Here is a 72,089-nt window from a genome sequence, read left to right as displayed (position 1 = left end):
TTCTGGAATCGCCTTCCTCCAAATGGTTTGTTACATAAATGATAGATGTCCTTAGGTTTATGGAGCTACTCAACAACTTTCCTGTGACTTTTAGTTGAAACACCCTAATACTAATTTTCTTTTGTTCTTAATTGTAACTACTACTCTCTAGTTCATTTCTTAAATTTATGCTCCTTAGGTTGAAAGTGTTTCAAAGAAGCAAAGATCTTTCTTTGAAATGTTTTTTATAAGTGCCTGAGTTTGGTTTGTTTTCCTTTTCTGTTTTCAGTTCAAACTGAAGTGTTTTAAGAGTACTCCCCTCCCACCCTATATTCCCTAAGATTTTTCAGGTTGGTCTTTGTCCCATTCCCTCTCAAGAAACAGGCAAAAGAAAAAAATATGATGGCATACACTATACAGGTCTAGCTAATTAACCAGAGCCAATATTCACTTTATAATATTATAATAGTACAGTAATTACTGCTACATTAAGTTGTAAGCATCTTCCTGTTCTTCACATAGAATTTGAGTGGCAAAGACTAAGCGTGCATGGAACCTTTGAGGAACACATCCACTGAACTGGTTGAGTTTTGCCCTTTATTCTCTGTGCTGTCGCTGTCTTTCCTAATAGCTGGGCAGCCTGTTTGCAAGAGGCTTGTCAGGACCTGGGTTGTACTTTCCCCGGGTCTTGAGGGACTCACTACATAATGATGTATAATTTAGGATTCAGGGAATGAAAACAGAGATAAGCTAAAAAGCAATTGTAGGCTACTTAGGATCTCTTAATTTATGGCCATTTTGTGCATAGCGGATAATGCATCCCTTGTCACCTCCTACTAAAATTAAGTAACATTCATATTCCCAACACTCAACTTGGCACAAGATTGTCTTATCCTAATTAGTACACCTTGAAAGAACTTGGAGTGACCGCATCTGCTTTATAAGAATTTGAAAAGCTAGGAAAATAGAAGCAGAAACATGGGTAAATTTTTTCTACCCATCTATCTGCTATGCAGTGGTACATCTAGTGTTTTTGACATCAGAATGCATTATTTTTGGTAGGCCCTTCATCTATGTAACAAAATAATTTTATTAATAATTGTATAAAATGAGCAATAAAAATAGTGACCCAAATACAGAGTGAATTTATTCATTTATCAAGTTTTATATGTATAATCATAATAGTAAAAAAAAAAAAAAATTATAGTACAGAAAGTAAGGATCTTCCCTGTAGCTCAGACAGTAAAGAATCTGCCTGCAATGCAGGAGACCGGGTTCAATCCCTGGGTCTGGTAGATCCCCTGGAGAAGGGAATGGCAGTCCTCTTCAGTATTCTTGCCTGGAGAATCCCATGGACAGGGGAGCCTGGCGGGCCACAGTCCATGGGGTCACAAAGAGTTGGACATGACTGAGTGACTAACACTAACACTACTACTACAGAAAATAAAAAGAAATTAATACTTTGCAGTGACATTAATGTATTTTTTAAAAAAGCTTTCATCTATGTGTAAATGTGTGATAGCACTGAATAAAAACATTGCAGTTTATTTTTCAAGATTTGACTTCTGCGGATTTGTTAATGACTGTATAAAGTTATTTTTCCTTTGTATATCCTTGTTCAATAGTTTATAATTCCATTTGGTACTTGGCTTTGCTGTGCGTGCATGCTCAGTCATGTCCAACTCTTTGTGACTCCATGGACTATAGCCCACCAGGCTCTTCTGTCCATGGGGATTTTTTTGGGCAAGAATACTGTAGTGGGTTGCCATTTCCTTCTCCAGGGGATCTTTCCCATTCCAGGATCCAACCTGCATTTCTGGAGTCTCCTCTGTTGGTAGGTGGATTCTTTACCACTCAGCCACCTTGGAATCACCTTTACTCAACTTTAATATGATAAACTTCTTTATTTTAGTTTCAAAATGTTCCTTCTCCATGAAGCAACATATATATAATCTGATAAATATAATTATCCTTAGGTAAAATTTTAAATCAAACATAGTTTGCCATAGATTATTAAAAATCCCAAATTACAAACAAATCAAGAAATTTCATGTCTTTGGTTCTTTTGAGATTTATTTCTAGTGGCTTTCAAAGGTCTGCAGTTTAAAAAGAAACCTCTACTAAAATATCCATACCAGAGAATTCATAAGTTTATTTTTTTAGAGCTTATGATTTTTTTTCTTTTTGCAAATATTCATAGAAAGAGCCTAAGTCGTAGCAAGCATTGAAATTTTATTCATTTATTTAGAATATCCAGTTCTGGGAGTAAGTACTTAAAGCATATAGATATTGTCTATTTGAATTTTTCTGCCATTGTTAGTGGTTACTTTCTTATTAAAAGTTTTTAAATCATGCCAAGGTATTGTTTTGCAAACCCTGGAGTCTCCCACATGAAATTTGAAACTGACCTTCTTACATAATGGACAATGAGAGACCAAAGAAAGAGACCACTCCAGATTAGTAGGTGGTAAATCTTATAAGGAAGAAAACTTACATATGAGGGTTGTCCTGGGGGGCCACAAGACTAAGATCTCTGTTCCTACCTTCCAGAATCTTCATATAGAGGTGTTAACTGGGTTCAGTCAAACATATCATCCAGATAATTTTAATAACACATTGCTCTTTCAAGAATGTATTCTGGAAAAGGGCTCCCTCTGTGGGAACAACGGGCAGAATGTATATTCCAAGGACAGAGGAGGGTGTGAAGAGCCTCTAATTGCCCAGGTCTAGCCCCTTGGTCAACCAGAGATCACATCCTCTTGATCATTGTTCAGTCATGTCCAACTCTTTGCGAACCCATTGATAACCTCCTTCAAAACTTGGCGTTTGCTTTCCTTCATCTCTGCAAATCCTACACTGTTGCTTCTCAAAGCTAATTTTCCAATACTAAGTCATAGGTTCTTTCTTATTGCCAATAGCCACATGTGGAAATACATGTGGTGGTAGTGGTGAATGTGAAGAGTACAAGAAATAAACAAGACCATTGGTCAGATAAAAAGCTGTTGAATACACGTGCTAGCAGAATTACTTTAGCAGTTTATGATGCTAACTTTTAGTGATGACATTTTTAAGTAATCCAATATTGTTCGAACTTCTAAAACTTTGAATTGTTTTTTGAGAAGCTTATTTTTGGCTTGTTTCATTTTCTTCCTAATTCTTAGCAGAGATTTGACTTCACCGTAAGATAAGGGCCTCTGCCATTTATTAGCCCCTCCACCACATAAACCCATCACTAATTGAAAGTCAAAGCAGTGCTGTAGGCTAGAACACAATTTCTTTTTAGTGACTTGATTTGCATAATAATATCAATAAACATTTGCAGGTTATAAATTATGAAGTGAGAGAAAAAGGGAAGAGGAGTCCTTTTTTTTATTTCCCAAGGGAGAAGAAAATTATTTTGATCCTTTTATTGATAAGTCTATTGTAGATCTAGAAGCAGAGTTTATTCAGCAAAAGGTACACAAGGACAAGAAGTCTCTTTTTTTATGTTGCCAAATAGGCTTTGTCAAGACATTTTAGAAAATGAAAGCAGCATGCTATACTAAAAAGAATAACAGATAAGGGAATTATTCCTGAGCACTTGTTCTGGCTCCATCATTGATGAGCTTTGTGACCAAATCACCTTCTATCACTGAAAACTAGTTTCTCAGGATTATATGAGAGATCTGGACTGGAAAGTTTTCAGTCTTTTCCAGATCAACATTCTATGACATGTCTGTCTGTCTTGTCTTAAAAATTCCCAAACAAGGCAATTTCATACCTTCTTCATTAAGGCATACTTCAATTTTTGTAGTTTGTGAGCAGCTTGTGTATTCCTAAGTAGGTTAGGATATGAGATAAAAGGGAGATGCAAGATAAGGGAGAATTTCAAGTAACCCCGCTCTGTACTACTTACTCAGTTGCTCTATCATCTTGTCCTTGGTGTATGGAGAATGGGTGGTATATTGGTTAAGCACACGGGTGCTGGAATCCTACCATCTAAGCTGGAATTCAGGTTTTTCATTTACATATCATCTGACCTTGGATGTGTTATTTGACCTCTTGGGCTTAGGTTTTCTCAGTGAAATTGGGATGACTAATATACCTGTCTCATGTGGTAGTTGATATAAATGGAGAGAATCCATAGAAATAGCATCTTTCTCATGCTTTTTCATGAATATGTTGTTTTCAAAACATCTTCTTGTGGTGCTAACTGTGCTTATGCCACAGAGCTTCCCTTTGATTCTTTGTGTTGACTTCAGTCAAGAGAGCTCTATGAGTTACTCTTTCAGTTTGACAAGTTGTTAAACAATAATATAATACTTTATGGTACAAATACTTATTCAGCATTTACTGTGATCCTCACAGCTTAATGCAATAGTGAAACTGAGGAATGTTTATAAATCCAGTTTCCTTTTGCCTAATTAAAGCAAATCTGTGTGATTTCATATTTATGGGTGACAGAAATCAAATGTCTAGTACCATGTGAGAATTGGAGATGGGAGAAGGGATATGTGGACGTGTGGGCACTAGACAAGTCTGTCCCTCTTACAGGGATTCTGTGATGTTCACTTAAAAAAAAAAAAAAAAAAGGATATAACCCGAAAATGTAAACAGGGCTGAATCCTAGAAGAAGGCAGATTTTGATTTTGCAAAAGTATTTTTTAGGGTGAAACGGTCCCTGCCTCCTAGGGTTAAATATCCACTGGGCTTTCCCCCCCATTTTAAAATCCCATTTTAAATCTCTATCCCCCCCCCCCCGATTTTTTAATCTTCTCTCTCTCCTATCCTTAAATCCCCATTCTTAAGGCTATCAATTCTGTTCCTTTTACCACCCTTCCTCTTTTCATTATTATGTAAAGAATGCTACAAAACATGCATTTAAATTTTTATGTACTACTTGTTTTATTATACTCATAAATTCTCTTTTTGTTTGCCAATGGCCTGTAGTGGATATGAAGAGTTTATATGTAAATTAAGAAAACACTTTTCATTTTCATGATACAGAGCTATATATATAAGAGCTAACAAGTGCTGGTTGAAAGAGAAGGTGAGCTGGGAAGTAAGTTTCTCTTCAGATATTTTTGTAGGTCAGTCCTGCAGGGTTGTTGTCTCCTAGGCTCCAGTGTGAGGGAGTACCTCCCCGCTCCAACAGAAAGGGGGACATTTCTTCCTTTCTACACAGTTACTCTTTCCTACCCAACCATGATACAGATAAAGACTCATATAGTTGACACAACTCAGGTTCCATGAAGAAATTCAGCATTTTCACAGGTAGGGTGGTTTGAAACCTGGCTTGAAACCTATTGATTTTAATAAGGGCAGGTTAAAAATGATTGTCTGGGCCTCATACAAGAAAAGAATGATTAATTTAAAAAATGATAGAAATAGGGTTTTATCATCAGAATGGTTTTAAAAGTATACAGGTTATCTGCTTTGCAATCAAGTCCTAAGAAACTTGCTTTCCTAAGGATTTGTTTGATAGCAACACAGTAATTTAGGAGCACTGCTGGACTGAGCAGAAATTTCTCAATCCTTTCCTTTGTTAAACACACAAAAAAATCAGGCATGTGCATAGAGTTCAAAGATAGTTTCACTGACAGACAGACTTACTTGGAGACATGCATGTGTAGCCCCAGAAATACCGTGAGATACTTAGTCATATTCCAGGATGCCCACAGGCACAGGGAATAAACATACATATTCACAACACAGGTGGACCGATACACGTACACACTCACAATATAGGTGCACACACACATGCATAAAAGTATACACAGATAGATATAGGAATGCAGATATATACAACACAAAGACAAACATGCAAGCATAGATACACATATGAAGACTTGTGTAGACACAGCTGTAAACACATAAACTTGCCCATAATAAAAATATGCAAGGGTTCACACATAGAATCATCTGTGTAGAGATACAGAGAGACCAGACAGGAGGCCACAAGCTCACATAAATAGAGAGATGCATTCCAGCTGACCTTGGAAGATTTTTCCTGTTGACTCTGAACAGGGTCATGGAATACCTCTAGGGATCATCTGCTGCCTCTCTCTGGATTTGATCTGGCCCAACTCAGTGCAAGCTCATGGATCCCTCACTGAGATGGGTGTCATAGAAACTAGGGCGGCGGCTGTAGCATCAAAGGAGGAAAATACTCAACGTATCAATGAGAAAGGAAATTGTATTAAATTGTCCCACACAGTATTGAGTGCTAAGGGACATATGAATAGCAGACTAAGAAACCCCCAAAATGATAATTAACAATATCTTTGAGTGGCATCATACATTACCCAATTGCTTTCATTCCTTCAAGCTCATTTTATTGTACCTATATTTATAGGTAGCTTTATAGGTTTGATTTTTAATCTTACCTAATCTTCTGAGCAACTCAATTAGATGGGTAGATTTATTATCTTCATATTATAGTTTGAGATTGAAACTAACATTATGATTATTCTTAACTTACAGATAAAAAAAAAATCATTCAGAGAGATGAAGTACCCTATTCAAGGATATCCCAGGAAAAACCCAATTCCTAGTTCAGAGTCTGTTTCACCATTACAGTGAGCTGTATAGAACTTGATAAGGTTTAATAGGAGAGAGATAACTTAGATACTAAACCTAGCTCTAGAAATAAAATATCAGTATGCATGCTTCAGCGGCTTAAAATCAAGTTTTCAACCCCTAGAAGATAATAGCGTGTTTAGTCACTCAGTCATGTCCAAACTCTTTGAGACCTCAAAGACAGTAGCCCACCAGGTTCCTCTATTCATGGAATTCTCCAGGCAAGAATACTGGAGTGGGTAGCCATTCTCTTCTCCAGAGGATCTTCCCAACCCAGGGATCAAACCCGGGTCTCCTGCATTGTAGGCAGATTCTTTACTGTCTGAACCACCAGAGAAGCCCAAGAAAATAATAGGTGGGTGCATACCAAAATATGTGCAACTACATTTGGTCACATGGAGATTTGGAATTGTCTTTTAAATCTCTCCTTTGTGTTGGACTCTAGGGGATAGCTATGTGCTCAAAGGCTTGGTTATAAGAACGTCTGCCAACCAGCCTGCAAGTGTGGATTTATTGAGCCATTATCGTGTGCTTTTCTCTGAGACTGGATCTGTGGTAGATACAAATGAGAATCTCTCTACTCGAATAGCTTCAGTTTTTATTTAAGAGACAAGTAGTGATTAGAAATTATAGAATGATTAGACAAAGATAAATCAAAGATGACAGGTTGAGGCTAAAGAGATTAATTCAGAATGTAGATAAATTTTATTGATTTTACTTTAAGTGAACTGCCTTAAATTAAATGGAATCACTTTACAACATATAAAAATAAAGATTTTTAGAATAGAAATACAGATTCCTAATGATATTTTTATTTATGTACTTTCAAATGATTAGCACCTCTGGGTTTATGTTCCCATGTGGCTAAGACTGTTAGGAACTGCACTGGTCTCCATACTTCCTATTGACTTAATTTGGTTTCACTTCACCCATTTGGGTTACCTTCCTGGCACTACTGGCCTATGGGTTTACAATCTCTAATTAAGAAATAAAGAAGTCCAGACCCAGTGACTGATGTCTTGGGAGGTGAGGGAACAGAAGGTCAGTGAGGGCTGGAACAGTCAAGGGAGGTCTCACAAGGAAGTGGGAACTAAGTCCTCTTGTAGAAGATTGAGGACTTAGACAAGAGAAGGGATATATGTAGGGTTCTTGAGAGCAGAGTTCCTGAGAACATGCAGAAAAAACTGAAAGAAATTTAAGTTACAGATGGATTAAAGTTTTCCATTGGAAATCAACGTTTAAAACTTTAAGGGGATGATATCAGAATTTGGAAAGATGTTTTTCCTCCACTCAGAAAAGTCACAAATAAAAAATTATGTTTGATGTTTTCTAAAAGTAAAAAAAAAATTTTTTGATCCAGTGTATTATGTGTATTTTTATGTGTTGGATATGAATTTATATAATAGACCTAAATTATATTTTCACATAATATTTGATATTAAATATCATATACACATCATATGGCCCTTAAAAAAACTATAAGGGGCACAATATTAAAATGTCTTTCAGTACAGCTGATTCTGTGAGGGGCAAAGCTAATGTAATTCAAATACATATCCTTATGTAGTAGCTGATTTTGATCTAGAATGAAATGTAAGTGCTGAGGAAAAAAATATTTTGATCCAAAAATAAATCACAGGTTTAGAATACAGTGGATTTCTTTTGTTGAATGAAATTGGCAAATAATTATATAATGTACAGAGAATTCCTACAAATCAATATGAAAAAGGCAAGTTAATGAAGAGGCACAAAGAAATGAAAATACCATTCAAGGAAAAGGAAACAACTAGTGGAGTCATTAAAGCATACTCATCTCTAATGTTGCTGTTGTTCAGTCACTAAATTGTGTCCAATTCTTTGTGACTCCATGAACTGCAGCACACCAGGCTTCCCTGTCCTTCACTATCTCCAGGAGTTTGCTCAAACTCATGTACGTTGAGTCAGTGATGCCATTCAGCCATCTCAGAATTTGCCTGCAATGCAGGAGCTCTGGGTTAGATCCCTGGGTTGGGAAGATCTCCTGGAGAAGGGAATGGCTACCCATTCCAGTATTCTTGCTGGAAAATTCCATGGACAAAGGAGCCTGGCAGGCTATAGTCCATGGGCTGCAAAGAGTCAGAGATGACTGAGTGACTAACTTAAACTAATAGGATTATGCAAATTGAAACACCAGTGATATGTCATTCTGTAATAATTGTAGTTTTAAAATTCCAGACTGTTAGCAAGGATAGAATGTGGAAAGATGTAACTCTTAAAGGCTGTGGGTAGGAATGTAAATTGATAAAATTCTTTTGTACTTTTGCATGTTTTGTAAAGTTAGACATTCATTATAAACATTTGCACAAGGAATTGCATATGTGTGTGTATACACAAATCTAGAGAAATTATTTCATATTTGCACAAGGAATCATTTAGATTCAATGTAGCACTGCATGTAAAACCCAAAATAGTTAGAATTTAATGTTTCTCAGCAAGACAATAGCTAAATAATTGGTGGCAGACACACTCAAGGGGGGTGGGGAAAATCAACCTATACCATAGTGAAAATGAATGGGCTAGTACTACATAGTTTAACTTACCAAATGAAAATCAAGGTTAGGCGAAAAAAATCAGTTCCAAACAATATATATCGTGTGTACTATTTATGCCAAATATTAAAACATGCAATACACAGCAAACCATCCTATAAAAGACTGAATAAATGTAGCCTGTTAGGGAGGAGATATTTTAGCCTAGAAATATTTTTTTGTTACGTAAGATAAGACTGACCTGATCTGGTTCAGAGACTCAGGGAGTCCTGGAATGGGGCAGCCTGTGAAATACAGGCACGTTCTCTCTCTCTCTCTATATATATATATATTTTTTTGATTGGAGGTATAGTTGCATTATGATGTTGTGTTAGTTTCTGCTCTACAACAAGTGAATATGCGTTATGTACACATATATCCCCTCCCTCTTGGACCTCCCTTCTTTCCCTACTCACCCGTCTAGATCATCACAGAGCAGTGAGCTAAGCTCCCTCTGTTACACAGCAGGTTCCCACTAGCTCTCTATTTCACACATAGTAGTATATATATGGGCTTCCCTTGAGGCTCAGCTGGTAAAGAATCTGCCTGCAATGCAGGAGACCTGGGTTCCATTCCTGGGTTGGGAAGAGCCCCTGGAGAAGGGAAAGGCTACCCACTCCAGTATTCTGGCCTGGAGAATGCCATGGACTGTATAGTCCGTGGGGTGGCAAAGAGTCAGACGTGACTGAGCGACTTCCACCCACTCAGCGTATGTATGTCAGTCTTTCAGTTCATCCCCTCCCATCCCCACCACCCCACGTTTGAAAGGCAGGACCAGAGACAGAGACAGAAATACAGGCTCTTTTGTGGAATCTTGAGAACCGCTCTGCTTTCATTTTCTGCTCAAGCAGCCATTGCCACTGTCTTCTCTTCAAAGCTGTTACCTGAGGGGAAATAGCTGTTACAGATTCATGTGTAAGGCACCATTCATGTATGGTTACAAAACATTATCTGAGGAAAGATGAAAGTCTTTGTAGAGCAGCCAGCTCTGAGGGGTAAAGGAGGAGTAACGAGCCACTTTTCATTCTTCTCTCACCTGGGGGAAGGTTCAAAAACTCACTCTAGATCATTCACTCAATCAGATAAACACTCCCTATCGCTTGGATGTTTTCAGCGGCTCTTCCTGCCTTTGTGGCTGACCCCCGGTCTGCTGCCCTCATAGCAGATGAGTGTCTTAACAGCACAGCTCTCGGTTTATGCCCAGATTCTGCCCTCTCCCATGTCTGGCTTCACAGTCTCTTGCTGATCTTACTACCTGCTCGCCCCACAGGTGTGTGCTCAGAGCCAGCGTTGCGCCAGCTTCTTTGTGCACACTGGGGACTTGAGACAAAAGTGGGCAAGGATGCTTTCCTCAGGGCACTTTCCTTCCAGATGGGCTACTGACAACAAACAATGAAACCACAAGTGGGTGACCACATATGACACAAAAGCTAGGCGTTTAGTAAAGTAAGTGTGACAGTGAGTGATGGGGGACATGAGTATGTGTGGTCAGGGAGGACTTTTTGAGAGGATGACATCTGAGCTGAACTCACAGAGGAAGCAGGAGCCATGCAGACATCGGTGGGATTGATGTCTCAATTTTCTTTCTTTCACTCTGACCTAACTGGCCACTGTATCCTAAGTGTGTTCTATTCTTCCTGACAGCTATTCTTTGGCCCATGCTGTTTCCTCTTTCTAGAATAGTTCCTCCAATCTTTGCCTGTGGTCGCTCTACAGCCCACTTCTGAGATGCCACTTCCTCCATGAAGAGGAAGAAAAAGAAGGAAGATTCTTACTGATCCCCTGCACCAAGCCAAGTGCCATCTGTCTTACCCCTCAGACTTCAACATTAATGGTGGTATCTTCTCTCTTTCAATTAGGATTACATGTAATAGAAGCTCAGCTGATATAAGGATAAGCATGTAATGGCAAAATGTATTGACTGTAGGATGAACAGTGGTAGAGCCAGTTCCAGAAATACCTGTTTCCATCTTTAAAAACAAAAGTGATTCTGTAAGTTGCCCTTTGCCTGCTGTAATTCTTAAAGCATCACCCCAAAAAGTGCTTCTTTGCCCCAGTAGCAGCAATTTCTTGCCATTTTGACAGCAGCTGAATCCTGTCAGCAAGTTTCTCAACACTTAAAGAATCCACTTCTTGGTTCTTGCCTTACTCACTTTGACCCCCGTGGCCCTGCTGTACACCAGTACCAGCTGCCTGGAACTTATCTTAGGTCTGGGTCCCAGGCCCATGTGATCAGTCTTCCAGGTTCTAAGATCCTTTATCAGGTGGCAAGCAGCCTCTCCTCAGATGTCTGGGTCTTGTCCCACGATGTGCCTCTGGACTGAGTTTCAGCTCTCTTCTTTATTTCTAAATTGTAGTAATTCCAATTTCCACTCCTTGCTCCCTCATCCCTAAGGGTGGAAGTGCTTCCCCATTTGCTATCTCATTAAAACTGAATGTCTTTTTTAACACTGTGAGTTACCTAGTTAAAACCCTATACTTGGGCTTCCCCGCTGGCTCAACGGTAAAGAATCTGCCTGTAAGGCAGGAGCTGCAGGAGACATGAGTTCAATCCCTGAGTCAGGAAGGTTCCCTGGAGGAGGGCATGGAAGCCCACTCCAGCATTCTTGCCTGGAGAATCCCAGGAAAAGAGGAGCCTGGTGGGATACAGTCCATAGTTTCGCAAAGAGTTGGACATGACTGAAGTGACTAAGCACACACACACAACACTATACTTAGTTAATAAGACCGTATACCAAACTGTCTCTGTTGAAATAACAAATGTGGTAATTTCTGCCTCCTGACAGGTCCTCACAAATCTTAAGGAGCAGATCCAAAAGTTCTCAGAGCTAGACAGTATCATGCAAAAAACACAACACTGAGTCTTCTAAATTTCTAATAAAGCCTTAATGCCATCTGTGTTACTTTGCCAAAAAAGGTCCATCTAGTCAAGGCTATGGTTTTTCTAGTGGTCATGTATGGATGTGAGAGTTGAACTGTGAAGAAAGCTGAGCACCAAAGAATTGATGCTTTTGAACTGTGGTGTTGGAGAAGACTCTTGAGAGTCCCTTGGACTGCAAGGAGATCCAACCAGTCCATCCTAAAGGAGATCAGTCCTGGGTATTCATTGCAAGGACTGATGTTGAAGCTGAAACTCCAATACTTTGGCCACCTGATGCAAAGAGTTGACTCATTTGAAAAGACCCTGATGCTGGGGAAGATTGAGGGCAGGAGGAGAAGGGGATGACAGAGGATGAGATGGTTGGATGGCATCACCGGCTCAATGGACATGGGTTTGGGTGGACTCTGGGAGTTGGTGATGGACAGGGAGGCCTGGCGTGCTGTGGTTCATGGGGTCACAAAGAGTCGGACACGACTGAGCGACTGAACTGAACTGAATTGAATCACCTATGTTACATATATAATACATAAAAATAAAATAATAATTAGTTAAACTCATTTATTCTCATGACCTGTCAGGTGTCTAGGGTGTGGTGGTCCATAAAATTACCTGGAAAATTGAATTAAAAACACCCTTGAGATCCTTTGGCATTTCTGTGCCTACCATTATGAGTTTTGCCATCAATTAAATGGGCAGTGTGCATCCTTGTCTTCAGCCTCTTTCTTAGGCTCTTTTGATCCATTCAAATGTATTCTGTTTTGAAATTCAAAAGCCTTGCCTTTCTTGAGGGGGAGTGCCCTTCATCCTTTTTTTTTTTTTTTTTTTTTTAATAATCAATGAATACAGTAATGTTGCAAGATACAAAATTAACACACAGAAATCCCTTGCATTCCTATATACTAACAATAAACTGACACAAAATTTAACCTTACACCTTTTATCCCATCCCCAAACCAAACCAATACAGTTGCCCTAACACTGCCTCAGCACACAGTATTTTGTTTGTACCTTTAAGGCATTTATTATATCTAGCACTTCTCTGTATCTAGGAGAGGGATAAAGAAAATGATATTAATTCCTAAGTGTTTGCAATTGTCCTCCCTCCCTGCTGATTTTATGGAGGAGTAACTGTTGGTTTCTATATCAGTTCCTAGGTCTTTCTTTATGGTGTAGAATCCAAGTAAAGAGGATTAGAAATTTTGAAAAGGGCCATAGGCTTAAGTTGATATAAATGACAAATAACTAAGTCAGAGAAGGCAGAGGTGGGAGGATAACATAACAGCCTGTTGAGGCTCATGGCTGATTTAGAAAAAGATGTTTTTTATTTGTATTTTTAAGGTGATCTTGGGATGGAGGAGTAGAGAGATGAATTTTGAAGTCCTGCAGCCATGCATGAGTGAGGGAGGCTGAGGGTGAGAGAATTTAAGGAGGTTTGCTGAGAGTTGCGTATGGGATGCTCATGTGGCATACACAACTAGGCTTCAAGAAAAATAAATAGTAAATTTCAATGATTAACAGTTGTTACACTGAAGTTTCTTAAAATATGACTCTGTGGTAGGATTGAACCAAAAGTTGTTTGATTTGCTATGTTTCATATTGTTTTTTGGTATTTTCCTAGCTCAGCTCCCCACCCCCCACCCCCAATACAGAAGATACTTTCTGAAAGGCAGAGGCTTGATCTCTCTCCCGGTGTCTACATCCATGCATTGAACATACTGCTCATTTCATGATTACTGAAAAGTGATTTTATCCTCCTCCTCATCATCTACTAGTATATATGTGGGCCACCTCTTGTCTATCAATAGGTGATCCACATATATACTAAATGTGTTGAGATTTAATTTCAAAGCCACAATGCATGGGCATGATTACCATTTCAACTTTTCAATAGAAAACAAAGGATTCTAGTTGTAAATTAACTGGCCCCAAGTCATGCATTTAAAAAAATATTTTGTTAGCAAAAATAATCAGCCAAGAAGCCTGTAGTACTCTGACCATTTTGTTCATCAGAACATTATTACAAAGTGTAGCTCGCTGAAAGTCACTGTGCTTGTCTGCTATTTACTATTTTCTACCAGTTGAATAGGCGACATCAGAGGCTGCCTAGATGGCCTTGTTAGTTTTCAATAGGTGAGCCTGTGGTCATTCCCCAGGATATTTCAGACTGGAGGTTGGAGATATTAGAGCCCCTTCCATTTTATTTATTGGCAAGTCCTTCATCCAACTGTCCCTCTCTCTGTGATCCCCAAACTGCTAGAAGATGGCCCAGAGGAAATGGGCCCATCTTACTCTTTTTGTGGAAGAATTTTTTTTCCTGTCTTTGGCTGTTTTTCTTTCCTAGTGATCAGGAAATTTACTTTTGTGAAGAACTGGAAAAAGGACTTTGGAACTTGTGTGGAGAAGCTGTTCATGGTAAGGGATGTAACATTTTGCTGAATAAGTGGCTGAAAAAAAAGTGAGGGAAAAATAAGATATAAGAGTCAGCCTCTCTCCTGGATATAACGGTGTAACTTGGTGGAGGGAGATCACGGGAGCAAAGTTTCTCAGTGAGTTGTAAGCAGTGATTATCCAAGAGCACCTGCTCTGTTCTTTAGCACCCCTGCTTCCAGCTCAGAGATTCAGCTTCACATTCCTTTGGCAAAGGGAAAGGCACTGCAAGCTATTTGGTTCTCAATATCTGGAAGAGAACAAACTCTTAATATGTGGTGATTCAAAGAAGAAAAGAATCTAGTAATTAATTCATGGAGAAATGGTTAGTCCAAAAGGAGTATTACCAGAAATAACAGTCACATTGCTACCACCACTGTAACTTACGGAAATATACTATGTGCCAGAGCCTGTGCAACGTATGAAGGTATACTACATGCCAGAGCCTGTGCTAGGAGGCTATCTATTTCCTCATTCATGTATTACAGTAACCACAAAGGTAAATAATACTGCCATATTTGTATCACTGATGAAGCTATGGAGGTTCAAGAGGGTCAAGTTTGATAGGGTGGTAAGTAGGAGGTCTGAGATTTGAACTCAGGTCTGTCTGCTTACAATAAAATGTCAGACTCTGGAGAAATCTAGTGAAGGCCTTGTTATACAGATAAGCAAACTGAGCTTCAAGGAGATTGACTATCTTTCCAATCAGGGATGTACGTTGTTGAAGTCAAGTTACTTGGACTCAGATTTGACTCCCAAATTTGCCTTTTAAAAGATGCATAATCTTGGACTTTTCTTTAATGTCCCAAAGTAATCCCTTGAAGCCTATCTGCTGTGCTTGGTCACTCAGTCGTGGCTGACTGTGACCTCATGGACTGTAGCCCGTCAGATTCCTCTGTCCATGGGGATTCTCCAGGCATGAATACTGAAGTGGGCTGCCATGCCTAACTTATAATTTCTAGAAAATGAGGTAGAAATAATACCTAATTTATGGGGTCATTGACATCATTTGAATGACATAATTATGCAAACTCCTTAAGAGAGGCTCCACTTGGCTCCTTCTTAGAAAGCTCAATATATTTTTCACTTTCTGTTTCTCAGTGTATTCACACATCCAAACACATGCAGCGAAAAAGGGTTTGTCAGTGGCTGTATAAAGTAGGCTAATTACTCAGAGAGGGTGCTGTCAGGGTGGCAGTATAATTCCCAGATTCCCCGAGAATTGACACTGTGTATTGATATTTATCTCATCGTCCATCCAGCGTGGTCCTGGGTAGCAGCAGGCGCTAAATAAATCCATGGTAAATGGAGTAGGGGCTTCCCTATCGGCTCTGTGGTAGACTTCATCTGCCAATACAGGGGACATGGATTTGATCCCTGGGTTGGGAAGATCCCCTGGAGAAGGGAATAGCAACCCACTCCAGTATTCTTGCCTGAGAAATCCCAAGGACAGAGGAGCCTGATGGACTACAGTCCATGGAGCTGAAAAAGAGTGGGACACGATTTAGCAACTAAATAAAAACCACAAAAGGAGTAGGGTTCAGATCAAAACCAAAGTTGAATTTAAATAAAATTGAGCTTGGAGTGGTTAAACCCTTACCAGAAGGCGTTGCAGATTTTCCTGCAGAGGTCACATTGAGGGACATGATCAAATTTTTGTCTAGAGTGGTATCTGGAGAAAAAGAGATTGAAGACTTCTTAATACTATTTCTAGCCCTTAAAATACAGCTTTTCACCAAAAGGAGGGGAGAGGTAACTGACTTTTGCAATGTGTACCAAGCTCCATGTCCTCTGCATGTACCTACACTGTCTCATTTTATCCCAGTTCTTGCATAACAATCCACCCATCATGGAGCTTAAAATGATGACATTTATCTTGTTCAGAAATCTGAGGAGGACTGGGCACAGCAGGCAAAGGATTTCTAATTAGACTAGTGTTGGAGGCTGGCTCTGGGGTCATACAAAAAAAAGCCTCTTCAGTTACATATATGACATCTTCGTTGCAAAGTTCAGATAACTGGAGGCTGTTCTTCTTCCCCACTCCTCTCTTCCTTCCTTCCCTTCCAAGTAGACTTCCCACAAAACAGCCTCAAGGTAAACAGAATTGCAAGGCAGATGAACACTCCCAGAGGGAGTGGACCAGCAGCATTAACAACATGAAATTTTCCTATTCTAGCCTCAAATCATGCAACATCACTTCTGCCACATTCTGTTAATCAAAGGAGTCACAAAAGCCACTCAGATTTCAGGGGCTCCATCTTTGATGGGAAAAGTAATGTAGTTTATAGACATATTTTAAAAGGAACCAGAGGCCACCCTCTTTCCAAAGTTTTTTACATTCTTCCCAAATACAAAATATACTCAGTACCTCTTAGGATCCCTGCGAAGTGTCATGCATTGTGGCATCAGACTCAGGGTCAACGTCTAGTATCTCATCATCTAAAACACTTTTATGAATGATAGGTGAACTTCTCAAGCATGGTTTCCAGAATTCTTGAGTATGGCTCTTCAAGTAACACACTCCTCAGTTTGAAGCCTTCTGAATTAAGGAGACAAGCTACCTGGAAATGTTTTGTCTTATTTTGCTTTTACATTCATGTGCTTTGTACTTAAGCCTCCAAAACTTAAAAAAAAAAAAAAAAAAAAAAAATGTCCTCAACAATACAATGTGGTTTATCCCAAAGGTTTCTTTACTCACACATCTGTACCTGGGTGGGGGCTGAAATCCTCAGGTGTTGAAACAGCTGAATCTTGAGTCTGTCTCCCTCCCTTCTTCTCTGTTATGTCTGTATGGTATTTCCACATGACAGCCTCAGGTTGGCTGACTTCTTAAATACATGATGCTACATTCAATTAATGGATCATTGTACAGCTATCAGAAATTGTGCTTTTCAGTTCAGTCACTCAGTCATGTCCAACTCTTTACGACCCCATAAACTGCAGCACTCCAGGCCTCCCTGTCCATCACCAACTCCCAGAGTCCACCCAAACCCATGTCCATCGAGTCGGTGATGCCATTCAACTATCTCATCCTCTGCCATCCCCTTCTCCTCCTGCCCTCAATCTTTCCCAACATCAGGGTATTTTCCAATGAGTCAGCTCTTCACATCAGGTGGTCAAAGTATTGGAGTTTCAGCTTCAGCATCAGTCCTACCAGTGAACACCCAGGACTGATCTTTATGATGGACTGGTTGGATTTCCTTGCAGTCCAAGCTACTCTCAAGAGTCTTCTCCAACACCACAGTTCAAAATCATCAATTCTTCGACACTCAGCTTTCCTTATAGTCCAACTCTCACATCCATACATGGCCACTGGAAAAACCATAGCCTTGACTAGATGGACCTTTGGTGGCAAAGTAATGGCTCTGCTTTTTAATATGCTGCCTAGGTTGGTCATAACTTTCCTTCCAAGGAGTAAGCATCTTTTAATTAATGACTGCAATCACTATCTGCAGTGATTTTGGAGCCCAGAAAAATAAAGTCAGCCACTGTTTCCACTGTTTCCCCATCTATTTCCCATGAAGTGATGTGACCGGATGCTATGATCTTAGTTTTCTGAATGTTAAGCTTTAAGCCAACTTTTTCACTCTCCTCTTTCACTTTCATCAAGAGGCTCTTTAGTTCTTCTTCACTTTCTGCCATAAGGGTTGTGCCATCTGCATATCTGAGGTTATTGATATTTCTCCTGGCAATCTTAATTCCAGCTTGTGCTTCATCCAGCCCAGTGTTCCTCATGATGTACTCTGCATATAAGTTAAATAAGCAGGGTGACAATATACAGCCTTGATGTACCCATTTTCCTATTTGGAACCAGTCTGTTGTTCCATGTCCAGTTCTAACTCTTGCTTCCTGACCTGCATACATATTTCTCAAGAGGCAGATCAGGTCCTTTCAGAATCTTAATTATATATAATAATACCTAGTACATAAAATATATGGAATAAATCAGGGTATAGATTATGTATAAGGGATCATTCCATGAGGGTACTAGACAGAAATACATAAAATGTAATGGTCATCTCTAGGGTGTCTTCTGGACTATTTGCAATTTAATTCTATTACTTTTCTGTATTTCCACATTTTTCTACAAAATATTTTGTATTAATATTCAGGAAATGTATGAAAATAGTATAAGGTTCATCAATACCAAGGAACTTCCACAAGATTCAAGTTGCTCTGAGTTTTGAAACTGAGGATTAAGCCCTGGTCTCTCTTAATTCCCAACCTTATAACTCTCTCTTCAATGTTGTGCTTTCTCCCTATAGGAAGAACTGAGATCACGTCTGCCTTAGCTAATGGCACTTACCCTATATATATTCTTTGTTTAAATATTCAAGCCTGTCTTGTCCAATCACACTTATTCAGCAGTACATAAGGAAGGCATGGTGAGTAAAGTGTCAGTGCCTTAGGGTGAATATTCATGTTCTATGTCTCTTGGCCTTTAGAGAGCACAGGATTTTCACTGTCCATCAGATGTTACCTATGTGAACTGAATGTGTACATTTAGCTCGTATCTCTTAACTGGGCTCCCTGGACTCCCTTCTCTGTGACAGCTTTTTCAGTAGCTGCCAGCCTCCTCCTACATTACTGCTTTCTCAGTTGCAATGTTTTCTTTCTTCTTTGTCTTGCTCAACCCACACCAGCCTCAAACATCCATCTCTAAATGGAACCAGGCTTCATATGATCCTACATGTTGGTACCAATTAATTCTCTTCCTTTTCTGGTAGTTTTAAACAATTCAGTTTTGCAAGGTCATAATTCAGGTGAAAAGTTAATCAGCACTCAACCTAGAAATTAAATGCTAGCAAGTTTCTCTTAAAATGATCAACTATTGGACTTCTGTTAACAACTTTTATCAGGTGCTAATAAGTTTGGCAAGGGGGCACTTTTCCATTAGTTTAATTGACTAAAGATGGAAATTAAATTGTGTCATCTATTCAGGCTATCTCAGGCTATCATTTCAGGCTCTTTAATTTTTTTTCTTAATTGAAATGTCCTGGGGCTCAAAGAAACTTGTTAAGAAAATAAGTCATCTATAGAAGTCAAGACCAGGGCCAGCAAGATATTTTCATGTATCTTTCTCTCCTTGGAGCAGGTTCTCTTCCTTCTTTGAGCTTCATGTCCTCCTTTCTCTTGGGAAAATGCTAATTTGTCTATAGCCATATCACTCCTCGCCTTTGCTAGCTGTTTATGGAGGCTCCTACAGTTGAGGTCCCGGAGAACAAAGGGTAGGCCAGTTTGCTAATGAGAATATGTTTCTCTGAATCACAACTGATTTTCATGAACACAGCTACACAGGATGATCATATTGTGTATTTTTCTATATAGCACATTACATTTGTCTTCATGGTTAATTACACCTTCTCTTATTTTTCATCCGTATAATACCATGAAATAGGTTTTGCAAGTATCATCATCTCTATTTCATACACAAGGAAACTGAGGCTTGGGGGAATTAAGAGTTACTCTACTTTTCACACCTTTCTCTTGGAAATCATTTTGCACACTGGTGCCCAAATGATGTTGCTGTACTCCAAATATATGTTACCCCTCTCCTTTATAACCTCGCACTGCCAATGGACAAAACTGCAGACTCCTATGATATTTTATATATTTTTCTTGATCTGTTTGTACCCTTCTTAAATGTAGTCCCATACTACTGCATACTGGGATCTCTAGTCAAAATTATTTGCTAGTGATGACCTATCTATGGAACTCTTACTGTAATCCACACACTTAATAAGTGATTTATATGTCATTATTCTTTATAAATATGTGAGATGGACAGGATTATGATCACCATCTTACAAATATATTCTTTCATCTTATAAATATTTGTAATAAGTCCTATGTGTCAGACTATACTAGAGAGTAGAAATACAATAACCCAATGGATAAAGCACAGTATGTAATTTTTATTAAAACATTGGGTTAATTAAATGTTTTACCTGAGGATATTTTAAAATAGCAATCTTTAGTGTATTTAAAACACAATTTTTCAAAAAATTCAAACTTAATTTAGGGCAAAGCATTTTCCCCCTTTATGATTAGTATAAAAAAGGAGATGATTGACTCAAAACCCATAAAAGTCTGCCTAAGTCTAGAGATGTGGAAAACTCAGCCTTCATCACATGACAGGGATCAACTTATCTGGGCTAAACTGTGTTGATTCCCTCTCTAAGTCCTAGTTTGAGAAGCTGGCATTTGTATGTGACAAGGAAAGCAATCAAAAGACAAAAAAAAAAAAAAAAAATACAGCCCCAGCTTGTAGCACATCATATTATCTCTGAAAGTGCCCTCATGAAATGGATGCCTTGCTGTTCACACCATTCATTTCCTTCCCTCACTCCAGTCTCACCTGATTTCCCGCTGGGTCTCACATAGTCACTTTCAGTCTTTGGAGATGACAAGCTAGGCCAAAGTCTGATATTTATCTTCTTGATCAATATGATCAAGTGTCAAAAAATGTGAAAGAAACTATGATTATGGACCTTGTACTAAGTACTTACTATGTTGTAAGCACATATGTGCAACTAGATCACCCAAACCATGTTGACAGGTGGGTATACATTGCCCTTTTTAAGGTCTGGAGTTTCAGAGTTAGAATATTTGGGTTGAAATCTTGGTTCTGTCACTTCACATAATCACCTTATTTGATTCCCCACATCAATGAGTAGACAGTGTTGCTCCAGTTTTCCAGGTGAAGAAACTGACACTAAGAAAGTTTATGTAATTGGTCAAACTTGCACAGTCTTTCAGAGTTAATGGTGGAATCGAACCCCTGTCTGAGTGTAAAGCCTACCTTCTCAGTTTTGGCACTGAACATGTGATGATCAGTCCTTTAGCATTATGATCTCAGCACATAAAATGGTCTCTCCTGGATAAAATTACAATGCTGATCACCCAAAACTTTTCCTAGTAAGCTCAACTGAGAAATACAAAGTTCCTAATAAGGGAGTTCAATAACTTACTGAACAGTGAGGTTTTATAATTTCAATTTCTTAAAGACATTAAAAAATAAGTAGCCCTCCTGTTGCCAACTCTTTCATTTATTAATGTTATAAACATATTTATTCTGATTTTTCTACAAGCAGCTAATATTCTAACACAGTTTTCTAATAATTTTAACCTAACATAAAAACATTGTTGTTGTCTTTGCTATTATCTCCAGAATCTCCCAGCATTTCTACTTTCACCAATGTTTGATATCCTTCAAAAGCTCTACTTTCTTCCTGTACAAAGTTGAATGTGCCCTGTGCCCCTAGATCTTCTTTATATAGTACAATTTTGTTTCTCCAACAAACCAGGTTTTAACAATTAATCACAGTTATTAATCACACCTCAGTGAGAACTTGGCTATGCTTCCAACTTTTACACCAATGTGAAAGTTCAATTCATTTCCAAATTATTGAATGCTGCACACTGTCCCTTAAAATTAGATACTAGTTAATACTCTTCTACTTGTTTATTTATTTGAAATCTTTCTTCTTATTTCTATGCCTCTGGAGGTATATGTTTTTTATTAATGATTCTGAAACAAACCAGTAGAGTTAACACATTATTGACTGGGGGATTTTTGCAGAATGCCCGTGGCCATAATATGTCTCCAGTCAATAAAATTGTGTTAAATAAATTGTGTCAAAATTTATAATAGTTCAACACTTCTTTTCAGCAAAGACACAACATCATAGAGGTATTAATATTATTAACTTTACAGTAAGTAAGTTAAAACTGCTATAGCCTCCTTCAGATGAAGATACACTCTGATTTTAATAATTTTCTGAATTGAGATAAATAAATTTTTCAAAGTTTCTTTCCAAACTAGAGATCTGATACAATTTGAGGAAGAAGAAAATGGGCATATCTGTTGGGAGTGTGTACTTTCCTTGGTTCTGTCTTGCCGCAGCAAAGATTTGATACAGCGGACTAGTGTTACAGCTCAGTTTTATTTGGCAAGCAAAGGATAGTACACCCTCAAGGCATAAGGGCAGGTTGACCCCAAAGGAAAGGCCTCAATCTGTCTTGGCTTCCCCCTTTTATATGTTTGTCTCCTCCCCCTCCTTGAGCCTGCCCTATGCAAATTGGGCTAGTCAAGAAGGGGGCATGTTTATTTCACCTGAAGTTCTCATTCCAGTCTGTGGATTTTCTTTTATTCTGTTTTTGCTGGCTTTCCCCCTTTTTGTCTTTAAGCCACCACCATTTTGGACTCCTTTTTCCTATTCTAACTACCTAACATATCTTTTTAAGATGTTGGATAAAATTTTAACAGCTGGAACATTTTTAGCAGAAAAAGTTAAATGCTTTATGTGCCAATGACTTGTTTTATTTCATCTTTTTATCACGGCCAATCACTGGTATTTTAGTCCCATTTTATAGCTAAGATAAGGTTGGGAGTGGTTAAGTGACCACCCAAGGTAGATTGAGAGAAGAACTGCAGGCATCAAAGCTCATATGTGTGAAGCTGGCTGAAAGTTGGAAAGATGCAAAAAGTGGCATGAGCAGAGGCCTGTGAGATAGACAGGGCTAGTAATATGGAGAGTTTTCTAGGAAATGCTGAGTATTTGGAGCTTCAGGCATTACAATTTGGAAACTTCACTCCTGATGCCAAAAACTCAGCCTCTGTGCACTGATGCCAGATCAAATCTCGGAGACAGAGTTTTGGAGAAATAGGAAATAAAAATTGTATTGTTTTGCTAGGCACAGGGGAACACAATGAGCTCATACCCTTCAGAATTCTGTGTCCCAGCCTGGGGAGGGGGGATATGGTGAGTTTAATAGCAATGGTTCAAAGGTGGGGTTGTTCTTGATCAGGATCAGAGTTATGCAAGCCCAGCGAACACCATTAAGCTGGCCTCTGGTGGTCTCCTGATGAGTTTCTCTCTGGAATAAAGACTGCTTCATCGAGCAGTTAGCATCTTTCATTTGTTGGGGGCTTACTTCTGCAGAAGGGTTCAAAGATATTGTTATGTACATCCTTTGAGGCACAACTAGGATCCTGTCCCAAGGCTGCACTATTGTATTTTGACTGCTCCTCACTTGTCTCTGCATCCCCTCCCTTCCCTGATTAGCAACTGTTTGAATCTGCCCTTTGGAACTGAGGGAAAGTCATGGAGGCTGAAACCTATGCCCTACAAACAAGAAATGGGTGGCACAGAAAGACTTGGGTGCCCAGAAGCCCTGTAAGTTCCTACTCAGTTTCACTCTTGCCACTGTATAATAGATATATTGGTGCAAGTGCCAGAGCCTATTTAGAAGGTTCTTGGAGTCACCAAAGCAATATGGTGGTAGAGGCGGACTTGGGAATTTTTAGTGAAAGTGGAGAATACTTGGTTGGAGAGGGATTTGGGGAATAAAATGATAGAACTAATTTACAGTCATAAGGAGATGGTAGGAAATGTTTGTGAAGAATGTATTGAGCATAATTCCCAGGTACAGGATTGCAATACTGTCAACATTGGTTGAGATTTATTGGTTGGAGAGGGATTTGGGGAATAAAATGATAGAACTAATTTACAGTCATAAGGAGATGGTAGGAAATGTTTGTGAAGAATGTATTGAGCATAATTCCCAGGTACAGGATTGCAATACTGTCAACATTGGTTGAGATTTATAACAGCAAGAAAGAACCAAACTTTCAGAAACTATCAGTTTCTGAAACTATTTAACTATCAGTTTATTTTAGGGCATAATATCTTGACTGCCTTTGAGACATTCAGAATAAGTAGTTGGATGCACAGTCTTGGAGTTTAGAGAAGTTGTTTGGATGGAGATGTAAGTGAGAGAGGAACAGTAAAGAACATGTGTTATTTGTTGCAAGATTCTTAAACTCTGCTCAACCTCAATTGTTGCAGAAACCAGTACTTGAGAAACTAAGCAACACACGTGGAGAGTTGGAGAACTCAGGTTTATTATGCCTGCGGGCCCAGAGGAGTTAACACTCCAAGCTCTGAACCCTGAACAAAGGGATTACAGAGTTTTTACAGACAGACTGTAGTGGGCAACACTAGCTGTTAATAGGCTGCTTTCACTAAGGGGTTTCATGCGTGTGGGAAGAGCAGTGAAGATGGGCAGGGGGATGACTGACCTGGACAGGCATGATTAAACAGGTTTGCAGGGGCTGGGTGATTGCAAAGAGCAGGACAAGGGTGAGTGAGATAAACTCCAGTTCCTAGTATTGCAAGTTCCCACTTTCTGAGACTACGTGACCTATGTAATCTAGACTTCACAAGGGGCAAGCTGAGTTACAGAGGAAGAAGAAGGAGGTTATGTAAAATTTTAACTTTTCCTCTTCATTCTCCCCTCTTGATGCGTTTATCACTCATTGTAAGAAGCATTGTCTCATGTTTTTGGTAGGACATTCAGAGCTCCCCATCATTTAGGGGGCTCTAGTGAACTATTACCATTTGTAACTTTGTGGGTTCAATTCGAGAGGTTATGAACTGGGTAATTGCATTGAGAATACAAGGGTTAAACAAGAGCACCACAGAGTGTGAAAAGAGGACCTGTTAAGGGAGAAGTCACGAAGCCCAGCTCCAGATATTGTTCCAATTACCCTAGGAATTAGCTAGTTTCTCTCTCCTTTTTCTAATTTGTTCCCTCAGCTGTTGGGCCATGTCCCTGACTATTCCTGGTTGCTTTACATGAAAGCAGCATTTTTCATTCAAGAAGAGGCAGAGTCCTCCCTTTTCAGCTGTCAGCAGGTCTAGCCCTCTCCTATTCTGTAAAACCACCTCAACCAGGGAGTCTAGTTGGTCCTGTAAGACCACTAAAGATCTGGCCACTCAATGTCATCTGTGAAGTCTTTAGGTAGTGTATGGTAAAAGGTGATTGATGAAGCAATTCCTCCTATTCCCATACCTATTCCAGCTGGGATTCCCAGACCAACTAGTAGAGGGGTAAAATGGATGGTTCTTTTTGACCGCATATGTGCTGCCAGAGGTATGGTGAGAGTCTGGTTGTTAGGGACAGTATTCATCTGGGGAGTGAGGAGTGCTTACATGCAGATACCCATCTAATTGACTGGTAGACATAGGTAAGCATCTGTCCCACAAACAAAGAAAGGACCTTGATGGGGGTGGTACCATATGTTACAGCAAGGACACCCAAAGGCTGTGAAGCAGGCTGCACATAACAGATAAATGAACACTAGCAAAAGTTTTTCTCCCCATCTTTGGGTTGTGATGGCTATAGCAACTGAGCCTATTATGAAGGGGGGTCAGCTATACTGTGGAGCAATTTAGTTAGTGGGGAGAATCGATCATAAGAGACATCTAATAAGAATGAGGCTTCCCACTACAGTGAGATAATAGACAGCTTACTGCAGCTTCTGACCCAAATCCCAGTCCTGGGGTGCGACTGGAGCTAGTCCTATAGTGAAGAGCACAGAAATAATACCAATTGGGGATAGAGGCCAGGACTGACAATGAAAATCCATGGATACTTTGATAGCTGGTTCCTCAAGCTTTCTCCTTGTGTTGACCAGCCTGCTGCCAGAGTGTGGCTGGACTAAGACTGAAGAATCCTCAAGCTTCTGCCCAGCGTTGACTAGTCAGCTTCTGTAGTGACTAGAGCAGGGTTCAGCGTCCTTCATGGGTGAGTATCGTTGAGGGGTTTGGGGGTCCCAAACTGTTTTCCAGGTGTCTTCATCACAGGAAGCCACTGTCTTCTTGACTCTGGTGTGATGTATCCAAGGGATGATGCCTGTAACTCATCTCCTGGCTGATGGGATGAATCCAATTTCCCAAAGTAATGGGGTCCTTTATAAGGTTTCTCGAGAGATATGGCAGAAGACTTTCCAGGGCCTGGAGGTATCGGGACATCTCCAGGTCAGCTAGTTGTTGGTGGTCTCCCATGTAAGATCTCAAAGGGAGAATAGCCTGAGGACTCCGGGGTACATTTACAGAGGGAGATGAGAGTCCACAGAATGATAAGGCAGCTTGTTCTGGCACTGTCTGGGTGTTGCCTGGAGGATATTCTTGTTGTACTACTACTTGGAAAAACAAACTTAACAAGAAAGTTAAAGATATTTGGCCCAAAGATTAATAGAACTAGGAAAGCTGCTGAGAGGATAGCCAGGAAACATTGATAAGCCAGGTTTAGACATTGATTCTTGACATGAGTATTTCTCTAATTATGAGAAGATGCAAGAATGTGGACTCATGAAAATCTTTACCCAAAAACATCTATCAGAAGGCCTGTTTTTCCAGGTTTTTCCCAGGACACAGAGTGCCTTATTCTTTGTCTCTCCCCTGAACTCCTTTCAAGGGGGTGTTGAAGGTCAGCATCTTATAGTGGTCATGATTTAATCTTTGTAGAGGCAACTGGCAAGGACCAACTTCCAGTCAGCAGGGCCCCTTCATAGCCAGATATTTGACCATGTTTTGGGGAGTATTTCATGGTCATTGTGTCCCACAGTGCTGGGAAGGCTCATTCCCAGGTCTAATAAAGATTCCATTGACAGGCCACTCATTGTGTTGTCGCTAGGCCAGGCCTTGTAAGTAGCAAGTCTCTGGACCATACCTGTCCTACTAGCCTCTTGGTCCAGGAAAATATTTCCTCTTGTTGCTTCTTCCTATATCTAGAGTTACATTATTACAATTTTTGAACTCATATGGAACTGCATATCAGCATTTTATCACAGGCTCAGTCACACATTTGGTAACATAAGAAATAATCATCTGAAGCAAGCTATGTAGAAAATAATATAGCCAGCAGTTATCAGTAAGGTCAAAAGCAAGAATTTAAGTCAAGAACGTTCACTGGGTGGGTAAAGGCCCGTATACCCCAGGTCATCTGACTCAATTAAGTGATTATAGCCAAGTGTTCATCTCTTGGTTGTACATCATGAAGCATCTGACCTTTTTCCAAAGATTGGTTACGGAGATAAGCTTTAGAAACAATCTCAGAGTGTCCTTTTTAATAACTTAATTAAATCTTTTAGCAATATAATATAACAAGGAACTATTTCAGAAGTTAGTAAGCACAGACCTTAATTAACAAAACTAGAACTTAATATTCAGTGAAATTTTTTTTTTTTCCAGAACTCATTGTGAGGGTATTAACACTGTAGCTAGGTAAGGCTTTAAACCATCAAATAAAAATGAGGTCTGCCAGGGAGTCGGGAAATCTAAGTGGCCATTCTGGATTTCCCATAGCCCTGGCTCTTTGATTTGTAGCTGTTATTCACCCATTTTAAATTTCCTGACTTAGGAGTAGACTATTGTCATGTTTTAAGGACAATAGGATAGCAAAAGTCTAACTGTGAGGGGTTATTTATTTATTTTTTGAAGCAGAATGAGCTTTGTCTACATGTACCATAATCTTAAATAATGTTTATTTACTTTACCAAAATAACAAAAAGAGTTTAAAAACAAATATAAATCACTTAAAGGCAAAGAAATGCACAATCTGTTATCGAAAGCTGCATTTTAAGAAAACTTTGTTCTCTAAACAGAGAGAAGACCAAATTTCAGTCTGATAGCAGCTTACTATTAATAACAAAATTTGTTTACTTGCTTAATCTTGGAAAGTCTTTTCCACAAATCGTGGAAAACTAGCAGTATTTTTTAAAGACAGAGTAAAATCATGGAAGGCATGTTTAAAATCTGATTCTATTGCAATTGACAAAGAAACCTGGTCATTACACTTTAATATGATAACTAGAATTATAATTGACCATATTTTATCAGGGCATATCAGATCTAGATGAGTTTCACATAATTTTAGGATATCTATATTAGTAACATCAACCATACAGTATAACCTGAAAAGATTTATCACCCCTTTAACAGTACTTCCCATGTAATTTAACATGTCCAGTGAACCAAGGTAACTTAATAGCTCTTTGGGTTGTCTCAGGGGCCCTCTGAAGCATCCCAAAGTTAGCTAGGAGTCAAGTTTTTTAGGAAGTTTTGTCAATAAATATCAAAAGTGTTTATAACACTCAGTCAGGTAGGATCATATAAGTCACTGTGAAATAATAGTTATTTACTTAGCCAAAATTAACAAAAGATTTCAAAGGTAAATATAGGACAGATCAATTAAGAGGTAAAGAAACTTAAATTTATTATTAAAAGCAGTTTAGTATCTGAAGAAAGTATGTTTTCTTAACAGAGAGAAAGGCCAATTTCAAGTTTTGTACTAGCTTACTTTAAACTCATTTAAACTTACTTTAAACTCATTAAGCTAAACTTAATTAAATTTATTTTAAACTTAGTCCTTTAACCATGCACAAAACTTTTTTTTTCCCCCAAGGGTCCACTTTCCACAAACTTTCTAATCACTTTGTGTAACAGCCACCTGTAAGTTAGACCTACTTTCTTTCCCTTTATAACATAGAATTTTTTATATCTTCTTATTAAAAACATACTACTTCCTTATTAGATTAGCAAACAAACATTAATACTACATATTTAATATTGAATATTTCCCAGTTCACGTGAATCTGAAATTTATTTAGGTTAATTTTTCTTGTATTTAGAATTGTTTGATTTGTAAGGACTTACTTTTCTTTAGTCCAATTAAATTAGAACTCATTTACAACTTCAACAATATTATAAAAAAAAAAAGACATACTCTGAGACATACATAAATCCAGACAGACAGACTGACAGAGATCTTATAGTTTTCTGTTTGAGATTTAAAATATCTGTTTGACCATCCCACCTACCCCCCCCCCCCCTTCTTTTTTCTTCCTTGGAAGTTCTAACTTGCCCAAGGCTGAGGTCTTAGGCAAAGTTGGCTGTGTATTTCAAGGACATGGAAAGGGTTAACTTCAAATTTTTCCCTGGGCAGGCCTTTTAAAAGCTAGTTGTTAACTGCATATGCAAAAAGAATTGGTTTTGCAGTTTCTGAAAGAAAAATTTCTCTCACTCCATTCAATCAGCAATCACACACTCACAATCATTCAGAGGCCATCACAGTGCCTCCCTTCTTCTGAGTCCCCAGGTTTCCTTAACTGCTGCTCCCTTCCTGGGAGCTCCAGGAGGTGACCAGTCTCCTCTCCTACCCGCTGGGGTAGGTTCTGCCTACCCCAGGGTAGGCCCAGGGCCTTAGCTATCCTATGGCCGTTCCTGGTGAGTTGGTCCATCCCTCCAGTGAGTCCAGTTGGGGCTCAGCCATCCGGAGCGTCAGAACACCAGCCCGAAAGAGAACCTGTATACTGTCAGGTGGCGCACCTCCTCATTTGTCCTGGGCTTCCTTCGCTGCAGACCAGCCAAGCCACCAGTCTGGCGCTCAAGGGTTCAGCGTGGTTGGAATCTCACTGGGGCCTCCAGAAATGTTGCAAAAACCAGTACTCAAAAAACCAACACCACACTTGGAGAGTTGGAGAACTCAGGTTTATTGCCCGGGCAGGCCCAGAGGCGGTAACACTTCAAGTTCTGAACCCTGAACAAAGGGATTACAGAGTTTTTATAGACAGACTGTAGTGGGCAGCACCTGTTAATTGGCTGGTTTAAACTAAGGGGTTTTGTGCTTGGGGGAACAGCAGTCAAGATGGGGAGGGAGATGCCTGACCTGGACTGGCATGATTAAGCAGGTTTGCAGGGGCTGGGTGATTGCAAAGAGCAGGACAAGGGTTAGTGAGATAAACTCCATTTCCTAGTATTGCAAGTTCCCACTTTCTGAGACTTAAGTGACCTACCTAGACTAGATAGGTAGTCTGGTCTACCTAGACTTTGCAAGAGGCAAGCTGAGTTACAGAGGCAGAAGGAGAAGGAGGCTATGTAAAATTTTAACTTTTCCTCTTCATAATAAGAAGCCTCTTCATGTTTATCCTTAAGTTGATTCATTTTGTAACTTAAGGTGTATCAGAATCACCTAGATAATAAATAATGCAGTGAGAAAGAGTGAGAGTCACACTGCTTAGATTTAAATCCCATCTCTGTCATCATCTGTTATGTTTATACTTTCATCTTTTTGTGCCTCAGTTTTCTCATCTCTAAAGTTGGCTATAATAGCTAATTTTTAATGCTTCTGTGCAATCATTGATGAAATGCACCCATAACAGTTCTTCATACATCTTGGAAAGGTTACCTAATATTATCAGCCTAGAAATTGTTAGCATGTGTATACTTGGAGCTCAGACTAGGATTTACATGCTCACTAATTTTGAGAACCACTGAATTCCAAGATAGGTATTCATTCATAACTTATTCTGACTGTGGCCCTGCTTAGAAGTAGATAACAGATTTGAATTAAGTTATTCTGGTTAGAGTATGTCTCTAACCTGGGGTACAACCTGAGGGAACTTTTAAAATATCCATTTCTGGATACTATTGAAGACTTTCTAAAGCATAATATATGAATCAAGAGCCAAGGGAATATGTATTTGAGAAGAAATTTTCTATGTACTTAATGATATGTGAACCCACAACCTAAACTTTAAACAATTAAATGACTTCATTTAGATGATGTCTTGAGATTCCTTTTGCACTTTAGATATCTAGATAGCCAACAAAGTCTGTGTTCCTCCTTTTAGAGTAGAGAATTTTTGCTGACAAGAGGCTATGTATGTAGAAATCATATTTCCAAGCCTCTGTGCTTGTAAGTATGGCCACGTGACTGTTTCTTGCCATTGAAATGTGAGTAGAAATAATGTAATTTCTGGGGCAAAGCTATGAATAAGTAGTTGTTTATATTCAATATTTTTCTGCCTTGCTGACTGGCTGCAGAGGATGCTGAGGCCCTCGGCAATATTGAATGCAAAACATGGAAGAAACCTGAGTTTATGAACAACCATGTGCAGGAAGAGTGCTTACAGTATCACATTGAGTTATACTAAGGATAAAAATTAAGCATCTGTTTCATTAAATCATGGGGGCATGTTTATTACAGAAACTTGTTATACTCAATGGTTTTCAACATGAGACTTTCCCTTCCTCTAAGACTGATGGTTAAAATTTTGTGTCAATTTGGTTAGCCTATGGTACCCAGTCCTCTGGTCAAAATTAGTCTATATATTGTTGTGAAGATATAGTATATATATTATAGATATATTATAGATGTGTTTAATATCTGTATCCATTTACTTTAAGTAAGATGATGGCCGATGACATGGATGAGCGTCATCCAATCAGCTGAAGGCCTTAGGAGCAAAACTGAGATTTCCTGAAGAAGGAATTCTGCCTCAAGACTGTAGCATTGAAATCCTGCCAGAGTTTCAAATCCACTGACCTGACATATAGACTTCAGAATCTCCAGCTCCCATAGTTATTATCCATACACACATGTATATCATATTGATCATGTGTCTCTGGAGAACCCAGACTAATACAAAGTCTGTACTCTTCAGAAGATGTTTAATAAAATGTATCTTTACCATCATAAATATACACATGTAGATCATACACTGTGTACTGGTGGTCATCCTAGACCCTGAGGGAGAAAGGAAAAATAACACTATCATTTGTTTGGTGTCTAGAATATATCCCATATTATGAATAAATGTTATCATTTCAGTCATTGTTGGTTTTATATATTGCATAGTTCAAATATACAGTCATTAAAAAAATATATGCATTTTATGTGCATGTGTATGTTAGTCATTCACTTGTGTCTTTCTCTTTGTGACCCCATGGATTATAGCCTGCCAGGCTCCTCCATCCATGGGATTTCCCAGGCAAGAATAATGGAGTGGGTTGCCATTGCCTTCTCTGTGCATTTTATAGACTCATTTAAATATTTCAAGATACTTATTATTGGTACCTTTATACTTGGCATCACTGCTTTTTTAGAGTTTGGTTGAAAGTGAAAGTCACTCAGTCATGTCCGACTCTTTGTGACCCCATGGACTATACAGTCCATGAATTCGCCAGGCCCAAATACTGGAGTGGGTAGCCTTTCCCATCTCCAGAGGATCTTCCCGACTCAGGGATTGAAACCAGGTCTCATGTATTGCAGGCAGATTCTTTACCACCTGAGCCACAAGGGAAGTCCAAAAATACTGGAGTGGGTAGCCTATCCCTTCTCCAGTGTATCTTCCCAACTCAGGAATTGAACCAGAGTCTCCTGCATTGAGGGCAGATTCTTGGTTTGGTTCAGTTCAGTTCAGTCACTCAGTCGTGTCTGACCCTGTGACCCCATGAATCTCAGCACACCAGGCCTCCCTGTCCATCACAAACTCCCAGAGTTTACTCAAACTCATGCCCATTGAGTCGGTGATGCCATCCAGCCATCTCATCCTCTGTCTTCCCCTTCTCCTCCTGCCCCCAATCCCTTCAGGCATAAGGGCCTTTTCCAATGAGTCAACTCTTCGCATGAGGTGGCCAAAGTATTGGAGTTTCAGCTTCAGCATCAGTCCTTCCAATGAACACCCAGGAGTTATCTCCTTCAAGATGGACTGATTGGATCTCCTTGCAGTCCAAGGGACTCTCAAGAGTGTTCTCCAACACAGATTATTGGTTAGTTTTCTCTAAATAGGAGATAGATCAGATCTCTATTTTGTAGCTCCACAGATAGATGATTACTGAGTTTTTATAAAATGAAATAATGTGCTTAAAAAGCTTCTATTTATAACTTCTCAAATAGTATAAATATATTCATAAGTTATTACTCTTTTAAATATATTGGTTCAGTTTATACAGAGTTAAGGGTTAAAATTTATGAAATGCTATTTTCTGTTCATGCTGATGGTTTAATGCCAAGCATTTACAGCTGAGGACCTGGGCCGAAGTGACCTACATTGCTCCATTTGACCGAGAGCACATGATTCTTATCCTTATATGAACAACACAGAGTTAAATTCAAACTAACTTCCCAATGACTTTCAAAGATGGGTAGGAGACGGGCTGGAGCTTGGAAATTAGAATGAAGTTAATTCATTTGACTTGAGAAACTTATAATCAACCTGTCTCCCCTTAAAAGATAGGCTATAAATGGAAGTTTTAATTATTGAGGTTACATGCCTGGTGCCAGCTTTTGATCAGCACCATCTGAGCTGTTCTGTCTTAGGAAAAGACAGTATCTCTTTGCCCAAACGTTTATCACACAGGCATTGGTATACACTCACACACATGCATGCACACCCCCTTTGGCAAGGCTCTTTCACTCATGGCTTGATTATAAGTAGATATAAGACCCTACTCTTTTATTTTAGATTACTTTTTAATTACTTTCATTTGGGATTGGGTCTAAACTAAGATCATGGCATCTGGTCCCATCACTTCATGGGAAATAAATGGGGAAACAGTGGAAACAGTGTCAGATTTATTTTTGGGGGCTCCAAAATCACTGTAGATGGTGATTGCAGCCATGAAATTAAAAGATGCTTACTCCTTGGAAGAAAAACTATGACAAACCTAGATAGCATATTAAAAAGCAGAGAAATTACTTTGCCAACAAAGGTCTGTCTAGTCAAGGCTATGGTTTTTCCAGTGATCATGTATGGATATGAGAGCTGGACTGTGAAGAAAGCTGAGCACCGAAAAATTGATGATTTTGAACTGTGGTGTTGGAGGAGACTCCTGAGAGTCCCTTGGACTTCAAGGAGATCCAACCAGTCCATCCTAAAGGAGATCAGTCCTGGGTGTTCATTGGAAGAACTGATGCTGAAGCTGAAACTCCAATACTTTGGCCACCTGATGCGAAGAACTGACTCATTGGAAAAGATCCTGATGCTGGGAGGTATTGGGGGCAGGAGGAGAAGGGGATGACAGAGGATGAGATGACTGGATGACATCACCGACTCGATGGGCATGAGTTTGAATAAATCCCGGGAGTTGGTGATGGACAGGGAGGCCTGGCGTGCTGCAATTCATGGGGTCGCAAAGAATCGGACATGACTGAGCGACTGAACTGAACTGAACAGGAGGTATCTGGAGAAGGAAATGGCAACACCTTCCAGTATTTTTGCCTAGGAAATCCCACGGACAGAGGTGCCTGGTGGGCTACCGTCCATGAGGTCACAAAAGAACTGGACACAACTTAGGGACTTAACAGCAACCATAACCCTCCCTCTCTACTGTCTCCTCCCTTCTCCCTCACACACAAGTGCACTTGGGTAGGATGAACAGAACTACCTCCAGCTTCCTCCAAAGACCTGGGACAGTTTAAAGCATAGCCTTAGTATAAAATAAGTGTCCTTTAAATATTTTTGGTGAATAGGCCATTGCTTATGAAAAAATATGCTAGATAAGCAGAAAAATTAAGGGCATTCTAGAAGCTTTGGACCTCCAACTGTCTGATCTTTGGACCATCAGGAATCTCAGTAGCCTTGGAAATATCCCTAGTTCTGCAAAGTAGGTGAAAAATAAGGTTTTTACAGGTGGATAATAGGGATAATATAATATCTTTACTGCTTATAAGCAGATACCTACATTTGGTGTGCCATAATAACTTCACACTTTTACATATTTAACACATGCAAGACATGTTTTCTTCTTTTAGTACTTGAGCCCCATTGATGAGTGCTGCATTATTGATTTTCGTTTATACATTGGATAAGAATCATGTGATAAATGTATCTATGAATTCAACCCAAACTCCTCTGAGTCAGGATTGAAATCCTTTTGCAAAACAAAAACAAAGTTGTTCTCAGTTTTGCATGATTCTGATTTTACACAGAGATCGCAGGAAAGGCAGAAAGGTGCATATTTTGTCTTGTGAATATCTCTGAACCTGGTGATTAGAAATGAGCTCTAGTGTGTGACTCACCCCACTCCAGTACTCTTGCCTGGAAAATCCCATGGATGGAGGAGCCTGGTGGGCTGCAGTCTATGGGGGTCGCTACAAGTCAGACACGACTGAAGTGGCTTAGCTTAGCTTAGCTAGTGTGTGACGCAAGAGATAAGTTGCCTCCCAGTTGGCTCAGATGGTAAAGAATCTGCCTGCAATGCGGGAGACCCGGGTTCAATCCCTGGGTCGGGAAGATCTCCTGGAGAAGGAAATGGTAACCTGCTCCAGTATCTTTGCCTGGAAAATCCCATGGACGGAAAAGCCTGGTCGGCCCCAGTTCATGAATTCGCAAAGAGTCAGACATGACTGAGCGACTTAACTTTCACTTTCATTCTATCCTCACCTTGCTGGGTGACTTTGGGAGAGATCTCTAAATGTTTGAAGTTCAAGATCTTTATCTGAACAGTGAGACAATAAGCCTGGTTGAAGTAACTCAGGGAATCGTTAAACCGGATTATGTTTTTATGATGACTCAGTAGACTAATATTGTGAAAGATAATTCCTTCATGGACATGAATGCTGTTTCATCTCAACTTTCACCCTTTTAGTCTATATGCTGTGCTTAGTCGCTCAGTTGTGTTTGACTCTTTGTGACCCCATGGGCTGTAGCCCACCAGGGTCCTCTGTCCATGGGGACTCTCCAGGCAAGAATACTGGAGTGGGTTGCCATGTCCTCTTCCAAGGGATCTTCCCAACCCAGGGATCAAACCCAGGTCTCCCACATTGCAGGTGGATTCTTTACCATCTGAGCCACCAGGGAAGTCTATAGTCATATTTAGTCTATAGCCAAATTTATATTATCATTACTGATATCATCATTATTGTTATCATCATGAACACTAATATGTGAATAATAAAACAAATCCAATGATATCAAAGTGAAAGTCTCTCAGTTGTGTCCAACTCTGCATCCCATGAACTAAACAGTCCATGGAATTCTCCAGGCCAGAATACTGAAGTGGGTAGCCTTTCCCTCCTCCAGGGGATCTTCCCAACCCAGGGATCAAACCCAGGTCTCCTACATTGCAGGCGGATTCTTTACCAGCTGAGCCACAAAGGTGCATTATAAAAAGTCCCCCCACCTCACTGAACTGCAGCTGTAATTTCACTACCTAAACACAATTTTAATCATTTTCTTTTTTAATATTTATCATATTACTATAATTTTTCTATATCTCTGTCTAGATTAACTTTATTCATTCATTCTATTTATATTTTATATTTTCCCATATACCTTTTTGAAAATGCCATTCTCTTCCTATATCAAACACATAAACTGAATCTGAAGGAAATAGGGACATTTTCTTTTATTTCTGAGATCCAGGGATCCTGTCCAGGAGGAGCATTGCTCTGAAACCAAACGGCAGTCTGCTGCTCTCAGTAACTTTGGGCGCTCTGAGAGAATGCCTCCAATGGGTTGTCTATCCTATTGTGCGGCGAAATATGAAAAACCAGTCAGAACTTTCCGAAAAGTATATCTCAAAGTCATTTAAGAAATGTGCTACTCATTAAATTAGTCATAGGTTAGTGGTTTTTGAGCTTCAGGGAATCTGAGTCTTCTTTGAATTTCTTTTTTTCATTTTTGTACCTTTAGTTATCAATATTAACACACATATTTGGACTTGAACTTCTGCAACTCTCAGAACAAATGAGATAAAACAGAAATATATTGTTTTTCCTGTTGCCTCTGGTTTGTTTTTAAAACCTAATTATTCACAAATGTGGCATTTCGCTGTTTTCCTTAGAGCTGTGAATAAGGACTTGGCATAAATCAATGCCTTATTTTTATGTGGAATTGCATAAGAAGAGGGTCCCTAAAAGAATTGGAAGAATTAGAGGAAAAAAACATTTTTCATAAGGAGAAATGAAAGGAATGTTTAAGCAAGAAAGATTCAGGGAAAATTAATAATTCTTGTGGAGAAAAATATTTACTGAATATTACACAATAAAAATAAATGTTTTACCTGGATGCAACCAAAACAATTCTTGAGGCACATATTTTAATTTATAAGAATGCTGATATAGAGAAAAGGTTAGCAAAAATAGCTTCATAAAATTGAAAGAAATGTTTTGGATAAAATATTAATCAATACATTAGCAGGTATAAAAATTGTCCCTTTAGCTGTCTTTTAAAAATCTGTTCTTGTATTAGGGGCTTAATTTCTCTAGAATTTTATAAAGAATGTGACTAGAGTTTTATGCACAGGAAGAAGCATATAATGTGAAAAACAGTGCTCTTTTACTTGAATAGATTTTTTAAAAACTATTTTCAACATGACTTCATATTTACTCTCCAATCTGAATCTCATGAGAACTCCATGAAATGGGGCAAATATATGTGTCTGTATTTTGTAGATGAGTAATCTGAGTTTCACAAAATGAATGACTTGTTCATGGTCACAAATGAATTAGCAGCTAAGCCTAGACTCAAATCCACTTTTCTTTATCTCTAATTTCTATGATGTTTTTGTAGGAAATAAGCTCCATTTGTGGCTGGAAAAACAGCATCACATTCTCTTTTGACATTAGCAATCCTTTAACCTTCTGCAAAGTTGCCTGACATGTCATTTCTCCAAGTCCTTTATAAGTTCTCTTACTGCATGATATCATCTGTAATTGATAAGGATATCTGGGAGCACCTTCTTTTCCATATTGATTATCTAGTTTTGGTTTCTTCTCCTCCCACTCCACACTCTCCTTCCTCCTCTGACCCCCTCCCCTGTTTTCCTCCATAAATGTTGGCATCACAGAGAAAGGACAGAGAAGGCAATGTATTAATAGCTTAGTTACATAATTCATTTAGACCTAAAATTAAATCCCATTCTGATAATTGACATGGATGATGTTTTATAGGTTATATAAACTCTAAGCTTTACATGCCTTATCTGTAAAACAATACCTGCCTGTAATTAACATAACATTTTGAAAATTTCCCATTTACCACTCATTTCTGGTGGATTGTCAATCATGACTCACTTTTTGACCCTTGGAGGTGGGCAGTAAGGAAGCTTCATTTTCCTAGTTATAAGAACTGGCTAAAGGATAGACATGTGAGCCAAGCAACTTTGATCAAGTCACTTCCTTGGAACTTTGCTTAAAAATTCAAGAGAGATTCTCCTTATAGTTTTAAGTGTATCTTCTCTGTCACATGGAGGAATACTGGTCTTACAATGAGACAATGAGGTCAAAACATAAAGAGAAGTGAGGAGAGATAAAAGAGTGTGTAGAAACTGTAGGTAAAAGCTTAATCCATTTTCACCCACCCTTCCTAGCACAGTGACATGCTAAAGCCTTCTTATTGCCTTTATTGTGATATTATTTTACTTAATATAGCTATGAGTTGGCTTCTTTTGGTGGTATTTCAGGGACTCTTTTTAAATTTTTATTTTATATTATAATGTAGTTGATTTACAATGTTTTAGTTTTACATACAGCAAAGTGATTCAGACATATATCTCCATTCTTTCAGATTCTTTTCCCATATAGGTTATTACAGAATACTGTATAGAGTTCCTTGTGCTATACAGTAGGTCCTTGTTGGTTATCTATGTTATATATAGTGTGTGCTTGTTAATCCCAAACTCCTGATTTATCCCTCCCAGCTTTCCCTTTGGTAACCATAAATTTATTTTCAAAGTCTGTAGATCTGTTTCTGTTTTGTAAATAAGTTCATTTGTATCATTTTTAAGATTCTACATTGTAAGCGATTTCATAGACACTTTTTTTCACTGTCTGATTTACTTCACTTAATATGATAATCTCTAGGTCCATCCATGTTGCTACAAATGGCATTTCCGCATTATTTTTTATGGCTGAGTAATATTCTATTGTGTGTATGTACCACACTTATTTACCCTTCCCTCCTTTGTTGGACATTTAGGTTCCATCCATGTCTTAGCTATTGTAAGTAGTGCTTCAGAGAACATTGGGTGCATGTATCTTTTCAAATTTTGATTTTCTACAGATATATTCCCAGGAATGAGATTGCTGGATCATATGGTAGTTCTATTTTTAGTTTTTAAAGGACCCTCTATACTGTTCTCCATAGTGATTGCACCAATTTACATTCCCACCAACAGTGTAGGAGGGTTCCCTTTTCTCCACACCCTCTCCAGTTTGTAGTCATTCTGACTGGTGTAAGGTGACACCTCATTGTAGTTTTAATTTGTGGTGGTTTAGTTGCTAGGTCATGTCCAACTCTTGCAGTCCCATGGACTGTAGCCCACCAGGGTCCTCTGGACAGAGATTCTCCAGGAAAGAAGACTGGAGTGGGTTGCCATTTCCTTCTCCAGGGAATATTCCTGAACCTAAAATTGAACCCAGGTCTTCTGCATTGCAGGCAGATTCTTTAGTGACTGAGTCACCTTCAGTGGCAGCTTTAATTTGCATATCTCTAATCAGCAATTTTGAGCATTTTTTCACTTCTTGGCCATCTGTATGTCTTCTTTGAAGGAATGTCTATTTAGATCTTCTGCAAATTTTTTGATTGCATATTTTGTTTCTTTGATATTGAACTGCATGAGCTGTTCATGAATTTTGGAGATTTGTCCCTTGTTGGTTGGGTAGCTTTGTTTGCAAATATTTTCTCCCATTCTGTGAGCTATCTTTATGTTTATGGTTTCCTTTTCTGTGCAAATCTTTTAATTTTAATTATGTCTCACCTGTTTATTTATTTTATTTTTATTACTCTAGGTAGATCCATAAAGATATTCCTGAAATTTATATCAAAGAATGTTCTGCCTATGTTTCCCTCTAAGAGTTTTATAGTACCTGGCCTTACATTTAGGCCTTTTAACTATTTTAACAACTTACTGATCAGAGATGTATTAATACATTGTTTTTTTTTTTTTTTTAATACATTGTTTATTATCTCAAAATAATTGACTGAGGTGTTTCAATATTCACTTAAATAATAAATTACCAGCCATATGCATTAGTTTCTGCAAAAAGTCCCCTGGTCAATAATGTGATTTTTTTGGATATTATGTTAAAGAATGTTGTAATTACATTCTTTTACATGTAGCTGTCCAATTTCCCAGCATAATTTATTGAAGAGACTGTCTTTTCTCCATCGTGTAGTCTTGCCTCCCTTGTAGATTAATTGACTTTAGGTATATGGGTTTGTTTCTGTTTTCTTTTTTTTTTTTTTAATCCTGTTCTATTGATCTATATTTCTAATTTTATGCCAGTACCATACTGCTTTGATGACTGTAGCTTTGTAATATAGTCTGAAGTCAGGGAGCCAGATTTGTCCAGCTCAGTTCTTTTAAGATTGCTTTGGCTCTTTGGGGTCTTTTGTATCTCCACACAAATTTATTTATTTATTTTTTTGATTCTAGTTCTGTGAAAAATACCACTGGAAATTTATAGAGATTATATTGAATCTGTATACTGCTTTGGGTAGGACAGTCATTTTGGCAATATATATTCTTCTAATTCAAGAACATGTTTGGTCATCTTCAGTTCCTTTCCTCTATATCTTACAGTTCTTTGAATAATTCATTATGTTGTAAGGTTGTGGTAAAAAGTGAACTAAGTAACATGTACTATCTTTGATGCCTGGCACATGGCAGTATAAATAACAAAATAACTGAAAAATTATATAAAATATTGATAAGAATATTTTGTTTATTTTTATTCCTACAATTTTTTTCTGAACATGTCAGGCAACTTTGCAGAAGGTTAAAGGATTGGCTAATGTAAAAAGAGAATATGATACTATGATCTGTCAATTTAGTAAAAATAAATTAATCTTTAAGGCACATTACTAAAAGAAAGACTACTCTGAAATGGCAAAAGACTATGATTTTATTACATAACATCTGGAAACTATAGAGGCAGTAAAAATGTCATTGGTTTCCAGTGGTTCAGGGGAATGGTAAGGCTGATTGTTGAAACACAATGGATTTCTTAGGATAGTGAAACACATTTTGTCAAAATGAATTGAATTTTTTAACTCAAAGAGTGAAACTAAAGGTATGCAAATTAAAAAATCATTTAATAGAATTTCAAGATAGAATTCAGAATGTGCCAAGACAACCTAACTCTATTACAAATGTATGAAACAACTGTATTGAAGGTGATGATGAAGGAACTCTGATCTAAGTAGCTTTGGAATCCAGTGGAATCTATACGAAAAAGTGAAGCATATTAAGGATTATATTTTAGTTGGTTTTCTACAAGCATTCAGTTCAGTTCAGTTGCTCAGTCGTGTCCAACTCTTTGTGACCCCATGGACTGCAGCATGCCAGGCTTCCCTCTCCATCACCAACTCCTGGAGCTTGCTTAAACTCATGTCCATCGAGTCAGTGATGCCAGCCAATTGTCTCATCCTTTGTTGTCCCCTTCTCCTCCTGCCTTCAATCTTTCCCAGCATCAGGGTCTTTTCAAATGAGTCAGTTCTTCCCATCAGGTGGCCAAAGTATTGGAGCTTCAGCATCAGTCCTTCCGATGGATATTCAGGACTGATTTCCTTCAGGATTGACTGGTTGATCTCCTTCCTGCCTGAGGGACTCTCAAGAGTCTTCTCCAACACCACAGTTCAAAAGCATCAATTCTTTGGTGCTCAGCTTTCTTTACGGTCCAACTCTCACATCCATACATGACTACTGGAAAAACCAAAGCTTTGACTAGATGGAACTTTGTTGGCAAAATAATGTTTCTTCTTTTTAATATGCTATCTAGGTTGGTCATAGCTTTTCTTCCAAGGAACAAACATCTTTTAATTTCATGGTTGCAATCACCATCTGCAGTGATTTTGGAGTCCAGAAAAATAAAGTCTGTCACTGTTTCCACTGTTTTCCCATCTATTTGCCTTGAAGTGATGGGACCAGATGCCATGATCTTAGTTTTCTGAATGTTGAGTTTTAAGCCAACTTTTTCACTCTCCTCTTTCACTTTCATCAAGAGGCTCTTTAGTTCTTTGCTTTCTGCTAAATGGTGGTGTCATCTGCATATCTGAGGTTATTGGTATTTCTTCTGTCAATCTTGATCCCAGCTTGTACTTCATCCAGCCTGGCATTTCTCATGATGTACTCTGCATTTAAGTAAAATAAGCAGGGTGACAATATACAGTCTCTGTTTTCCTATTTGGAACCAGTCTGTTGTTCCACGTCCAGTTCTCACTGTTGCTTCTTGACCTGCATGCAGATTTCTCAGGAGGCAGGTCAGGTTGTCTGGTATTCCCATCTCTTTCAGAATTTTCCACAGTTTATTATCCACACAGTCAAATGGTTTGGCATAGTCAATAAAGCAGAAGTAGATGTTTTCCTGAATTTCTCATGCTTTTTCAATGATCCAGTGGATGTTGGCAATTTGATCTCTGGTTCCTCTGCCTTTTCTAAATCCAGCTTGAACATCTGGAAGTTCATGGTTCTCGTACTATTGAAGCCTGACTTGGAGAAATTTGAACATTACTTTTCTATCTTGTACTAGATAACAATTCAGTATTGTTATCTTTCTGCATTGTTATTTTCACTAAGCATGAAAACTAAGTAAATAAACAGTGGGTGGTAGAAACCAATTTTCTTAGTATTGGGGTAAAAGTTTACATATATACCTTTAGAAAAGACTGGAATAATTCTTAAAGCAATGAATTAGGGTTGGAGACATCAGTATTAGCTAATGTTTAGCTTAATATATAGATAATTACATATATGTGTATTTATAGAGGTGTATATCTAGATGGTTAGTACACACAAGTAAATTTTTTCTTACTGTGTCAGTTACAGAGCCTAGAAACAATAAGCACAGACAAAACCAATATTTTACTTTCAATACCATTATTCACTAAAAGCAGCCAGGGTCCTTTAAAGAAAGACTTGATTCTAGGATTGAAGCAGGAAATATACAAGATAAAGTTGAATCATCTCATAGTGCCAGAAAGTAATGAAGTGTTCAGAAACAAAGCAAACAAAAGGTATCCACAAATCTGTAACAATATAAATAAATGAATAAATAAATATTTGAGGGAGAATAAGCAAATTTCTCATGCTGAAAATTTGCAACCGATGAACGGATAAGAAATCAGTTATAACTGGTTCATTCATAGTATAAGATATTATGAAACACAACCCACCTAGGAAAGCACTGTAACAACTGAGGTGAATTTCAAAAGAAATTTGCTTAACGTAAAAAAAAGACTTATTTAAAAATTGACTCACTTATGTTCTGCTTATAAGAAGCTCACCTCTTTGGACATTTGAAAAAATTATTATTTTTTAATTGGTGCATATTTGCTTTACAATATGGTGTTGATTTCTGCCATACATCAACATGAATCAGCCATAGGTATACATGTGTCTCCCCTTCTTGAACCTCCCTCTCTCCTCCCAACACATCCCACCCTTTAGGTTGTCACGGAAGAATGGTTTGAGTTCCCTGTGCATACAGCAAATTCCAACTGGCTATCTGTAAATGTTTATATTTCCATGCTACTCTCTCAATCCATCCCATCCTCTCTTCCCCCACTGTGTCAGCAAGTCTGTTCTGTATCTGCTGCCATGCAAGTAGGTTCATGAGGGCCATCTTTCTAGATTCCATATATTTGTGTTAGTATATATTTGTTTTTTTATTTTTCTGACTTACTTGACTCTGTATAATAGTCTCTAAGTTCATCCACCTCTTTAGCACTGACTCAAATCCATTATTTTTTATGGTTGATATTCATTGTATATATATATCCATTGTATATATGTATGTATATATATCCATTGTATAAATATCCATTTTATATATGTAACATAGTTTCTTGGTCTATTCATCTGTTGATAGACATCTAGGTTGCTTCCATGTCCTATCTGTTGTAAATAGTGCTGCAATGAACGTTGGGCTACATGTATATTTTTCAATTTTGGTTTACTCTGGGTATATGCCAAATAGTGGGATTGTTGGGTCATGTGATAGTTTTGTTCCTAATTTTTTAAGGAATCTCCATACTTTTCTCCATAATGACTGTGTTAATTTACATTCCCACTAACACATTCCCCTTTTATTCACAACCTCCCCAACAAATATTGTTTATAGATTTTTTTGATGATGGCCATTCTTACTGATGTTAGGTGATAACCTCACTGTACTTTTGATTTGCATTTCTCTAATAATTAGTGATGTTGAACATCTTTTCATGTGTTTATATATGTAGAAGCCCACTTTAAATATAAATACACCAATAGCTTAAGAGTAGCTGGGAAATGATAACCATGCTAACACTAATCATAATATATCTGTAGTAGCTATATTGATGATAGATAATTAGTGATAATATAATTAATATCCATATTATAATTAATATCAGATAATTTCAGATATTAATATCAGATAGTAAGTGTTAGAGCAAAGAATATTACCATGAATAAATAGGGTCATATAGATAATATATCATAACCAGTGGAGCTCATACCAGGAAGTCAATGTTGGTGTAACATTTGAGAACTAATTATTGTAATTCACCATGTTATCAGGTTTACAATAAAAGCCACATGATTACTTCAATAAGTGTAAAAAAAAAAAAAAGCTTTGGACAAATTCATAGATGTATTTAATAAAAACTATCAGCAAACTAAGAATAGAAAATGTACTCGAAATAATGAAGAGTGTGGATGAAAACTATAGCTAACCTAATGTGAAATGATAGCTATCTCATAATTTTCCTATAGAACTGCATTACAGCAAGAGTTTCCATCTTGCCCTCAGAATGAAGGTATAGTAAAAATAATTCAAGAAAATGAAATGAAAGCCACTTAGATTAGAAAGGAAGAATTAAAACTTTCCTTGTTTATAGAACATTACACAGAATCTCAAAAATTAAGTAAAATCTCCCAGAATTAATACATAAATTTAACAAGGTTATAAAATCAATGTACAAAAATCTTGTATGTTTCTACAAATGTAATAACAAATGTCAAATTTTTTTATTAATAAATACTGAGAAATAAACCTGATAAAAACATTTGAAAGTGCTATGCACTTGTTTAGAGAATTAGAGAACACTTAAATAAATATAGATTGATGGATACTGTGTTCATGGATCAGAAAACTCAGTGTTAAGATATCAATTTTTTCAAGTTGATCAAAATTCAATAAATTTTAATTGAAAAAATGTCAATTGGCAATTTTTTCCCCTTTGGGATTTCCTACCCCAGACATAGTAGAAAATCCAACCATGTAGGGAATAAAACTGGGTTCTAACCCTGAATTATCACTCTTTTTTTCAAAATAAAAGTATGGGTTACTTTGTTTTTGCATAAGCATTGAAAGCAAAGATATTGTGCAGAAATATATGAGATTAAAGCAAACAGCAGTTCAGATTTCAGTCAAAATGAGTTTTGGAAAAGGCTCCAAAGACAGATGCCAATGCATATTAAATATTTAAAGTCTTGGCAGACAGTAAGTCAAGGCAAAACTCTAGACATCTAAGCACTGTGATTTGAAACAGATTTAATTTTAAGGTATATGTCAGACATTTCTTATTTAGAGAAATTTATTAAATTAGAGGTGACTGACTCTAAAAAGAAAGCTGAGCGCTGAAGAATTGTTGCTTTTGAACTGTGGTGTTGAAGACTCTTGAGAGTCCCTTGGATTGCAAGGAGACCCAACCAGTCCATCCTAAGGGAAATCAGTCCTGAATATTCATTGAAAGGACTGATGCTGAAGCTGAAGCTACAATACTTTGGCCACCTGATGCGAAGAACTGACTCATCTGAAAGACACTCTTGCTGGGAAAGATTGAAGGCAAGAGGAGAAGGGGACGGTAGAGGATGAGTTGGTTGGATGGCATCACAGACTCAATGGACGTGAGTTTGAGTAAACTCTGGGAGTTGGTGATGGACAGGAAGGCCTAGTGTGCTGCAGTCCACAGGGTCGCAGAGAGTCGGACATGAATGAGCGACAGAACTGAACTGACTCTAGGAATAAAGTGGTGTTAGCTGCAGCCTTGATGACTTACTGAGTTTATCTGACAGATTTGTCACCAGCTCAAATTCAATTATATTCTTATTTATAATTTGGCATTCACTTATGGTATTTAGAAATACCACCTTTGTGGAGCAATAAACTATGTTTTGTGTGAAGATAATATGAAAGATTTCTTTGAAGAGATCTTTTGTGAACTCTATTTATTGGAATTTAGTATAGCTGTTTCCCAATATTACCTTAATTTTTACTATTTTGTCAATAACTAAAAATTGTAATATAAATATTTTATAACATAAAACTCCATATCCCTAATGCTTATCCTTGGAACAGAGGACTAAATGAAGGGTTCCTAGATATGCATAATCCCTCAAATTAAAAAAAATGATAAATTGGACTTCATCAAAATTAAACCTTTTTCTAACTGAAAAAGACCTTATTAAGAAAATGAAAAGTATACTTGGGTAAATTATCTACAACCACATATCTAACAAAGTTCTTATGTATAAAATAAGGAAGTCTTAAAACTCAACAGTAAAAAAAAAAATCCAATTATAAATGGAAAAAGCACATGAACAGTCATTTTACCAAAGAGAAGCAATACATGCATTATTGAAGTTCCAACAGAAGAGAGGGCAAAAGGGGAAGAGAATTTATTCAAAGAAAAAAAATGACTGACCCATAAAGTAAGTCACATAAATACAAATACTGCATTTTATCACTTATAAGTGAAATATAAAAAGTAAATGAATATAACAAAACAGAAACATACTCAGATACAGAGAAGAAACTCACATTTACCAATGTGGAGGAGATATGAGGGGAGAGGCAATACAGGGGTAGCAGGCAGTTTGTATGCTTTACACATACAACTATTATAAAATAAATATGCAAGGTTGTATTGTACAGTAGAGGGGATGCAGCAATATAGTCAATATTTTATAGCAATTTTAAATGGAGTAGTGTATCACTATGTTATACACCTGAAACTAATATATTGTAAATCAATTACACTTAAAAAAGAAATGAAAAGAATAATTGAAAACTTCCAACATCTAGGGCAAACCTTAGACATTCAAGTTCCCAAAACTCATTTGTTCCCCAACAAAGACAACTTAAAAATATGTTCTCCAAGACATACTATACAACTGCTTAAAATCAAACACACAAATATTTTTTTAAATAATCAGAGAAAAATATCCTCACCTACACAGGAACTGCCATAAGGCCATCAGCAGATTACCTAGCACACAACTAGCAGGTCAAGAGAGAGTGGGATGATATAGTCAAATTGATGAAAGAGAAAAAACCCTGCCAACCAACAAAAATTTACTCAGAAGAGCTGTCTGTTACAAATGAAAGTGAGGGAAAGACTTTTCCAAAAAAGCTGAAGGAGTTTATCACTACTAGACTGGCATTACAAGAAATGGTAATGATAGTTGCTCATGTTGAAACAAAAGAACATGAACACAAAAATATAAAAATTTAAAAACTCAGTATAAAGATAAGAATGTAATCAAATTCAGAATATTTTAATACAGTAATGGTGGTATGTAAATCGCTTTTAACTCTGGTATAAGTGTTAAAGTATAAGAGTATAAAAAATAACTATAGCGACAATAATGTGTTAATGGGTATGCTATATATATATAGAAGATGTAAACTGTAACGAACATCAAATGTGCTGGGAGAAGTTAAAATGTAGAGTTTTTTGTATGTGGTTGAAGTTATCAGCTTAAATTAGACTATTACATCTATAAGATATTTTATATAGGCCTTCTGTAACTACAAATATAAAACTTGTAGCAGAACACAAAATAAAAAGGAGCCCAAGATTATCACTATAAAATATCACCTAGTAACAAAAGGAAGACAGCAAGAGAGGAAGGAAAGAATTACAAAACAGTCAGAAAACAGTAAATACAATGACAATAATAATTACTTTAAGTGTAAATGATCAATTCTCAAACCAAAAGACTACAGTGGCTGAATAGATTAAAAAATCAAGACCTATCTCTATTCTATCTCTAAGACAGTCGCATTAGATTGAATGACACTCATAGGCTGAAAGTAAGAGGGGTGGAAAAATTATTTCATGCATTGGTGACCAAAAGTGAGCAGGAGTGGCTGTTCTTAAATTACACAAAACTTAAGTAAAAAAGTCAAAGGAGACCAAGGTCACTATCTAATGATAAGAGCCAACTCAGCAAGAGGATATAGCAATTATAAATGTATATGTACCCAATGCTGAAACACAGAAATATGTAAAGCATTTATTAACAGAAATGTTTTATATTTTGTCCTACCTCCTTTCGAAGACAATGGGCGGCTTTTCTGGACACCTGATGTCCTCTGCTAGCGATCAGAAGTTGTTTTGTGGAGATTGCTCAGCGCGCAAATGTTCTTTCGATGAATTTGTAGGGGAGAAAGTGGCCTCCCCATCCTATTCCTCTGCCATCTTAGCCCCTCCCCTTATTAACAGAAATGAAGGGAGAATTGGTCAATCTTAACGTAATAAGGGATTGCAATACTCCATTTTCAATACTGATAAGATGATCTAGGCAGAAAATCAGTAAGGAACCAGTGAAAGTGAGCAAAACTATAGATCAAATAAACCCAACAGACATATATTGAACATTCCATCCAACAGCAATAGAGTACATATTTATTCCCAACACACATAGAATATCTCCAATTTGGATTATATATTAGGTCACAAGACAAGTCCTAGCAAATTTAAGAAGATTGATATCATTTAAACTGTCTTTTTTTTTTACCATAATAGTATGCAGCCATGAAATTAAAAGATGCTTGCTCCTTGGAAGAAAAGTTATGACCAACCTAGACAGCATATTAAAAAGCAGAGACATTACTTTGTCTGTCTAGTCAAAGCTATGTAGTAGCTTTCCAATAGTCATGTATGGATGTGAGAGTTGGAGTGTAAAAAATGTTGAGTGCCGAAGAATTGATGCTTTTGAACTGTGGTGTTGGAGGGGACTCTTGAGAGTCCCTTGGACTGCAAGGAAATCCAACCAGTCCATCCTAAAGGAAATAAGTCCTGAATATTTGTTGGAAGGACTGAGCTGAAGCTGAAGCTCCAACACTTTGGCCACCTGATGGAAAGAATGACTCATTTGAAAAGACCCTGATGCTGGGAATGACTGAAAGAGGGAGAAGGGGACAACAGAGGATGAGATGGTTGGATGGCATCACGGACTCAATGGACATGAGTTTGAGTAAGCTCCAGGAGTTGGTGATGGACAGGGAAGCCTGGCATGCTGCAGTCCATGGGGTCGCAAAGGGTTGGACATATTTAGTGACTGAACTGAACTGAGAATGAATATTAGGAAAAATAGAAAATTCATAAATATGTGGATATTTAGAAACTTACTTCTAAACAACCAGTGGGTCAAAAGAGGTAATCAAAAAATAACTTGAGACAAATGAAAATGGAACCAATCATATCAAAACTTAAGACATGAAGCAAAAAACAGTTTTAATTGGGAAATTTACAGCAATGATATACCTGTATGTGTGCTCAATGGCTTCAGTTGTATCTGACTTTTTGTGGCCCTATGGACTGTAGCCCACCAACCTCCTCTGTCCATTGGATTTTCCAGGCAAGGATACTGGAGTGGGTTGCCATTTCCTCCTCTAGGGGATTTTCCTTACCCAGGAATCAAACCCAAACCTGAGTCTCCTTCACTGTAGGAGATTCTTTACTGTAGGCAGGTTCTTTACTGCTGAGTCAATGTGGTAGCCATTAAGGAAAAACAAAAAATAAATAAAAATCTCAACCTGACTTCAGACATCAAGAAATTAGAAAAGAGCAAACTGAACCTAAATTTAGAAGAAGAAAAGGAATAGTAAATATCAGAGCAGAAATAAATGAAATAGTCTAAAAAGCAATAAAACAGACAAAGAAGCTTGAGGTTTTTTTTTTTTTTAAAGATGAACAGAATTAACAAATTATTGGTTATACTAACAAAAAGAGAATCAAATAAAATTAAAAATGAAAGACAACACATTACAACTGATATCACAGAAATACAAAGATCATAAGAGACTACTATGAATTCATAATGCCAAATAATTGGACGACCTTGAAGAAATAAATCCCCAGAAAAATAAAACCTACCAACAGTGACATAAAGAAAAAGCAAACATAAACATACAAATAATGAGAAAGGATATTGAATCAGTAGTGAAAGCCTCCCCCAGAATAAAAGTTCAGGACTTGATGACTTCACTGTTGAATCCTAACAAACATTTAAAGACAAGGCCAGACGCAGAAGTACAGAACAGACTTTTGAACTCTGTGGGAGAAGGTGAGGGTGGGATGTTTCGAAAGAACAGCATGTACATTATCTATGGTGAAACAGATCACCAGCCCAGGTTGGAGGCATGAGCCAAGTGCTCGGGCCTAGTGGGCTGGGAAGACCCAGAGGAATCGGGTGGAGAGGGAGGTGGGATGGGGGACCAGGATGGGGAATATGTGTAACTCTATGGCTGATTCATATCAATGTATGACAAAACCCACTGAAAAATTTAAAAAAAAATAAATAAAGACAAGGCCAGCATTGCTCTCATACTAAGTCAGATAAAGAACTACAAGAAAATAAAAGGATAGACCAATTACTTATACATGTAAAAATCCTAAAAAACTACCCTAAACCCTAGTAAATTGAAGTTAACAGTATATTAAATAGGTTAAGTACCATGATGAAATATGATTAACTCCTGGGTGCCAAGATGGAACACATACAACTCACTAAATGTGATATACCACATTAAAATATGAAGGTAAGAATCAAGTGGTCATCTCAATAAATGCAGAAAAATTATTTGACAAAATTCAATAGACTTTCATTTTAAAAGTGAACAAACAAGATTTAGGAAAATTATACCTCAAGATAATACAGGCCATGTATGAAAAGCCTACTGTTAACATTACATACAATGATGAAAAATTAAAAGTTTTTTTCTCTAATATCAGGAACAAGACAAGGTTTCCCATTTCTACATTATAATATATACAAAAATCAACTCAGTTGATTAAAAACTTAATTATAACATCTGAAACCATAAAACTCCTAGAAGTAAACATAAAGGGTAACCTTCAGGACATTTGTCTTAGTAATGATTTTCTGGGGGGATTTGACATTCAAAGCAAAGACAGTAAAAGTAAAATTAAATAAATGAGACTACACAAAACGAAAAGGCTTCTGCACAACAAAGAAAATCAACAAAGCGAAAAGGCAGCCTATGGGGTACTTGTGTGTGTATTCAGCTGCTCAGCTGTGTCCTACTCTTTGCAACCTCATGGCCTTTAGCCCACCAGGCTCTTCTGCCCATGAGATTTTTCCAGGCAAAACCCCACTGGAGTGGGTTGCCATTTTCTCCTCCAGGGAACTTACATAGTAGGGAACAATATTTGAAAAGCATGCATCTAATAAGGGGTTAATACCCAAAATATATTGGGAACTCAATAGCACAAAAACAAATAACCTAATTAAAAAATTTGCATAACACCTTAATAGACATTTTTCCAAAGAAGATATAAAGATGGCAAACAGATATGTGGAAAAGTGTTCAATGTCAGTTAATCATTTGGAAACTGCACATCAAAACCATAATGAGATGTCACCTCAGGGCTGTTAGAGAAAATATTTAAAAAATGATAAATGTTAGCTAGGGTATAGATCAAAGGAGCCCTTGTACATTGTTGCAAGAAATGCAAGTTGATACAGCTTTTACTGAAAGCAATAGGGATACTCCTCAAAGAATTAGAGTTATTATGACCCAGCAATCTCATTTCTGCATGTATATCCAAATAAAATGAAACCAGAATCTTCAAGTGACATCTACACCCTCAGGTTCAATTGTAGCATTCCCAATACCCAAGATATGGGAACAATTCCGGTATCTATCAATGGCCTTCAAGAATTGAAAGATTAAGTAAGTCCTAGTACATTGATACAGTGGCATCTCAGAACAAAAGAAATTAACTGTTGATACATGTAAAATCATGTATCTCAAAAACATTATGTCTTGTGAAAAATGTTTGCCTCAAAAGTTTTCATAGTGCATGATGCCATCTCTATAACATTCAGGCATGACAAGCAGAGACAGACAGGACACAGGGCAGGACTGTGGTATGGGGTGTGTTAATATGTGGCGATAGCCCAACAGTGTGTGTGTGTGTGTGTGTGTGTGTGTGTGTGTGTGTGTGTGTGAGATATTGGAGCCATCTGTAGTCTGGGTGTGGTGTTGATTACACATGTTTGTTCATAAGATGAAACTGTGTATAATGGTACACATATGAATAATATCTGAAAAGTGAAAATTGGGGAATATCTGTGATCTAGTTAACAGTGTTCTACCAATGCCAGTTTTCTGTCTGGGGTATTATATTACAGTTATATAAGATTTCACCACTGAGAAAATTTGAGAAGTACACTGCATACTATTTTTGCAAAATCTGGTCTGTAGTTACTTAAAATAATAAAAAAGTTAAAAGGAAACTCATTCTAGCATAAAAATATCTTTATAGAATAAAATTATACAACCCTAATGCACTTGGGCTATTTTTTATACCTCTTCCAGACAATGAACATATATTTTATGTTGTTATAATTGATTATAAAGCAGTTCAATGTTTTTATTTTATAACTGCATTGTATTTTTAAAATCTCTTCAAAAAGTAATATTTATGAGTTTGCTTTTAGTGGAAACCTAATATGTGGTTATATTTATACAATCCAAAAATAAATTTGACAAACCATTGTGTATTTTATTTCCAATTGATTGAGGACAGGAGGAGAAGGGGACAATAGAGGATGAGATGGTTGGATGGCATCACCAACTCAATGGACATGGGTTGGGAGTTGGCGATGGACAGGGAGGCCTGGCATGCTGCAGTTCATGGGGTCACAGAGTCGAACACTGACTGAACTGAGTGAGTCTTTGAAAAGTCACCTTAACTATCTTTGAATAAATGTTTTCTTTTTAAATGAAAATTAATAGACTTTATATTTTAGGGCAATATTAGGTTTATAGAAAAATTGAGCAGATATATATATATAGAGAGAGAGAGTCCCCAGTATACCCTTGTCCCTTCCCAGTTTCCTCTGTTATTAACATCTTGCATTATTTTGATACATTTGTTAAAAACACTGAATCAAAATTGATATATTATTATAAGGTGACACTCCTAGTTTTATTGGAGTTTATTCTTGATGTGGTACAGTTGTATGGGTTTTGAGAAATGCTTGATATCATGTATTGACATTACATTATCATACAGAGTAAGGGCTTCACTGATAGCTCAGTTGGTAAAGAATCTGCCTGCAATGCAGGAAACCCTGGTTCAGTCCCTTGGTTGGGAAGATCCGCTGGAGAAGAGATACGCTACCCACTCCAGTATTCTTGGGTTTCCCTTGTGGCTCTGCTGGTAAAGAATCCGCCTGCAATGTGGAAGACCTGGGTTTGCTTTCTGGGTTAGGAAGATCCCCTTGAAGTGGGAAAGGCTACCCACTCTTGTATTCTGGCCTGAATTCCATGGACTCACAAAGAGTCAGACACAACAGAGCAATTTCACTCACTATCATACAGGATAGTTTACTGACCTGGATATTCTTGCTCAACCTACAGATCCCTCCTTCCTTTCCCTTGAACCCTGATAAACTGTGATATTTTTACTGTCTCTACATTTTGCCTTTTCCAAAATGCCATATAGTTGGAATAGTACAGTGTATGCTCTTCTCAGACTGGCTTCCTTCACTTAGCAACATGTATTTAAGTTTCTCCTTTCTGTGACTTGTTAACCAATTTCTTTGAGCTACTGAATAATATTACATTGTATAGATGTACCATAGTTTATTTATTCACCTATTAAAGACATTTTGGTTGCTTCTAAATTTTGAACAAAGCTGCTACAAACATTAGTGTGGAGGTTTTTGTGTAGATATATTTTCAACTTATTTGGGTAAATATCACTGAGTGCAATTTCTAGATCATATGATAAGACTGGTTAGCTTTGTAAGAAATGGCCAGACTGTCTTCCAAACTGGTCCTAGCATTTTGCATTACCACTAACAATGGAAGAGAATCCTCGCTTTTCCACATCCTGCCTGCATTTGTTGTTGTCAGTGTTTTGAATTTTAGCCCATTCTCATGGATATGTTAGGAATAGGATGTCTCTCTCTCTCTCTTTTTTTTTTTAATATGACCTGTGATATGTGTGGCTTTCCAGGCGGCTCAGTGGTAAAGAATCTGCCTGCCAGTACAGGAGATGCAGAAGATGTGGGTTTAATCCCTGGGTCGAGAAGATCCCCTAGAGGAGGAAATGGCAACTCACTCCAGTATTCCTACCTGGACAATCCCATGGACAGAGAAGCCTGGAGAGCTACAGTCCATGGGGTGGCAAAGATTTGGATGTGACTGAGCATGCATGTATCATATTGGGCATCATGTCATATGTTTCTTTGACATCTATATATCTTCTTTAGTGATGTGTCCAGATCTTGTGCTTAGTTTTAATTTGGTTGTTTGATATCTTATTGTTGAATTTTAAGAGTTCTTTGTATATTTTGTTTATAAGTCTTTTATCATATATGTATTTTTTTCAGATATGTATTTTGATAATTTTTTTATAGTTCATATCTTTTCACTCTCTCAACAATGCCTTCTGTAGAGCACAGTTTTATATTTTAATGAAATATTTTAATATTTATCAATTTTTTTTCCCCATTCTTGGATGCCTTGCTGTTGTATTCTTGCTTTTTCATTTAATTATTCCTAGGGAAATTTTTTTTTTAGGGATAATTTTACTAGATGAGAGTTTTGGAATACTAAATAGGACTAGTTAAATTGATAAGAATTCTTCCTGTAGATCTTAGTTTCCAGTGGGTATCATTTGAGGACAGCAAGGGATATATGACTTTCTACAATTTAAAATGAGTGAACCTGAAAAAATTTAAGTAAACCATACTAGGATTAAGTCATTCAGGGGCATAGCCAGGTTTACAAAAATCAAAATTTTATGTCCCGAGATTTTCACACTAACCAGTGAAAATAAGTAAATCTTTTAGTGTTTGCTCATTTTATTTTGCTTACAATTGATTATTGGTTACTTTCTATTGTTTATAAAATTTCTAAATTTAATTACCCAAAATTTGAGGGAGGATTTCAAAAGAGGAGAGAAGAGAAATTTTGTCACCCTCCTGGGGAGTTATTTGTATTCATTTGTATTTATTTTCCCAAACTAGGTGGATGATTTGGTTAAAGCCTTAGACCTTGGTTCTATGGCATAGGTCAACCATTAAAAATCCATATTTTTATTAAAGAGGGTGATGTTCTACAGGCTGAACGGCCCCAGCTTCTGTCTGAAGTATTTATGGGAATGAATGTTCAGTGTATTTCAGTTGTGGATCAATATGTGACCCCACTGTGTCTGATAATAAGTAGTCATGATTTTCTTTATGCAGATCTCTTCCTTCCTTCCTTCCTTAATGAGAATGGCTTTGTTAATGGTGTAGTTCTGACATGCCATCTATTCCATTGCCAGGAGAGTTTTCAAAAATAGTATTTTCTCTTCACTTTCTTCCAGATGGTTTCATAATTGATTTATTTTTGCAGATGTTGTAAGGGAAATTTCAGGGTACAAGCCAACAAAACATCAAAGAAGGTAATAAAAGTGGACTTTTTCATTGAGTATTCATTATGTAAAACTGTTTGATATCAAACTGCAGGCACAGTAGATTATCAGCCATGCATATTATGATTTTATAAATTGCATGCCAGTTATTTGGGATATAAATTGATCTTTTTGCTTTATGGGTGGGGATCTTTGAAATTAATTTAGTAATAGCTATAAATCAAGTATTCTTTTAACTTCATTTAAAAAAAAAGTCATGTAATTACATTTTCTTGCCTTTTTATATGATCCTATGGTTTTTAAAGTGTTTGACTATCATACTGGGAAGACAGCCAGCCACAAACTATTATTCTGAGAACCATGTTGAAGAAACCGAAGTTCAGAGAAGTAAAGTGATTTATTATAGTGTCATTCGGTTGTATGACTCCTAATCCTCTATACATTATTCAAATACCAGAGAATCTTTTCTATACAGAACCCCTGATATAGATGCAAGTTAAAAATGTTTCACTTCTTTACAGGACCATTTTCAATACCAAAGTCTGTAGGAATACAGAAGGTTGACTTGTATGGATTTTTTTTTTCCATTTGGCTCCAAAATACTTTGTTTTAATGAAAGAAATTATTGAAAGTTTTTACTTGAAAACAAATCCTTAGTTTTAGGTTTGAAATGGTTCATAGAAGTCATGAAATGCAATGTTCCATCCTAGCTATAAGTCTTTCCTACATTCTTCTTGAAGGATAAATTTCCTACCTTTGACAGAAAGTTATTCTAAAGATGGGATGATAAATTTCCAGTTTTTGAAATTTCTGAGTTTAAGACATTTTCTTCTTAAGCAAGTCAATATATGTTTCCTTCTAATTGTGATGGTCTCAGGTTTGCCATTACATGAGTATGAATAGATATGTTGGTTCTGTGACAGGGCGATTTTTTAATTGATTTAATAGCTCATTTTGACTCAGAAAATCTTCCTTTAAACCTTCATTTTTTTATAACATTATACTATTTCTGCTAGCTCATATTTTCCCTAAAAGTATCTTGACCCTATAATAAACTGCCGTATGGGAAGGTATCCATATTTCTCTTCAAGCTGATAATTTTCAGCCTTTACTAAACTTACAGTTCTTTGTGGCATTTCAAGCCATGTGTGCGTGTGATAGTTGCTCAGTCATGTCCAACTCCTTGTGACCCCATGGACTGTGTAGCCTGTTAGGCTTCTCCATGCATAGGATTTTCCAAGCAAGAATACTGGAGTGGGTTGCTATTTCCTTCTCCAGGATTTCAAGCCATAACTCTTCTCAAAGTTCAGCGAATGGCCTAGAAGTAGGTGTGAGACTCTACAGTGGGAGGGGATGGAGCTTACTTAAGGTGGCCATTTGGGGAACGGCTGCCCAGGAATTCATATTTCATCATGCTCTTAGTTCTGCTGTTTTGTGCAATAGAAGGAGACGGAAAAACTGGCACAGAGATGTGGAATGAATGTAGGGAGAGTGATTGGGAACTCTGGTCCTCCTCAAACAAAATGATTAACTAGAATGTTTCAGTCAAATAAAATTTATTGTACCGGCAAAAGACAAATTGTGGTGTCAGTTAATAACACAATTGTATTGTATCTAGGAAAGTTATATTTAGCGCATTAAACAATTATGGGGAAATAGACACAAAAGTAGCACTGCAAAATAACTGCATTCTTAGGGCCGCAAGAACCCAGCAGGAGTCCAACCAAGTGTATCTGCAGAATCAACTCCTAGTGACTTGAACATGTCCCCACTCTGCCTCTCTAATGAATCTCCTGTCCCTGATATTGATTTTATAATAATAAAAGCCATAAGAAATGTGACAGATCATAATCAGGAGTGGTACGATCTGAAGTCAAGCTAACTTCACTTTTGGGTAAAGTCTGGGAGGGTGAGTGCATGTTTAATTAACAGATAAAGATGAGCTCACAAGAAGGAAATTTGGATTGTGCTGAGCACAAAGCCTAGAGAGCTTCCACAGTGTTGAAGACCTATTAAGACCTCTGCTGAATTTAATACATAAATTACAAGCTTTAAAATCTCTCATTTCAGTATTTTTGCATGATGTCATTGTTCCATGGAGGGAAATCTTTGAAAGAACAGCTATTTAATGTGAGGATCTGTGACTGGAAAAGATGACTAAGATGGGTAATTTCAGTGACAGAAAACAAATCTTGAATCTGGATACTTATTTGGAGCACCTGACTATGCCATAATATAGTTAAGAATAGATTTAGGAAACCAATTTTATAACCATTTGAGAAACCAAAGTTTGGACTATATTCTCACTGACTTTTCTGACAAAAGAAGAATCAGTAATTTATTGTAAAATATGGAAAATAAGGGAAAAATGAAGAAAATATATATGATATAGATATATATGTAACAGAAGAAAAATAACAAAAAAATTTTTTTTAGACCCATACAATTTTTTAAAAATGCATATGCATGTATACTTTATCTGGAGCTAAGTTTTATAAAATTGTTGTTCCATAGTTTCCACTTTTTCCTAAAATGATTTTTCACTTAAAACTTCATGCATTTTATGTTATTAAATATAATTTCAGATCTTGATTTTTAATTGAGGTATAATTGATATATAGCATTGCATTGGTTTCAGGTATACAACAATTAAATATTTGTATATATTGCAAAATGATCACCACAATAACTCTAGTTAACATCTATCAACTTACATAGTTACAAATTTATTTTTCTCATGATGAGAATTTTTAAGATTACTCTCTTAGCAGCTTTCAAATATGCATTAAAGTATTATTAACTATAGTCACTATGCTGTATATGACATCCCTGTGACATTTATTTTATAAATGGAAATTTTTGTTTTTGGCTCTCTTAACCCATCCCAACCTCTCGTCTTCTGCGTCTGAAAACCACCAATCTACTCTGTATCTATAAGCTGTTTTCTTTGCAGTTTGCTTTTGTTTTGTTTAGATTCCACATATAAGTGAGATAATATGGTATTTGCCTTTCTTTCTCTGAATTGTTTCATTTAACATGATGCCCTAGAGGTCCTTCCATGTTGTTGCAAATAGCAAATTTTATTATTTTTATGGCCAAATAATATTCCATTATGTATATGTATATTTATTTATTTTTCTTTATCCATTAATCCACCAGTGTATACCTAGGTTGCTATGTATCATGGCTCTTGTAAATAATGATGCAATGAACATGGGGTCCATATATGTTTTCCACTTTGTGTTTTCATTTCCTTCAGATACTTAAAAGTAGAATTGCTGTATCATATGGTAGTTCTATTTTTCATTCTTTAAGGAAGCTGCATACTGTTTTCCATGATGACTGCACCAATTCACATTCTTATCAGTAGTGCACAAGGATTCCCTTTCCTACATATCCCCACCAACACTTTTTATTTCTTGCCATTTTTGTTAATAGTCATTCTGATAGGTATGAGATGATACCTTACTATGGATCTGATCTGCATTTCTTTGATTAATTGAACATCGTTTTGTGTCTATTGGCCATCTGTCTGTCATCTTTGGAAAACTGTCTATTTAGATGTATTGCTCATCTTTAATTGGATTGTTTGGGTGTGTGTTTGTTTGTTTGTTTGTTTTGCAATTGAGTTGTTTGAGTTCTTTATATATTTTGGGTATTAACCCCTTATCAGATATATAATTTGAAAATATTTCCCCCTATTCAGTAGGTTGTATTTTCATGTTGTTGATGGTTTCCTTTGCTGTTCAGAAGGTTTTTAGTTTGATATAGTCCCATTTATTTGTTTTTGCTTTATTTTCTTTTGCTTTTGGTGTCAGATTCAAGAAATCATCTTTGCAGTTGAAAATCTGAGTATAATTCTACAGATGATCCTTTGCATACATGAGACTGTACCCACTGATTCAACCAACCATAAATCAGATGTTATTATAATATTTTATTGAAAAATGTCTGTGTATAAGTGGAACACCACAGTTCAAACTCATGTTGTTTAAAGGTCAGCTGTGTAATGCAAAGCTGTAGTTATAAAAACAGTATGGTAATTCCATAAAAGCATGGATTTAGATCAATGGAACAGAACAGAGAACCCAGAAATGAACCCCATGCCTATGTAGTCAATTAATTTTCAGTAAATGAAATAAAAGTGTAAATGGTATTGGAGAAACTAGCCCCCTATATTACAGCATGCACAAAAGTCAATTCAAATGTATTAAAAACTTAAATGTAGGACCTGAAATTGAAAACCCCCAGCAGGAAGTGGGGGAAAGCGGTGGATAATCTCACTGACTTTGGTCTTCCCAATTATTTTTTTGTATTTGACGCTCAAATACAACAATTTTAAAAGAATTAAAATGGAATTATATCAAAGGAAATCTTCCACATAGCAAAAGAAAGTATCAACAAAATGAAAATTAGTTTGTGGAATTGGAAGAAGTATTTGCAAGCCACATATTCAATAAGGTGTTAATATGCAAAATATACAGTGAGCCATATGACTCAATAGCTAAAAAGCAAAGGATACAATAAAAACATGGGCAAAAGACTTGCATAGACAATTCTCAAAAGAAATACAAATGGACAACATGTATAAGAAAAGGTGTTCAACATTACTAATCATCAGAGAAATGTAAGTCAAAACTATAATGAGATATTATCTCACACTTATTAGGATGGCTATTTTTGAAATGACAAGAGATAACAACGCTAGTGAGGATGTGGAAAAAATGAAACCCTAGTATACTATCAGTGGGAATGTAAACTGGTATAGTCATTATGGAAAACAGGAAGGAAATTCTTCAAGAAGTTAAAATATTCTTACAACAGTCTAGCGATACCACATCTGGATAAGTGGATAATATTTAGATGATCAAGAATTTTCAGCATGTGAGAATTCTTGGCTGGAATTTTTCATACAGACTCAAATTGAATCATTAATCCAAGACTTTAGCTTGAGCCCAATAGTTATTTCCTCAAAATGAAAGTTTCTTTGATGTCTTTTTCTACCTAACACTCTTGATATGCTCCAAGGGGATCTTACCCCTTGAGAAGAGATTGTTTTACATTGGTCATTGATCTTTCTATGTTGTTTGGATTATTTATAATAAGCAGATATCCTTTGGATAAATAATAAAGTGCTATAAAACAGTACTGAAATTTAGATGTGGTGTGCTTCTCCACCATTCAAAGTGTTTGGTTAAGTGATCCATCTGGCTTTACTGACCAGGACATCTTTTCCCTCATCTATTAGTTTTATAATCTTTAATTTGCAATTTTGCATATGTAAATAGAACCACAAAGTTTTAATTTCCTTCCATCTTTCCTTCTTCCTTCACTTTTAAAAATTTCTTACAGTTATTAAATGTAATGTCTGTGACATTTTTATCTCTTTTTTAATTATCTAGATTATAGTTGCAGCAAACCCACTATGTAGAGAATAATAGGGCTTAAAATTTGCCTCTTGTTTTTTAACAATGTCTCTGGCTGAAAATATTTTCTGACTTAATGGCAGTTGCTATATTTTTGATATAGTATTGTTTGAGAGTAACAATGCTTCTGAAGAAAGAATTGCCTAATAAGTAAAATGAGATGTCAATATTGATATTAATTTTCAAACTATTTTTTGTGTATTTTGGCTGAATAAAGTGTCAAAATTAGAGAAGCACTTATTTTCTAATGAAAGAGATAAGAAAATATTTGTTTTAATAGGCTCATAAGAGTCAGTGTGTATAGGGATAGTCCAGTTATTATTTAATGGATGGAAGAAATTGTGGAAGGAGGGGTAATTACTGTCCCTTCTGCTTTTGTTCCTGACTCACTTGAGGAATTACTTTAACATCTTTAACATAGCTCCTCTCTCACCTGTTACCAAGTGTTAGATGAGACTGGCAATGACTGATCATTATAGAGTATCATTCACATGCTTTATCACTTTCCCCCAGCTTCATTGAAATATAATTGACATATAATGTTTTGCAAATTTAAGATGTATACCTAATGATTTGATATGTGTGTATACTGTGAAATGATTACCATAATAATGTTAGCTAACACATCCATCACCTCGCATGGTTAGAACTTTATATTTTTGGTGAGAACTTTTAAGATCTATTTAATTCCTTAGCAACTTTTAAATATACAATAAATATATAATACAGTATTGTTAATTATGGTCACCATGTTGTACATTACATCCCAAGAACTTGCTATTGATTTTTTTTCCCAATGGATGAAAATTTTACAAAATTGCAAATGAAAGGCATAGAAAATAAGTTCTGATAAATGTATGAGCCTACAGCCTTTACCCACTCAAGATATATAACACTTCCATCCTGCTAGAAAGCTCCCTCAAACTTTTTAAGTCATTCCCCATATCACAAACAAAGTCTGTTCTGACTTTCTATCACTTTATATTAGCTTTTCCTTATTCATGTGAATAGAATCATATATTGTATATCATCTTTCACCAAAAATAATGTTTTCTCTGGTTTATCTTTGTTGTAGAATTTGTCACTTGTTCTTTTTTAGCTGCTACAATAATGTTTCACAGTGCAAATGTACTGCAATTGATTTAGCTATTCTCTTGTTGATATGCATTTCTTTAGAGGTTTGGGCTTCTATAAATAAAGCTACTATAGAATTATTTCACAATTCTTTTCATGAACAAATATTTTCACTTCTCTTAGGTAAATATTTAGGAATTCAAATGAAAGGTCTTAGGGTAGCAGTTTATTTTAGCTCATAAAGAAAGTTCCCAACATATAAAAAGTCTAGCTATTCCACATCCACAATAATATTTGGTGTTTTCCATCTTTTAAATTTTAACTACTCTACTGGGTATGAAACTGTATTGCACCATGACTATAAGTAGCATTTCCCAGATGAGTAATGATCTAGGGCTTGGTATAGAACAGTCTATAACTCATTTTCTTTATCTGCACCTGTGTTTAAAATGTCATGTCTTATACTGTTGTGAGGATTAGATAATGTGAATACAAGCAATGCCTGATACCTAATCAGAGCTTAGTAAATTATAGATTGAAAGATGCCTCTTCAGACTGGGCTACCGCTCTGTCACTCCTCCTCTTCTTTTATTTGCCATTGTTTATGAATTTTTTTTAAATGCTCAGCCTGCCCAGAGGAGAGTTGATTATTTTTGTGTCATCTGTAGCTTCAAAGCATTTGAAAAGAGTATGATTTTACATTGCATTGTGTGCCTGGGTTGCTTTTTTGCTTTCTTATTCATTCAAAATTCACTTTGGGAGATGCAGATGAATTGAGACAGCTACCTTGGTCAGCATTATCAACATTTTTATTATTTTTTTCAACCAGAAACTTTTATTTAAATATTTCTGAATATAAGTTGTACAGTATTTCTATTTCCACTGCATTTCAGTCTGTCCTGTTATTTTGCCTCCTGAGATGTACTATAGGTTGCAAATACCTTTGCATTTCATGCTACTGCATATACAATATGGTTACTGCTTCAACCACTGTAACACCATAGTTATTCAAAGTTTTGTTTCTTATTGGGCAAATTGGGTATTATGAATTAAAAAATCATTAGTTAGCTCTCTGTCCTTGAGACTAAATGAAGATTTCAGTGAATCTTTTGCTAGAATAAGGCTTTCTCTTCAGACAGTGCTGTAGATATAAACTGACAGCTGATAAGAAGGAAATAATTAAAAGAGGGGGTAAAATTATGAGCCAAGACAAGAGAGGTGACTTTTGTTAAAAGGGCCAAGGAGATGATGAAGCAAGTACTGAAGAATAGGAAAGAAGGAGATCTCTGATCATTAGAGGGGTACAAGCAAAAGGTAGGGAATAACAGTTCAGTGACAGAACTGGGGAAAATTTCATAGTCATATGCTAAAATCTTCCTCTAATGATACAAAACTGTTTAGAGTAAAATTCAGGTCAGAGCAAGTCCATCTTGCTTCAAAGAACAATAAAAGAGACAGATAGTAGTAACACTATATAGAGAACAAAAAAGAACTGTGATTACAAGTCCATCCTGGTGTTATTTGTTTTGCTTTGTTTTCCTGCTACTTAACCTGAAGGCAAGTGACCTCTGAGAGTCTTGGTTTCCTCAATACTATTGAAAAAACTATTAGTTTCTACCCACAGGGTTGTTCTGCTGAACAGAGGAAATAAGGCATGTAAATCACCAAGCATGTGGAATATAGTAATTGTGTGATACATTTTAGCCACTGAATTTAATGTGCTTAAAGATTTTACTATTGTTCATTTGCTAAGTAATGTCCAACTCTTTGCAAGCGCAGCCTCTTCTGCCCTCCATTATCTCCTGCAGTTTGCTCAAGTTCATGTTCATTGAGTCAGTAGTGCTAACTAACCAGCTCAACCTCTCTCATCCCCATTTGCCTTTTGCCTTCAATCTTTACCAGCATCAGTGTCTTTTTCAGTGAGTCGGCACTTCACCTCAGGTGGCCAAAGTATTGGAGCTTCAGCAACAGTTCCTCCAATGAATATTCAGGACTGATTTATTTTAGGATTGATTGGTTTGATCGCCTTCCTGTCTGAGGGACTCTCAAGAGTCTTCTCCAGCACCACAATTTGAAAGCATCAATTTTATGGTGCTCAGCTTTCTTTATGATCCAAATCTCACATCCATACGTGACTACTGGAAAAACCATAGCATTTACTATATGGATCTTTGTTGGCAAAGTAATATCTCTGCTTTTTAACATGCTATCTAGGTTTGTCATAGTTTTCTTCCAAGGAGTAACCATCTTTTAATTTCATGGCTGCAGTCACCATCTGCAGTGATTTTGGAGTACAAGAAAGTAAAACTTGTCATTGTTTCCACTTTTTTCCCTTCTGTTTTTCATGAGGTGATGGGACCAGATGCCATGATCTTAGTTTTTTGAATGTTGAGTTTTAAGCCATCTATTTCACTCTCCTTTTTCACCCTCATCAAGAGGTTCTTTAAATTCTCTTCCCTTTCTGCCATTAGAGTGGTGTCATCTACATATATGAAGTTGTTAATATTTCTTCCAGCAATCTTGATTCCAACTTGTGATTCATCCAGATTGGCATTTCACATGATGTACTCTGCATAGAAGTTAAACAGAGTGACAAAATATAGTGTTATCATACGCCTTTCTCAATTTTAGACCAATCTGTTGTTTCATGTCCAGTTCTATTGCTTTTGACTCTTGTCTAGGTTTCCCAGGAGACAGGTAAGATGATCTCGTACTCCTGTCTCTTTTTTCCACAATTTGTTGTGATCCACACAGTCAAAGGTTTTAGCATAGTCAATGAAGCAGAAGGAGATGTTTTTCTGGAACTCCCTTGCTTTCTTCATAATTCAATGAATATTTGCAATTTGATTTCTGGTTCTTCTGCCTCTTTGAAACCCATCTTGTACATCTGGAAGTTCTCGGTTTACATACTGCTGAAGCCTGGCTTGAAGGATTTTGAGCATAACCTTGCTGACATGTGAGATGAGCACAACTATAGGCTATTCTGAACATTCTTTGACATTGCCCTTCTTTAGGATTGGAATGAAAACTGACCTTTTCCAGTCCTGTGGTAACTGCTAAGTTTTCCAAATTTGCTGACTTACTGAGTGAAGCACTTTAAAAGCATCATCTTTTAGGATTTTAAATAGCTCAACTGGAGTTCAGACTCAGTTGACATGAATTTCTGCAAACTCAGGAAGACAATGAAGGACAGAGAAGCCTGGCTTGCTGCAGTTTATGGGATTGCAAAGAGTCAGACATTACTTAGCAACTGAACAACTTCAAACCACTACCTTTGGTTGGAGTAATGCTTCCTAAGGCCCACTTGACTTCACACTCCAGGATGTTCAGTGCTAGGTGAATGACTACACCATCATAGTTATCTGGGTCATTGAGACATTTGTTTGGATAGTTCTGTGTATTCTTGCCTTTTTTTTCTTAATCTCTTCTGCTTCTCTTAGGTCCTTACCATTTCTATTCTTTATCATACCCATCCTTGCATGAAATGTTTCCTTGATATCTCTGATTTTCTTGAAGAGAACACTACTCTTTCCCATTCTATTGTTTTCCTCTATTCCTTTGCACTGTTCATTGAGGAAGGACTTCTTTTTTTTTATTTATTTATATTAGTTGGAGGCTAATTACTTTACAATATTGTAGTGGTTTTTGCCATACATTGATATGAATCAGCCATGGATTTGCATGTGTTCGCATCCTGAACCCCCCTCCCACCTCCCTCCCCATCCCTTATCTCTCCTTGCTATTCTCTGGAATTCTGCATTCGGTTGGATATATCTTTCCCTTTCTTTCTCACCTTTCACTTCTCATCTTTTCCCAGCTATTTCTAAAGTCTCCTCAGACAATTGCTTTGCCTTCTTGCATTTCTTTTTCTTGGGGATGGTTTGGGTCCCTGCTTCCTGGACAGTGTTACATAACTTCATCCATAGTTCTTCAGGCACTCTGTCTACCATATCAAATCCCTTGAATCTATTGATCACCTCCACTGTATAATCATAATGAATTTGATTTAGTTAATACCTGAAGGTGCTCGTGGTTTTACACAATTTATTCCATTTAAGGATGAATTTTGCAATAAAGCTCAAGATCTGAGACATAGTCCACACCAGGTCTTATATTTACTGACTGTATAGAACCTCTCTATGTTTAGCTGCAAATAATATAATCAGTCTGATTTTATATTGAACATCTGGTGATATCCACATGTAGAGTCATCTCTTGGTTTGTTGGAAAAGGGCCTTTGCTATGACCAGCATGTTCTCTTGACATGCTGTTAAAATCTGTTAGCCTTTGCCCTGCCTCATTTTGTATTCCAAGGCCAAACTTGTGTATTACTACAGGTATCTCTTGACTTCCTTCTTTTGCATTCAAGTCCCCTATGATGAAAAGGACATCTTTTTTTGGTGTTAGTTCTAGAAGGTCTTGTAGGTCTTCATAGAACCATTCAACGTCAGTTTCTTTGGCATTAATGTTTTTGGCATAGACTTGGATTACTGTGATATTGAATGGTTTGCCTTGGAAATGAACCAAGATCATTCTGTTGTTTTTGAGGTTGTATCCAATACTGCTTTCCAGACTCTTTTGTTGACTATGATGGCTATTTCATTTCTTCTAAGGGATTCTTGCTTACAGTAGTAGATACAATGGTCATCTAAATTAAATTATCCCATTCCTATCCATTTTACTTCACTGATTCCAAAGATTTTGATGTTTAATCTTTCCATTTCCTGCTTGACCATGCCCAGTATACCTTGATTCATGGGCCTAATATTCCACGTTCCTATGCGGTATTGTTCTTAACAGCATTGGACTTTACTTTCACCACCATACATCCACAACTGAGCGTCATTTCTGCTTTGACCCAGTCACTTTATTCTTTCTGGAGCAGTTAGTAATGGCCCTCTACTCTTCCCCAGTAGCATATTGGACTCCTTCTGACATGAGGGCTCATCCTCTGGTGTCATAACCTTTTATCTTTTCATACTGTTCATGGGGTTCTCATGACAAGAATACTGGAGTAGGTTGCCATGTCATTCTCTGGTGAACCACGTTCTGCCAGAACTCTTCACTGTGACCTGCCCTTGTTGGGTGGCCCTGCTTGGCATGGCTCATAGCTAAATTGAGTTACACATGCTGTTTCACCACAATAAAATTGTGATCCACAAAGGGGGTTTAAGAGTCTGCTGCTACTAAGTCACGTCAGTCGTGTCCGAGTCTGTGCTACCCCATAGACGGCAGCCCACCAGGCTCCTCTGTCCCTGGGATTCTTCAGGCAAGAATACTGGAGTGGGTTGCCATTTCCTTCTCCAGTGCATGAACGTGAAAAGTGAAAGTGAAGTCATTCAGTCATGTCCACTATTCGCAACCCCATGGACTGCAGCCTACCAGGCCCCTCCGTCCATGGGATTTCCCAGGCAAGAGTAATGGAGTGGGTTGCCATATTTTACTCTAAATGCTACACCAGGTATTTTTATACATTATTTTATATAATTTTTCTTTTTATTCTCTAATAGGTGTTATTTCTTCCATTTTGCAGATGATGAAACTGAAAGAAATTAAAAACTCCATGTCAGGTCTGCATGTCTTTCCCTATATTCCATGTTGCATCAAATATTAAATATGACTCTTACATATTCATAATTACCTGTCTATGTTATGGATAGCAGCATCTCATCAATTTTGGTGAGAAAGTTGAAGAAAAGTGAAAGAATAAGGGGAAAGTGTACTGTGAGATTTCCACATATTTAAAATGTCTATTAATAGATGTAGATGGATATTTAGTCTGCAGAAGCTATTAAATACCATAATAATTTCAAGAAGAGGAAGCCATCCAAATCAATGAGCTGATGAAGGATCCAATGTTTAGTTCTTAATCTGTTGTCCTTTCACTTAGTACAAGTGGGAAATAAAAGGAATCCTCAGAGGTTATCTATTTCAGCTTTTAGTTTAGACTTATATCTGAGGCATTCAAAAAACTTGCTTTTATCTACCTGTGAATGTCTCTAGTGATGAAAATATCAGTTAAAAGTGTAAATGTGGCTTCTGATCCCTTTAGGAAGTTTGAAGTCACAAGAAACAACAATGATTGCTTGTCAGATAAGCTTCAAAAACATGTGCTTAGTTGCTAAGTCGTATCAGACTGTGTGACCCCATGCAATGTAGTCCAGCATGCTCCTCTGTCCATGGGGATTCTCCAGGCAAGAATACTGGAGTGGGTTGCCATGCCCTCCTCCAGGGAATCATGCCAACCCAGGGATCAAACCCAGGTCTCCTGCATTGCGGGCGGATTCTTTACCAAGTGAGCCACATAGATTTTGAAAAACCCACCAGAGAGACAAGGATGTAAATAAAACCAAATGAAAGTAACTCCATAAAAGAATGAAACTTTTCTAGAGAAAAGAATCCCGTGGTTATTTTCATCCATGGGCACATAGCAGGAGGCTGTAAGTTCCCAGCATAAAAGATGCTAAGGAAAATCCATCCAATATTTAAAGTTTATATATGCTTATTTATATATAAACATTAACTGTAAACATTAATTACTTTTAACCTTAAAAATAGATCTGTAATTTTATGATGGCTTTAGATTTACTGAAAATGGAGAATGTCAGTACAGAATTCCTATATGTCCCTTAATCTATCTCTTTGATGGTTAGCTTCTTTTTATGGGATGTTTATCATGACTAAGGAAAGAACTTTATTCAAACTTCGCTAGTTTCCTATTATTCTTTTTCTGTTGCAGAGTCTCATCCAGAATCATATATTTTGCTTTCATGTCACCTTAAATTTTTCTTGATTATTATTAGTTTCTCAAATTGTCTTTGTTTTGACGACTTTGGCAGTTTTCAGGTATTTTATAGAATGTCCCTTAATTGAGGTTTGTCTGATATTTTTCTGATAATTTAATCTGGCTCATGGGTTTTTGGGAGATAGACAGTAGAAGTAAGATACCATTCTTTTTGTATATCAAGAGTAAATGTTATCAACATGTCTTATCACTGATGATGCTGACCTTGATTATATGATTGAGGCGAGTGTTTGCTAGATTTTTCTAAACAATAAAGTTGCTCCTGCTTTTTCCATTATTTGCCCTTTGAAAGTAAATTGCCAATTTGCCCTTATCAGCCCTTGTGTGAATTTGGGAGTTAAGGAACACCTATTGGAGAGAAAAGCGTTTCTATAAGTTGTTAGAAAATCTTCTGCATGGGAAATTTTCCTCTTTCCTCCCATCTATTTATGATCGAATAGTTAACAATATGGATTCATGGATATTTATTTTACACATTGGTTTATGATCCATCACTGCATTATGTACATGTTGGTGCTCATAGTTACAGCTGTGCCCATGGATTCTCTTCCAGCTAGGTACCTGTCATCCTTTGATATGCTCCTAACCTTTGCTCCTTGATCACTTCTTTACTTTCTGACATTACAACGCTTTTAACATCTTACTTTGAATTGTTTTTAGATGTGTGGGAAAATTGCACATATAGCTTGGAATTGCCTTACACCCTTCACCCAGCTACCCCCATTGTTAACATTTTACATAGTATGTTACATTTACCAAAACTAAGACACAGACATTAGTATAATACTATTTACTGGGAACTAAAAACTCGTTATGCAAGCTTCTTGATGGGAGAGACTGACTGAGGGGTCAACTGGGTCTTGTTCTGATGGGTGGGGCCATGCTCAGTAAATCTTTCATCCAGTTTTCAGTTGATGTGTTGCCTCCCTGCTATTTACTGGGGCCAAACTATGGTGAAGATAATGAAAATAGTGGTGACTGCCTTCAAGAGATCCCATGCATGTACAGCTACACTCAGTGCCCCCAACCATGCAGCAGGCCACTACCGACCCATGTCTCTGCTGGAGACTCCTAGACACTCACAGGCAAGTCTGGGTCAGTCTCCTGTGGGGTCTCTGCTCCATTCTCCTGGGTCCTGGTACACAAGGTTCTGTTTGTGCCCTCCAAGAGTCTATTTTCCCTGTCCTGTGTAAGTTCTGACAGCTCTATAGTGGGATGAATGGTGACCTCCTCCAAAAGGGCTTATGCCATACCCAAGTCTGTTGCACCCCAGCCCCTGTCCCTGTGGTAGTCCGCAGCTGACCCATACCTCCACAGGAGATGCTCAGACACAGTTCTGTCTCCGTCTCTGTGGGATCTCTGGGTCCTGGTGTGCACAGTTTGTTTGAGCCCTCTGAGCATCTCTGGTGGGAATGGGGTTTGATTCTATATGTGAATTCACCCTTCTAGCCATCTTGCTGAGGCTTCTTCTTTGCCTTTGGATGTGGGGTATCTCCTTACAACTGCTCCAGCACCTACCATTTTACTGGGATTTCTCTGACCTTGGTCTTGGGGTAACTTCTCCTGACTGCTCGCCACTCCAGTGCCATGCAGCTGCCACTCACCAATTTAATCACACGGACCACAGCCTTGTCTAACTCAATGAAACTATGAGACATGCCGTGAAGGGCCACCCAAGATGGACGGGTCATGGTGGAGAGTTCTGATAAAATGTGGTTCACTGGAGAAGGGAATGGCAAACCATTTCAGTATTCTTGCCTTGAGAACCCCATAAACAGTATGAAAAGGCAAAATGATAGGACACTGAAAGATGTACTCCTCAGGTTGGTAGGTGCCCAACATGCTACAAGATATCAGTGGAGAAATAACTCCAGAAAGAATGAAGAGACAGCAAAAGCAAAAACAACACCCAGTTGTGGATGTGACTGGAGATAAAAGCAAGGTCCGATGCTGTAAAGAGCAATATTGCACAGGAACCTGGAATGTTAGGTCCATGAATCAAGGCAAATTGGAAGTGGTCAAACAGGAGATAGCAAGAGTGAACATCGATATTTTAGGAATCAGTGAACTAGAATGGACTGGAATGGGTGAACTTAACTCAGATGACCATTATATCTACTACTCTGAGCAAGAATTCCTTAGAAGAAATGGAGTAGCTATCATAGTCAACAAAAGAGTCTGAAATGCAGTACTTGGATGCAGTCTCAAAAATGACCCAATGAACTCTGTTCATTTTCAAGGAAAACCATTCAATATCACAAGTCTATGCCCTGACCAGTAATGCTGAAGAAGCTGAAGTTGAATGGTTCTATGAAGACGTAAAAGACTGTCTAGAACTAACACTCAAACAAGATGTCCTTTTCATTATAGGGGGCTTGAATGCAAAAGTGGGAAGTCAAGAAACACCTGGAGTAACAGGCAGATTTGGCCTTGGAGTACAGAATGAAGCAGGACAAATGCTAATAGAGTTTTACCAAGAGAACGCACTGGTTATAGCAAACACCCTTTTCCAACAACACAAGAGAAGACTCTACACATGGACATCACCAGATAGCCAACACTGAAATCAGATTGATTATGTTCTTTGCAGCCAAAGATGGAGAGGCTCTATACAATCAGCAAAAACAAGACTGGAGCTGACTGTGGCTCAGATCATGAACTCCTTTTTGCCAAATTCAGACTTAAAAAGTGAAAGAGAAGAATAAAAAAGCTGTCCTAAAACTCAACATTCAGAAAACTAAGATCATGGCATCCGGCCCCATGACTTCACGGCAAATAGACGGGTAAACAGTGAAAAACTTTATTTTTGGGGGCTCCAAAATCACTGCAGATGGTGACTGCAGCCATGAAATTTAAAGGCACTTGTTCCTTGGGAGGAAAGTTATGACCAACCTAGATAGCATATTAAAAAGTAGAGACATTACTTTGTCAACAAAGGTCCGTCTCATCAAGGCTATGATGGCTTTTCCAGTAGTCATGTATGGATGTGAGAGTTGGACTACAAAGAAAGCTGAGCACTGAAGAATTGATGCTTTTGAACTGTGTTGCTGGAAAAGACTCTTGAGAGTACTTGGACAGCAAGGAAATCCAACCAGTCCATCCTAAAGGAAATCAGTCCTGAATATTCACT

This window comes from Muntiacus reevesi, chromosome 2, assembly GCF_963930625.1.
Source record: "Muntiacus reevesi chromosome 2, mMunRee1.1, whole genome shotgun sequence".
Taxonomy (NCBI): Eukaryota; Metazoa; Chordata; class Mammalia; order Artiodactyla; family Cervidae; genus Muntiacus; species Muntiacus reevesi.
This window is presented reverse-complemented; position numbering follows the sequence as displayed.